Source organism: Coturnix japonica, chromosome 5, assembly GCF_054131305.1.
Source record: "Coturnix japonica strain WE chromosome 5, WE-NBRP24, whole genome shotgun sequence".
NCBI lineage: Eukaryota > Metazoa > Chordata > Aves > Galliformes > Phasianidae > Coturnix > Coturnix japonica.
In genome coordinates, this window is record NC_140667.1 from 52,338,274 (window position 1) to 52,403,067 (window position 64,794).

Sequence of the window (64,794 nt, forward strand, 5' to 3'; positions counted from 1 at the left end):
CAGTGTGCCCTTGTAGCCAAAAAGGCCAATGGCATTCTGGTGCGCATTAAAAAGAGCGTGTCCAGCAGGTCGAGGGAGGTGATCCTCCCCCTCTACTCTGCTCTGGTGAGACCTCATCTGGAGTATTGTGTCCAGTTCTGGGGTCTCCAGTACAAAAAAGACAGGGAGCTCTTGGAAAGAGTCCAGCGGAGGGCCACAAAGATGGTGAAGGGACTGGAGCATCTCCCCTGTGAAGAAAGGCTAAGCGAACTGGGTCTGTTTAGCCTTGAGAAAAGATGACCGAGAGAGGATCTAATCCAGGTTTGTAAATATCTGAGGTGTGGGGGCCATAGTGGTGAGGCCAGTCTCTTTTCAGTGGTATGTGGAGACAGGACAAGGGGAAATGGACATAAGCCTTTACATAGTAAGTTCCAAATGAATGTATGCAAGAACTTCTTTACGGTGAGGGTGATGGAGCACTGGAACAGGCTGCCCAGGGGGGTTGTGGAGTCTTCTACTCTGGAGATATTCAAGTCCCACTTGGACGCCTACGTGTACGACCTGGTGTAGGGAACCTGCTTTGGCAGGGGGTTGGACTCAATGATCTCTAGAGGTCCCTTCCAACCCCTACAATTCTGTGATTCTGTGAAAAACTTCTGTGTGAAAAAGATGGCAAAACGCTGCTATGGAAAATGTGTGGAGAGCATCTGATCCCAGTTTCAACAGGATTCTGCCAAGCTGCTGGAGTAGGCGAGGGGGACTCTGGTCAGTTTGCACGTCATGGAAGAAATGGCTGCATTCTGCAGTCCAGCTACAAGCAGAAGGAAGCCTGGGCTTCTGCAGCACTCAGACACGTACAGCTCATTTGATGGATGATTACTGAAAGCTTTCAAGTATCTTCACCCATAATACTCAGGGTCTCAAAAACACCCAGAGCTGCCAAAGTGAGGAAAAGTGCCACTACTGTGTGTGGGAGGAGGTGGGAGAGCAGTGGTCACCTTTTCTACAGCACGCTACCCAATTCTGTGGCAGCCGAGCAGTCAGCACCCTATTCCTGCTTTTTTTGAAAAAGAGTTACGGGCAGAGGGTTTTGATGTGCAGAATCAAACTCTATAACCCATGTAAAGTTATAAAAAAAGTATGTTTACTACAATTATTATCAAAACAGAATAGCCTTACAACATGCTTCCTAGTCTATAATGCTACATCCATACTATTGATAACATTTAAAAACAATTTGAGTTTGAACAGTGAGAATTAATCACAGAATTCAACAACTGCATTTCTAAAATACACTACTGAAATGTGGTATTTCTACAAGTCACAAAATACTTCATGCTCTGCTTCTTCAGAACAGTTTCTTCAAGCAAGCCTTCCATTGCCCGTTTTTGTAGAGGAAGATGTTTCCAGGGCAAACAGGCTCACTCCGAGATGCCGGATGCTCTCTGCCCTGATGGTCTGAAGAGTCTCTGCTTCAAGAGTCCACGCAGCACCCTCTCCGTCGGCATGGGGTATGGCTGCCCTAGTGTGGAGAAAACATTTGAGAGCAATTCCCACTGCCTGCTGAGCGACGTCTTCTCCACGTCCAGCATGCTCATCTGTGAGACAAGTGGGCGTCTCTCATTTCCTATAGATCAGCAGGCTTGTGAGCCGATCTTGAAGCTCGTCCACATCCTGGAGTGCCTGCTCATGTCTCTCTGGATCCTGCACCAGGCGCTGGAAGAGGTTGAGCGGTTGGGACACTCGGAATTCCTCCGGCAAGATAATCTCCGCAGGCACGTCCTCATTTCCTACGAAGAAATGGTTCAGACGTACCTCCTCCACACATCAGCGCAGGTAGCACAAGATGTCATCCACCCGCTCCAGGAAATAGATCCCATGCCAGCTTTTCAAAGGGATGGCAGTCAGGAGGTGCATGACCACCATCTTCATTTCATAGGGAGAGAAGGCGTGGCCCTCCTGGATATAGGCAGCCACTTGCATATATCTTATGTAGAAATTGTCCTCCTGTGCATTGGCGGCTACGTGCTGGAAGAACTTTGCCTCAGCCACTGCACAACTCTGTGGCCAGGTCATGCTGGGAACAATACCAGCCTCTGTCTCCTGGCTGCTCAGAAAGATGTCTGTATCATCTTGCTGTACACCAAAAATTGTCTGAACCGTGAGGATTCTTTTGTGGGAACTTCTCACAGAAAGCTTGCAGGAGCACCTGGACAGCACCACATTTATGCTGGTTGTTGCTGAGTCAGGCAAGCATTTCCAGGCATCTTCGATCAGTGTGTAGAAGCAGCAGGCAGTGTTCTCCAAGAGCACAAGCAGGTGGTAGAAGGGTTCATTCTCAGAGGGACACCAGACTTCATAGGCACTACCCACCCCAATGGGGTGCTCTGGCACTGGATAGAAAGTATCTGACATGAGATACTGGCAGAAATTGATGAGGTGACCAAACAGGAGCAGTATCTGCTCACAGTTATCTCGATGAATTTGGTTTGGCCAGAGCTCATCAGCAAGGAGAATATTACTCCCCTCCTCGTCCGCTTCCTCCTGCTGCACTTCCAGCTCCTGCTTGTCCTCCTGCTGTTCCTGCTCATTTCTGGACCTCTCATCATCACCTCTGTCTTCAACTCTCTGGAAAATTTTATGGATCTTCCACATGAACCAGAGCAGAAGGAAGAGAATGCAAAGCACACTGCAAACCTTCCACTAAGGCAACACAGAGAAGAACGAGGCTTGAATATCCACCCTGCTCTTTTTCAAGTTCTGATGATCCAGAAGCAGATGCATTGGTTCCACCAAAAGAAGGGCACTTATACTGCTGTTTTTGTTTGTTTGTTTTTTAATGTTTATTAAATTTTATAAGAACATATACATCGATGGAATAATTATTATTTTTTTCTGATCTACGTTAACTGTATTTTCTGTGTGGCCGAAGACAGTTCCTCTTCACTCCATGTGGCCCCGGCATCTAAAAGGCTGGACTAACATGGCATACGCAGAAATGCCGGTGGCTACATGGATACGGGTGGTGCTGTCTCTGTCTCCTGGCTGCTCGGATAGATGTCCTCGTGTTCTTGCAATACTCCAAACGCTGTCTTAAGTAAGCAGCTTCTTTTGAAATCCATCAGACGTAGCCTGCTGTAGCTGCTCGTCTGTGGAACAAGTGGGCGTCTCTTATTTCCCATAGATCAGCAGGCTTTCGAGCCGATCTTGCAGCTCCTCCACCTCCTGCAGCGCCTGCTCCTGTCTGCCCGGATCCTGCACCAGGTGCTGGAAGAGGTTGAGCGGTTGGGATGCTCGGAATTCCTGCGGCAAGATAATCTCCGCAGGCACGTCCTCATTTCCTATGAAGAAATGATTCAGGCATTTCTCCTCCACGCAGCAGCGCAGGTAGCGCAAGATGTCATCCACCCGCAACAGGAAATGACTCCCTTTCCAGCTCTCCAAAGGGATGGCAGTCAGGAGGTGCATGAGCACGGTCTTCAGTTCGTAGGGAGAAAAGTCAAGGCCCGCCCGGATATAGGCAACCACTTGCATGAGTCTGACATAGAAATTGCTCTCCTCGGCATGGGAGGCTACGTGCTGGAAGAACTTCGCCTCTGCCACCGCACAGGTCTGTGGCCAGGTCGTGCTGGGAACACTACCAACCTCTATCTCCTGGCTGTTCAGATAGATGTCGGTATTGTCCTGCTGGACGCCAAACAGAATGTTGACCAGGTAGATTCTTTGGTCAAAATCTGTCAGACGAAGCCTGCAGGAGCGCCTGCGTGCCTGTGCATTAAGTCTGTACGGTTTTGGAAAACGCAAGCGTACCCAGGCATCTTCGATCAGTGCCTGGAACCAGCGGGCTGTCTTCTCCATGTCTAGGTAGGAGCCAGTGCAGAGTTCGTGTAGGGGGCTGGGCCGCTGATTTCCCAGCTGTTTCTCGGTGGTGTGGAGGAAGCACTGCATACCCATCTCCTGCTCCCTCCCGCACATGCATTCCAGATCTACACGGATACGGGAGTTCCTTGCTGGCAGCTCCCCTGGGGTGCCCAGATCCAGGTGGAAAATGTGCCCACGGGGAGCCATCAGTGGCACAAGCAGGCAGTAGACGGGTTCGTTCTCAGCGGGGGACCAGTCTTCGTAGGCACTGCCCACCCCGATGGCACGCTCTGGCACTGGATAGAATGTATCTGCCAAGTTGTATTGGCAGATATCGATGACGCCACTTAACAGGGAGTGCACAAGTCTGCAGTTGCTTTGATGGCTTTCAACTAGCAAGAGCAAATCAGCAAAGAAAAGATCCTCCTTTTCCACTTCCTTTTGCTTCTCCTTCTGCTCCTCCTGCTCCTGCTGCTCCTCCTCACTGATGGAGCTCTCCTCATCACTGATGTCTTCAGTCCTCTGGAACTTTTTATAGATCTTCCACATGAACCAGAGTAAAAGGAAGAGAATACAGAGAACACTGCAAACCTTCCAGTAAGGCAACACAGAGAAGAGCAAGGCTTGAATATCCACCCTGCTCTTCTCCAGGTTCCTCTCTTCTAATTGCAGAAGCTTTTCTTTATGCTCTCGCAGAAACACTTCACGCATGCGTTCAAGAAGGCTGTAAACCTTCCAGTAAGGCAACACAGAGGAGAGGAAGGCACGAATGCCCATCCAGCTCTGCCCCACGTTCTCTACGTGCTGCCACTGCAGTGTCATCTGCTCTTGCAGAAACACCTCACGCTCACGCATGCGTTCAAGCGTTTCCGCATCCAACTCATCACCAAGGAAGACCACTCTCTGCGCCAACAAGGTGAAGAAAAACGCCAAAGCCATGATCTGGAAGAGATGAGAGAGGGGAGGTCAGTGGGGCTGGGTGGGAGCTCGCGCACGGCTGGGGGAGCGGGGCCAGGAGCCGCAGCCCCTGGGGTCAGCTAGGAGCGGGGCCGAGGGAGCTGGGAGGCAGCGGGGGCTGAGGCCAGAGCTGCTGCTGACTGCCCAGAGAGCCGCTCACAGGCTGCCCTGAGCGCTCGCTGCCGGCACTGCAGGCTCCCAAACCCCTCGCGGGCCGCTGTTCGCACCCGGCCCAGCACAGCCTTCCCCCTGCTGCTGCACTCACCGCTGGCCCAGGCCAAAGTGGAGCAGCGCTGCCTGCTGCTGGCCTCGATGCCAGCCCTGCATTGTGATGCACTGTGCCGTCACAGACGCCCCATCCCCACCCTTCGGCCCCACCCGTCAGCCACCCCCAGCTGCCCTGGGTCTCCATGGCCGCGACATCTGTCCTGTTCCGAGGCACGTGGCCGGACTGAGCTCCTGGGAACGATCGATCTCTGTGTGTACCATCTCTGCCAAACCCCGTGGGATCTCACTAGGAACCGCAGCCGCTGCTGTTGATCCAGAAGCTGATGCATTGGTTCCACCAAAAGAAGGGCACTTATACTGCTGTTTTTGTTTGTTTGTTTTTTAATGTTTATTAAATTTTATTAGAACGTATACATCGATGGAATAATTATTTTTTTCCTGATCTACATTAACTGTATTTTCAGTGTGGCCGAATTCAGTTCCTCTTCACTCCATGTGGCCCCGGCATCTAAAAGGCTGGACTAACATGGCATACGCAGAAATGCCGGTGGCTACATGGATACGGGTGGTGCTGTCTCTGTCTCCTGGCTGCTCGGATAGATGTCCTCGTGTTCTTGCAATACTCCAAACGCTGTCTTAAGTAAGCAGCTTCTTTTGAAATCCATCAGACGTAGCCTGCTGTAGCTGCTCGTCTGTGGAACAAGTGGGCGTCTCTTATTTCCCATAGATCAGCAGGCTTTCGAGCCGATCTTGCAGCTCCTCCACCTCCTGCAGCGCCTGCTCCTGTCTGCCCGGATCCTGCACCAGGTGCTGGAAGAGGTTGAGCGGTTGGGACGCTCGGAATTCCTGCGGCAAGATAATCTCCGCAGGCACGTCCTCATTTCCTATGAAGAAATGATTCAGGCGTTTCTCCTCCACGCAGCAGCGCAGGTAGCGCAAGATGTCATCCACCCGCAACAGGAAATGACTCCCTTTCCAGCTCTCCAAAGGGATGGCAGTCAGGAGGTGCATGAGCACGGTCTTCAGTTCGTAGGGAGAAAAGTCAAGGCCCGCCCGGATATAGGCAACCACTTGCATGTGTCTGACATAGAAATTGCTCTCCTCGGCATGGGAGGCTACGTGCTGGAAGAACTTCGCCTCTGCCACCGCACAGGTCTGTGGCCAGGTCGTGCTGGGAACACTACCAACCTCTATCTCCTGGCTGTTCAGATAGATGTCGGTATTGTCCTGCTGGACGCCAAACAGAATGTTGACCAGGTAGACTCTTTGGTCAAAATCTGTCAGACGAAGCCTGCAGGAGCGCCTGCGTGCCTGTGCATTAAGTCTGTACGGTTTTGGAAAACGCAAGCATACCCAGGCATCTTCGATCAGTGCCTGGAACCAGCGGGCTGTCTTCTCCACGTCTAGGTAGGAGCCAGTGCAGAGTTCGTGTAGGAGGCTGGGCCGCTGATTTCCCAGCTGTTTCTCGGTGGTGTGGAGGAAGCACTGCATACCCATCTGCTGCTCCCTCCCGCACGTGCATTCCAGATCTACACGGATACGGGAGTTCCTTGCTGGCAGCTCCCCTGGGGTGCCCAGATCCAGGTGGAAAATGTGCCCACGGGGAGCCATCAGTGGCACAAGCAGGCAGTAGACGGGTTCGTTCTCAGCGGGGGACCAGTCTTCGTAGGCACTGCCCACCCCGATGGCACGCTCTGGCACTGGATAGAATGTATCTGCCAAGTTGTATTGGCAGATATCGATGACGCCACTTAACAGGGAGTGCACAAGTCTGCAGTTGCTTTGATGGCTTTCAACTGGCCAGAGCAAATCAGCAAAGAAAAGATCCTCCTTTTCCACTTCCTTTTGCTTCTCCTTCTGCTCCTCCTGCTCCTGCTGCTCCTCCTCACTGATGGAGCTCTCCTCATCACTGATGTCTTCAGTCCTCTGGAACTTTTTATAGATCTTCCACATGAACCAGAGTAAAAGGAAGAGAATACAGAGAACACTGCAAACCTTCCAGTAAGGCAACACAGAGAAGAGCAAGGCTTGAATATCCACCCTGCTCTTCTCCAGGTTCCTCTCTTCTAATTGCAGAAGCTTTTCTTTATGCTCTCGCAGAAACACTTCACGCATGCGTTCAAGAAGGCTGTAAACCTTCCAGTAAGGCAACACAGAGGAGAGGAAGGCACGAATGCCCATCCAGCTCTGCCCCACGTTCTCTACGTGCTGCCACTGCAGTGTCATCTGCTCTTGCAGAAACACCTCACGCTCACGCATGCGTTCAAGCGTTTCCGCATCCAACTCATCACCAAGGAAGACCACTCTCTGCGCCAACAAGGTGAAGAAAAACGCCAAAGCCATGATCTGGAAGAGATGAGAGAGGGGAGGTCAGTGGGGCTGGGTGGGAGCTCGCGCACGGCTGGGGGAGCGGGGCCAGGAGCCGCAGCCCCTGGGGTCAGCTAGGAGCGGGGCCGAGGGAGCTGGGAGGCAGCGGGGGCTGAGGCCAGAGCTGCTGCTGACTGCCCAGAGAGCCGCTCACAGGCTGCCCTGAGCGCTCGCTGCCGGCACTGCAGGCTCCCAAACCCCTCGCGGGCCGCTGTTCGCACCCGGCCCAGCACAGCCTTCCCCCTGCTGCTGCACTCACCGCTGGCCCAGGCCAAAGTGGAGCAGCGCTGCCTGCTGCTGGCCTCGATGCCAGCCCTGCATTGTGATGCACTGTGCCGTCACAGACGCCCCATCCCCACCCTTCGGCCCCACCCGTCAGCCCCCCCCAGCTGCCCTGGGTCTCCATGGCCGCGACATCTGTCCTGTTCCGAGGCACGTGGCCGGACTGAGCTCCTGGGAACGATCGATCTCTGTGTGTACCATCTCTGCCAAACCCCGTGGGATCTCACTAGGAACCGCAGCCGCTGCTGTTGATCCAGAAGCTGATGCATTGGTTCCACCAAAAGAAGGGCACTTATACTGCTGTTTTTGTTTGTTTGTTTTTTAATGTTTATTAAATTTTATTAGAACGTATACATCGATGGAATAATTATTTTTTTCCTGATCTACATTAACTGTATTTTCAGTGTGGCCGAATTCAGTTCCTCTTCACTCCATGTGGCCCCGGCATCTAAAAGGCTGGACTAACATGGCATACGCAGAAATGCCGGTGGCTACATGGATACGGGTGGTGCTGTCTCTGTCTCCTGGCTGCTCGGATAGATGTCCTCGTGTTCTTGCAATACTCCAAACGCTGTCTTAAGTAAGCAGCTTCTTTTGAAATCCATCAGACGTAGCCTGCTGTAGCTGCTCGTCTGTGGAACAAGTGGGCGTCTCTTATTTCCCATAGATCAGCAGGCTTTCGAGCCGATCTTGCAGCTCCTCCACCTCCTGCAGCGCCTGCTCCTGTCTGCCCGGATCCTGCACCAGGTGCTGGAAGAGGTTGAGCGGTTGGGACGCTCGGAATTCCTGCGGCAAGATAATCTCCGCAGGCACGTCCTCATTTCCTATGAAGAAATGATTCAGGCGTTTCTCCTCCACGCAGCAGCGCAGGTAGCGCAAGATGTCATCCACCCGCAACAGGAAATGACTCCCTTTCCAGCTCTCCAAAGGGATGGCAGTCAGGAGGTGCATGAGCACGGTCTTCAGTTCGTAGGGAGAAAAGTCAAGGCCCGCCCGGATATAGGCAACCACTTGCATGTGTCTGACATAGAAATTGCTCTCCTCGGCATGGGAGGCTACGTGCTGGAAGAACTTCGCCTCTGCCACCGCACAGGTCTGTGGCCAGGTCGTGCTGGGAACACTACCAACCTCTATCTCCTGGCTGTTCAGATAGATGTCGGTATTGTCCTGCTGGACGCCAAACAGAATGTTGACCAGGTAGACTCTTTGGTCAAAATCTGTCAGACGAAGCCTGCAGGAGCGCCTGCGTGCCTGTGCATTAAGTCTGTACGGTTTTGGAAAACGCAAGCATACCCAGGCATCTTCGATCAGTGCCTGGAACCAGCGGGCTGTCTTCTCCACATCTAGGTAGGAGCCAGTGCAGAGTTCGTGTAGGAGGCTGGGCCGCTGATTTCCCAGCTGTTTCTCGGTGGTGTGGAGGAAGCACTGCATACCCATCTGCTGCTCCCTCCCGCACGTGCATTCCAGATCTACACGGATACGGGAGTTCCTTGCTGGCAGCTCCCCTGGGGTGCCCAGATCCAGGTGGAAAATGTGCCCACGGGGAGCCATCAGTGGCACAAGCAGGCAGTAGACGGGTTCGTTCTCAGCGGGGGACCAGTCTTCGTAGGCACTGCCCACCCCGATGGCACGCTCTGGCACTGGATAGAATGTATCTGCCAAGTTGTATTGGCAGATATCGATGACGCCACTTAACAGGGAGTGCACAAGTCTGCAGTTGCTTTGATGGCTTTCAACTGGCCAGAGCAAATCAGCAAAGAAAAGATCCTCCTTTTCCACTTCCTTTTGCTTCTCCTTCTGCTCCTCCTGCTCCTGCTGCTCCTCCTCACTGATGGAGCTCTCCTCATCACTGATGTCTTCAGTCCTCTGGAACTTTTTATAGATCTTCCACATGAACCAGAGTAAAAGGAAGAGAATACAGAGAACACTGCAAACCTTCCAGTAAGGCAACACAGAGAAGAGCAAGGCTTGAATATCCACCCTGCTCTTCTCCAGGTTCCTCTCTTCTAATTGCAGAAGCTTTTCTTTATGCTCTCGCAGAAACACTTCACGCATGCGTTCAAGAAGGCTGTAAACCTTCCAGTAAGGCAACACAGAGGAGAGGAAGGCACGAATGCCCATCCAGCTCTGCCCCACGTTCTCTACGTGCTGCCACTGCAGTGTCATCTGCTCTTGCAGAAACACCTCACGCTCACGCATGCGTTCAAGCGTTTCCGCATCCAACTCATCACCAAGGAAGACCACTCTCTGCGCCAACAAGGTGAAGAAAAACGCCAAAGCCATGATCTGGAAGAGATGAGAGAGGGGAGGTCAGTGGGGCTGGGTGGGAGCTCGCGCACGGCTGGGGGAGCGGGGCCAGGAGCCGCAGCCCCTGGGGTCAGCTAGGAGCGGGGCCGAGGGAGCTGGGAGGCAGCGGGGGCTGAGGCCAGAGCTGCTGCTGACTGCCCAGAGAGCCGCTCACAGGCTGCCCTGAGCGCTCGCTGCCGGCACTGCAGGCTCCCAAACCCCTCGCGGGCCGCTGTTCGCACCCGGCCCAGCACAGCCTTCCCCCTGCTGCTGCACTCACCGCTGGCCCAGGCCAAAGTGGAGCAGCGCTGCCTGCTGCTGGCCTCGATGCCAGCCCTGCATTGTGATGCACTGTGCCGTCACAGACGCCCCATCCCCACCCTTCGGCCCCACCCGTCAGCCCCCCCCAGCTGCCCTGGGTCTCCATGGCCGCGACATCTGTCCTGTTCCGAGGCACGTGGCCGGACTGAGCTCCTGGGAACGATCGATCTCTGTGTGTACCATCTCTGCCAAACCCCGTGGGATCTCACTAGGAACCGCAGCCGCTGCTGTTGATCCAGAAGCTGATGCATTGGTTCCACCAAAAGAAGGGCACTTATACTGCTGTTTTTGTTTGTTTGTTTTTTAATGTTTATTAAATTTTATTAGAACGTATACATCGATGGAATAATTATTTTTTTCCTGATCTACATTAACTGTATTTTCAGTGTGGCCGAATTCAGTTCCTCTTCACTCCATGTGGCCCCGGCATCTAAAAGGCTGGACTAACATGGCATACGCAGAAATGCCGGTGGCTACATGGATACGGGTGGTGCTGTCTCTGTCTCCTGGCTGCTCGGATAGATGTCCTCGTGTTCTTGCAATACTCCAAACGCTGTCTTAAGTAAGCAGCTTCTTTTGAAATCCATCAGACGTAGCCTGCTGTAGCTGCTCGTCTGTGGAACAAGTGGGCGTCTCTTATTTCCCATAGATCAGCAGGCTTTCGAGCCGATCTTGCAGCTCCTCCACCTCCTGCAGCGCCTGCTCCTGTCTGCCCGGATCCTGCACCAGGTGCTGGAAGAGGTTGAGCGGTTGGGACGCTCGGAATTCCTGCGGCAAGATAATCTCCGCAGGCACGTCCTCATTTCCTATGAAGAAATGATTCAGGCGTTTCTCCTCCACGCAGCAGCGCAGGTAGCGCAAGATGTCATCCACCCGCAACAGGAAATGACTCCCTTTCCAGCTCTCCAAAGGGATGGCAGTCAGGAGGTGCATGAGCACGGTCTTCAGTTCGTAGGGAGAAAAGTCAAGGCCCGCCCGGATATAGGCAACCACTTGCATGTGTCTGACATAGAAATTGCTCTCCTCGGCATGGGAGGCTACGTGCTGGAAGAACTTCGCCTCTGCCACCGCACAGGTCTGTGGCCAGGTCGTGCTGGGAACACTACCAACCTCTATCTCCTGGCTGTTCAGATAGATGTCGGTATTGTCCTGCTGGTCTCCAAACAGAATGTTGACCAGGTAGACTCTTTGGTCAAAATCTGTCAGACGAAGCCTGCAGGAGCGCCTGCGTGCCTGTGCATTAAGTCTGTACGGTTTTGGAAAACGCAAGCATACCCAGGCATCTTCGATCAGTGCCTGGAACCAGCGGGCTGTCTTCTCCACGTCTAGGTAGGAGCCAGTGCAGAGTTCGTGTAGGAGGCTGGGCCGCTGATTTCCCAGCTGTTTCTCGGTGGTGTGGAGGAAGCACTGCATACCCATCTGCTGCTCCCTCCCGCACGTGCATTCCAGATCTACACGGATACGGGAGTTCCTTGCTGGCAGCTCCCCTGGGGTGCCCAGATCCAGGTGGAAAATGTGCCCACGGGGAGCCATCAGTGGCACAAGCAGGCAGTAGACGGGTTCGTTCTCAGCGGGGGACCAGTCTTCGTAGGCACTGCCCACCCCGATGGCACGCTCTGGCACTGGATAGAATGTATCTGCCAAGTTGTATTGGCAGATATCGATGACGCCACTTAACAGGGAGTGCACAAGTCTGCAGTTGCTTTGATGGCTTTCAACTGGCCAGAGCAAATCAGCAAAGAAAAGATCCTCCTTTTCCACTTCCTTTTGCTTCTCCTTCTGCTCCTCCTGCTCCTGCTGCTCCTCCTCACTGATGGAGCTCTCCTCATCACTGATGTCTTCAGTCCTCTGGAACTTTTTATAGATCTTCCACATGAACCAGAGTAAAAGGAAGAGAATACAGAGAACACTGCAAACCTTCCAGTAAGGCAACACAGAGAAGAGCAAGGCTTGAATATCCACCCTGCTCTTCTCCAGGTTCCTCTCTTCTAATTGCAGAAGCTTTTCTTTATGCTCTCGCAGAAACACTTCACGCATGCGTTCAAGAAGGCTGTAAACCTTCCAGTAAGGCAACACAGAGGAGAGGAAGGCACGAATGCCCATCCAGCTCTGCCCCACGTTCTCTACGTGCTGCCACTGCAGTGTCATCTGCTCTTGCAGAAACACCTCACGCTCACGCATGCGTTCAAGCGTTTCCGCATCCAACTCATCACCAAGGAAGACCACTCTCTGCGCCAACAAGGTGAAGAAAAACGCCAAAGCCATGATCTGGAAGAGATGAGAGAGGGGAGGTCAGTGGGGCTGGGTGGGAGCTCGCGCACGGCTGGGGGAGCGGGGCCAGGAGCCGCAGCCCCTGGGGTCAGCTAGGAGCGGGGCCGAGGGAGCTGGGAGGCAGCGGGGGCTGAGGCCAGAGCTGCTGCTGACTGCCCAGAGAGCCGCTCACAGGCTGCCCTGAGCGCTCGCTGCCGGCACTGCAGGCTCCCAAACCCCTCGCGGGCCGCTGTTCGCACCCGGCCCAGCACAGCCTTCCCCCTGCTGCTGCACTCACCGCTGGCCCAGGCCAAAGTGGAGCAGCGCTGCCTGCTGCTGGCCTCGATGCCAGCCCTGCATTGTGATGCACTGTGCCGTCACAGACGCCCCATCCCCACCCTTCGGCCCCACCCGTCAGCCCCCCCCAGCTGCCCTGGGTCTCCATGGCCGCGACATCTGTCCTGTTCCGAGGCACGTGGCCGGACTGAGCTCCTGGGAACGATCGATCTCTGTGTGTACCATCTCTGCCAAACCCCGTGGGATCTCACTAGGAACCGCAGCCGCTGCTGTTGATCCAGAAGCTGATGCATTGGTTCCACCAAAAGAAGGGCACTTATACTGCTGTTTTTGTTTGTTTGTTTTTTAATGTTTATTAAATTTTATTAGAACGTATACATCGATGGAATAATTATTTTTTTCCTGATCTACATTAACTGTATTTTCAGTGTGGCCGAATTCAGTTCCTCTTCACTCCATGTGGCCCCGGCATCTAAAAGGCTGGACTAACATGGCATACGCAGAAATGCCGGTGGCTACATGGATACGGGTGGTGCTGTCTCTGTCTCCTGGCTGCTCGGATAGATGTCCTCGTGTTCTTGCAATACTCCAAACGCTGTCTTAAGTAAGCAGCTTCTTTTGAAATCCATCAGACGTAGCCTGCTGTAGCTGCTCGTCTGTGGAACAAGTGGGCGTCTCTTATTTCCCATAGATCAGCAGGCTTTCGAGCCGATCTTGCAGCTCCTCCACCTCCTGCAGCGCCTGCTCCTGTCTGCCCGGATCCTGCACCAGGTGCTGGAAGAGGTTGAGCGGTTGGGACGCTCGGAATTCCTGCGGCAAGATAATCTCCGCAGGCACGTCCTCATTTCCTATGAAGAAATGATTCAGGCGTTTCTCCTCCACGCAGCAGCGCAGGTAGCGCAAGATGTCATCCACCCGCAACAGGAAATGACTCCCTTTCCAGCTCTCCAAAGGGATGGCAGTCAGGAGGTGCATGAGCACGGTCTTCAGTTCGTAGGGAGAAAAGTCAAGGCCCGCCCGGATATAGGCAACCACTTGCATGTGTCTGACATAGAAATTGCTCTCCTCGGCATGGGAGGCTACGTGCTGGAAGAACTTCGCCTCTGCCACCGCACAGGTCTGTGGCCAGGTCGTGCTGGGAACACTACCAACCTCTATCTCCTGGCTGTTCAGATAGATGTCGGTATTGTCCTGCTGGTCTCCAAACAGAATGTTGACCAGGTAGACTCTTTGGTCAAAATCTGTCAGACGAAGCCTGCAGGAGCGCCTGCGTGCCTGTGCATTAAGTCTGTACGGTTTTGGAAAACGCAAGCATACCCAGGCATCTTCGATCAGTGCCTGGAACCAGCGGGCTGTCTTCTCCACGTCTAGGTAGGAGCCAGTGCAGAGTTCGTGTAGGAGGCTGGGCCGCTGATTTCCCAGCTGTTTCTCGGTGGTGTGGAGGAAGCACTGCATACCCATCTGCTGCTCCCTCCCGCACGTGCATTCCAGATCTACACGGATACGGGAGTTCCTTGCTGGCAGCTCCCCTGGGGTGCCCAGATCCAGGTGGAAAATGTGCCCACGGGGAGCCATCAGTGGCACAAGCAGGCAGTAGACGGGTTCGTTCTCAGCGGGGGACCAGTCTTCGTAGGCACTGCCCACCCCGATGGCACGCTCTGGCACTGGATAGAATGTATCTGCCAAGTTGTATTGGCAGATATCGATGACGCCACTTAACAGGGAGTGCACAAGTCTGCAGTTGCTTTGATGGCTTTCAACTGGCCAGAGCAAATCAGCAAAGAAAAGATCCTCCTTTTCCACTTCCTTTTGCTTCTCCTTCTGCTCCTCCTGCTCCTGCTGCTCCTCCTCACTGATGGAGCTCTCCTCATCACTGATGTCTTCAGTCCTCTGGAACTTTTTATAGATCTTCCACATGAACCAGAGTAAAAGGAAGAGAATACAGAGAACACTGCAAACCTTCCAGTAAGGCAACACAGAGAAGAGCAAGGCTTGAATATCCACCCTGCTCTTCTCCAGGTTCCTCTCTTCTAATTGCAGAAGCTTTTCTTTATGCTCTCGCAGAAACACTTCACGCATGCGTTCAAGAAGGCTGTAAACCTTCCAGTAAGGCAACACAGAGGAGAGGAAGGCACGAATGCCCATCCAGCTCTGCCCCACGTTCTCTACGTGCTGCCACTGCAGTGTCATCTGCTCTTGCAGAAACACCTCACGCTCACGCATGCGTTCAAGCGTTTCCGCATCCAACTCATCACCAAGGAAGACCACTCTCTGCGCCAACAAGGTGAAGAAAAACGCCAAAGCCATGATCTGGAAGAGATGAGAGAGGGGAGGTCAGTGGGGCTGGGTGGGAGCTCGCGCACGGCTGGGGGAGCGGGGCCAGGAGCCGCAGCCCCTGGGGTCAGCTAGGAGCGGGGCCGAGGGAGCTGGGAGGCAGCGGGGGCTGAGGCCAGAGCTGCTGCTGACTGCCCAGAGAGCCGCTCACAGGCTGCCCTGAGCGCTCGCTGCCGGCACTGCAGGCTCCCAAACCCCTCGCGGGCCGCTGTTCGCACCCGGCCCAGCACAGCCTTCCCCCTGCTGCTGCACTCACCGCTGGCCCAGGCCAAAGTGGAGCAGCGCTGCCTGCTGCTGGCCTCGATGCCAGCCCTGCATTGTGATGCACTGTGCCGTCACAGACGCCCCATCCCCACCCTTCGGCCCCACCCGTCAGCCCCCCCCAGCTGCCCTGGGTCTCCATGGCCGCGACATCTGTCCTGTTCCGAGGCACGTGGCCGGACTGAGCTCCTGGGAACGATCGATCTCTGTGTGTACCATCTCTGCCAAACCCCGTGGGATCTCACTAGGAACCGCAGCCGCTGCTGTTGATCCAGAAGCTGATGCATTGGTTCCACCAAAAGAAGGGCACTTATACTGCTGTTTTTGTTTGTTTGTTTTTTAATGTTTATTAAATTTTATTAGAACGTATACATCGATGGAATAATTATTTTTTTCCTGATCTACATTAACTGTATTTTCAGTGTGGCCGAATTCAGTTCCTCTTCACTCCATGTGGCCCCGGCATCTAAAAGGCTGGACTAACATGGCATACGCAGAAATGCCGGTGGCTACATGGATACGGGTGGTGCTGTCTCTGTCTCCTGGCTGCTCGGATAGATGTCCTCGTGTTCTTGCAATACTCCAAACGCTGTCTTAAGTAAGCAGCTTCTTTTGAAATCCATCAGACGTAGCCTGCTGTAGCTGCTCGTCTGTGGAACAAGTGGGCGTCTCTTATTTCCCATAGATCAGCAGGCTTTCGAGCCGATCTTGCAGCTCCTCCACCTCCTGCAGCGCCTGCTCCTGTCTGCCCGGATCCTGCACCAGGTGCTGGAAGAGGTTGAGCGGTTGGGACGCTCGGAATTCCTGCGGCAAGATAATCTCCGCAGGCACGTCCTCATTTCCTATGAAGAAATGATTCAGGCGTTTCTCCTCCACGCAGCAGCGCAGGTAGCGCAAGATGTCATCCACCCGCAACAGGAAATGACTCCCTTTCCAGCTCTCCAAAGGGATGGCAGTCAGGAGGTGCATGAGCACGGTCTTCAGTTCGTAGGGAGAAAAGTCAAGGCCCGCCCGGATATAGGCAACCACTTGCATGTGTCTGACATAGAAATTGCTCTCCTCGGCATGGGAGGCTACGTGCTGGAAGAACTTCGCCTCTGCCACCGCACAGGTCTGTGGCCAGGTCGTGCTGGGAACACTACCAACCTCTATCTCCTGGCTGTTCAGATAGATGTCGGTATTGTCCTGCTGGACGCCAAACAGAATGTTGACCAGGTAGACTCTTTGGTCAAAATCTGTCAGACGAAGCCTGCAGGAGCGCCTGCGTGCCTGTGCATTAAGTCTGTACGGTTTTGGAAAACGCAAGCATACCCAGGCATCTTCGATCAGTGCCTGGAACCAGCGGGCTGTCTTCTCCACGTCTAGGTAGGAGCCAGTGCAGAGTTCGTGTAGGAGGCTGGGCCGCTGATTTCCCAGCTGTTTCTCGGTGGTGTGGAGGAAGCACTGCATACCCATCTGCTGCTCCCTCCCGCACGTGCATTCCAGATCTACACGGATACGGGAGTTCCTTGCTGGCAGCTCCCCTGGGGTGCCCAGATCCAGGTGGAAAATGTGCCCACGGGGAGCCATCAGTGGCACAAGCAGGCAGTAGACGGGTTCGTTCTCAGGGGGGGACCAGTCTTCGTAGGCACTGCCCACCCCGATGGCACGCTCTGGCACTGGATAGAATGTATCTGCCAAGTTGTATTGGCAGATATCGATGACGCCACTTAACAGGGAGTGCACAAGTCTGCAGTTGCTTTGATGGCTTTCAACTGGCCAGAGCAAATCAGCAAAGAAAAGATCCTCCTTTTCCACTTCCTTTTGCTTCTCCTTCTGCTCTTCCTGCTCCTGCTGCTCCTCCTCACTGATGGAGCTCTCCTCATCACTGATGTCTTCAGTCCTCTGGAACTTTTTATAGATCTTCCACATGAACCAGAGTAAAAGGAAGAGAATACAGAGAACACTGCAAACCTTCCAGTAAGGCAACACAGAGAAGAGCAAGGCTTGAATATCCACCCTGCTCTTCTCCAGGTTCCTCTCTTCTAATTGCAGAAGCTTTTCTTTATGCTCTCGCAGAAACACTTCACGCATGCGTTCAAGAAGGCTGTAAACCTTCCAGTAAGGCAACACAGAGGAGAGGAAGGCACGAATGCCCATCCAGCTCTGCCCCACGTTCTCTACGTGCTGCCACTGCAGTGTCATCTGCTCTTGCAGAAACACCTCACGCTCACGCATGCGTTCAAGCGTTTCCGCATCCAACTCATCACCAAGGAAGACCACTCTCTGCGCCAACAAGGTGAAGAAAAACGCCAAAGCCATGATCTGGAAGAGATGAGAGAGGGGAGGTCAGTGGGGCTGGGTGGGAGCTCGCGCACGGCTGGGGGAGCGGGGCCAGGAGCCGCAGCCCCTGGGGTCAGCTAGGAGCGGGGCCGAGGGAGCTGGGAGGCAGCGGGGGCTGAGGCCAGAGCTGCTGCTGACTGCCCAGAGAGCCGCTCACAGGCTGCCCTGAGCGCTCGCTGCCGGCACTGCAGGCTCCCAAACCCCTCGCGGGCCGCTGTTCGCACCCGGCCCAGCACAGCCTTCCCCCTGCTGCTGCACTCACCGCTGGCCCAGGCCAAAGTGGAGCAGCGCTGCCTGCTGCTGGCCTCGATGCCAGCCCTGCATTGTGATGCACTGTGCCGTCACAGACGCCCCATCCCCACCCTTCGGCCCCACCCGTCAGCCCCCCCCAGCTGCCCTGGGTCTCCATGGCCGCGACATCTGCCCTGTTCCGAGGCACGTGGCCGGACTGAGCTCCTGGGAACTAGCGATCTCTGTGTGTACCATCTCTGCCAAACCCCGTGGGATCTCACTAGGAACCGCAGCCGCTGCTGTTGATCCAGAAGCTGATGCATTGGTTCCACCAAAAGAAGGGCACTTATACTGCTGTTTTTGTTTGTTTGTTTTTTAATGTTTATTAAATTTTATTAGAACGTATACATCGATGGAATAATTATTTTTTTCCTGATCTACATTAACTGTATTTTCAGTGTGGCCGAATTCAGTTCCTCTTCACTCCATGTGGCCCGGGCATCTAAAAGGCTGGACTAACATGGCATACGCAGAAATGCCGGTGGCTACATGGATACGGGTGGTGCTGTCTCTGTCTCCTGGCTGCTCGGATAGATGTCCTCGTGTTCTTGCAATACTCCAAACGCTGTCTTAAGTAAGCAGCTTCTTTTGAAATCCATCAGACGTAGCCTGCTGTAGCTGCTCGTCTGTGGAACAAGTGGGCGTCTCTTATTTCCCATAGATCAGCAGGCTTTCGAGCCGATCTTGCAGCTCCTCCACCTCCTGCAGCGCCTGCTCCTGTCTGCCCGGATCCTGCACCAGGTGCTGGAAGAGGTTGAGCGGTTGGGACGCTCGGAATTCCTGCGGCAAGATAATCTCCGCAGGCACGTCCTCATTTCCTATGAAGAAATGATTCAGGCGTTTCTCCTCCACGCAGCAGCGCAGGTAGCGCAAGATGTCATCCACCCGCAACAGGAAATGACTCCCTTTCCAGCTCTCCAAAGGGATGGCAGTCAGGAGGTGCATGAGCACGGTCTTCAGTTCGTAGGGAGAAAAGTCAAGGCCCGCCCGGATATAGGCAACCACTTGCATGTGTCTGACATAGAAATTGCTCTCCTTGCCATGGGAGGCTACGTGCTGGAAAAACTTCGCCTCTGCCACCGCACAGGTCTGTGGCCAGGTCGTGCTGGGAACACTACCAACCTCTATCTCCTGGCTGTTCAGATAGATGTCGGTATTGTCCTGCTGGTCTCCAAACAGAATGTTGACCAGGTAGACTGTTTGGTCAAAATCTGTCAGACGAAGCCTGCAGGAGCGCCTGCGTGCCTGTGCATTAAGTCTGTACGGTTTTGGAAAACGCAAGCGTACCCAGGCATCTTCGATCAGTGCCTGGAACCAGCGGGCTGTCTTCTCCACGTCTAGGTAGGAGCCAGTGCAGAGTTCGTGTAGGAGGCTGGGCCGCTGATTTCCCAGCTGTTTCTCGGTGGTGTGGAGGAAGCACTGCATACCCATCTGCTGCTCCCTCCCGCACGTGCATTCCAGATCTACACGGATACGGGAGTTCCTTGCTGGCAGCTCCCATGGGGTGCCCAGATCCAAGTGGAAAATGTGCCCACGGGGAGCCATCAGTGGCACAAGCAGGCAGTAGACGGGTTCGTTCTCAGCGGGGGACCAGTCTTCGTAGGCACTGCCCACCCCGATGGCACGCTCTGGCACTGGATAGAATGTATCTGCCAAGGTGTATTGGCAGATATCGATGACGCCACTTAACAGGGAGTGCACAAGTCTGCAGTTACTTTGATGGCTTTCAACTGGCCAGAGCAAATCAGCAAAGAAAAGATCCTCCTTTTCCACTTCCTCTTGCTTCTCCTCATGCTCCTGCTGCTCCTGCTGCTCCTCCTCACTGATGGAGCTCTCCTCATCACTGATGTCTTCAGTTCTCTGGAACTTTTTATAGATCTTCCACATGAACCAGAGTAAAAGGAAGAGAATGCAAAGAACACTGCAAACCTTCCAGTAAGGCAACACAGAGAAGAGCAAGGCTTGAATATCCACCCTGCTCTTCTCCAGGTTCCTCTCTTCTAATTGCAGAAGCTTTTCTTTCTGCTCTCGCAGAAACACTTCACGCATGCGTTCAAGAAGGCTGTAAACCTTCCAGTAAGGCAACACAGAGGAGAGGAAGGCTCGAATGCCCATCCAGCTCTGCCCCACGTTCTCTACGTGCTGCCACTGCAGTGTCATCTGCTCTTGCAGAAACACCTCACGCTCACGCATGCGTTCAAGCGTTTCCGCATCCAACTCATCACCAAGGAAGACCACTCTCTGCGCTAACAAGGCGAAGAAAAACGCCAAAGCCATGATCTGGAAGAGAAGAGAGAGGGGAGGTCAGTGGGGCTGGGTGGGAGCTCGCGCACGGCTGGGGGAGCGGGGCCAGGGGCCGCAGCCCCTGGGGTCAGCTAGGAGCGGGGCCGAGGGAGCTGGGAGGCAGCGGGGGCTGAGGCCAGAGCTGCTGCTGACTGCCCAGAGAGCCGCTCACAGGCTGCCCTGAGCGCTCGCTGCCGGCACTGCAGGCTCCCAAACCCCTCGCGGGCCGCTGTTCGCGCCCGGCCCAGCACAGCCTTCCCCCTGCTGTTGCACTCTCCGTTGGCCCAGACCAAAGTGGAGCAGCGCTGCCTGCTGCTGGCCTCGATGCCAGCCCCGCATTGTGACGCACTGTGCCGTCACAGACGCCCCATCCCCACCCTTCGGCCCCACCCGTCAGCCCCCCCCAGCTGCCCTGGGCCTCCATGGCCACGACATCGGCCCTGTTCCGAGGCACGTGGCCGGACTGAGCTCCTGGGAACGAGCGATCTCTGTGTGTACCATCTCTGCCAAACCCCGTGGGATCTCACTAGGAACCGCAGCCGCTGCTGTTGATCCAGAAGCAGATGCATTGGTTTCACCAAAAGAATGGCACTTATACTGCTGTTTTTGTTTGTTTGTTTTTTAATGTTTATTAAATTTTATTAGAACATATACATCGATGGAATCATTTTTTTTTTCCTGATCTACATTAACTGTATTTTCAGTGTGGCCGAATTCAGTTCCTCTTCACTCCATGTGGCCCCGGCATCTAAAAGGCTGGACTAACATGGCATACGCAGAAATGCCGGTGGCTACATGGATACGGGTGGTGCTGTCTCTGTCTCCTGGCTGCTCGGATAGATGTCCTCGTGGTCTTGTAATACTCCAAACGCTGTCTTAAGTAAGCAGCTTCTTTTGAAATCCATCAGACGTAGCCTGCTGTAGCTGCTCGTCTGTGGAACAAGTGGGCGTCTCTTATTTCCCATAGATCAGCAGGCTTGTGAGCCGATCTTGCAGCTCCTCCACATCCTGCAGCGTCTGTTCATGTCTGCCCGGATCCTGCACCAGGTGCTGGAAGAGGTTGAGCGGTTGGGACGCTCGGAATTCCTGCGGCAAGATAATCTCTGCAGGCACGTCCTCATTTCCTATGAAGAAATGATTCAGGCGTTTCTCCTCCACGCAGCAGCGCAGGTAGCGCACGATGTCATCCACCCGCAGCAGGAAATACCTCCCTTTCCAGCTCTCCAAAGGGATGGCAGTCAGGAGGTGCATGAGCACGGTCTTCAGTTCGTAGGGAGAAAAGTGGAGGCCCGCCCGGATATAGGCAGCCACTTGCATGTGTCTGACATAGAAATTGCTCTCCTCGGCATGGGAGGCTACGTGCTGGAAAAACTTCGCCTCTGCCACCGCACAGGTCTGTGGCCAGGTCGTGCTGGGAACACTACCAACCTGTATCTCCTGGCTGTTCAGATAGATGTCGGTATTGTCCTGCTGGACTCCAAACAGAATGTTGACCAGGTAGACTGTTTGGTCAAAATCTGTCAGACGAAGCCTGCAGGAGCGCCTGCGTGCCTGTGCATTAAGTCTGTACGGTTTTGGAAAACGCAAACGTTTCCAGGCATCTTCGATCAGTGCCTGGAACCAGCGGGCTGTCTTCTCCGTATCTAGGTAGGAGCCAGTGCAGAGTTCGTGTAGGAGGCTGGGCCGCTGATTTCCCAGCTTTCTCCAGGCGGTGTGGAGGAAGCACTTCATACGCATCTGCTGCTCCCTCCCGCACGTGCATTCCAGATCTACACGGATACGGGAGTTCCTTGATGGCAGCACCCCTGGGGTGCCCAGATCCAGGTGGAAAACGTGCCCACGGGGAGCCATCAGTGGCACAAGCAGGCAGTAGACGGGTTCGTTCTCAGGGGGGGACCAGTCTTCGTAGGCACTGCCCACCCCGATGGCACGCTCTGGCACTGGATAGAATGTATCTGCCAAGGTGTATTGGAAAAAATCGATGACGCCACTTAACAGGAAGTGCACAAGTCTGCAGTTACTTTGATGGCTTTCAACTGGCCAGAGCAAATCAGCAAAGAAAAGATCCTCCTTTTCCACTTCCTTTTGCTTCTCCTCCTGCTCCTGCTGCTTCTCCTGCTGCTTCTCCTGCTGCTTCTCCTGCTGCTTCTCCTCACTGATGGAGCTCTCCTCATCACTGATGTCTTCAGTTCTCTGGAACTTTTTATAGATCTTCCACATGAACCAGAGTAAAAGGAAGAGAATGCAAAGAACACTGCAAACCTTCCAGTAAGGCAACACAGAGAAGAGCAAGGCTTGAATATCCACCCTGCTCTTCTCCAGGTTCCTCTCTTCTAATTGCAGAAGCTTTTCTTTCTGCTCTCGCAGAAACACCTCACGCATGCGTTCAAGAAGGCTGTAAACCTTCCAGTAAGGCAACACAGAGGAGAGGAAGGCTCGAATGCCCATCCAGCTCTGCCCCACGTTCTCTACGTGCTGCCACTGCAGTGTCATCTGCTCTTGCAGAAACACCGCACGCTCACGCATGCGTTCAAGCGTTTCCGCATCCAACTCATCACCAACGAAAGACACTCTCTGCGCCAACAAGGCGAAGAAAAACGCCAAAGCCATGATCTGGAAGAGATGAGAGAGGGGAGGTCAGTGGGGCTGGGTGGGAGCTCGCGCATGGCTGGGGGAGCGGGGCCAGGGGCCGCAGCCCCTGGGGTCAGCTAGGAGCGGGGCCGAGGGAGCTGGGAGGCAGCGGGGGCTGAGGCCAGAGCTGCTGCTGACTGCCCAGAGAGCCGCTCACAGGCTGCCCTGAGCGCTCGCTGCCGGCACTGCAGGCTCCCAAACCCCTCGCGGGCCGCTGTTCGCACCCGGCCCAGCACAGCCTTCCCCCTGCTGCTGCACTCACCGCTGGCCCAGGCCAAAGTGGAGCAGCGCTGCCTGCTGCTGGCCTCGATGCCAGCCCTGCATTGTGATGCACTGTGCCGTCACAGACGCCCCATCCCCACCCTTCGGCCCCACCCGTCAGCCCCCCCCAGCTGCCCTGGGTCTCCATGGCCGCGACATCGGCCCTGTTCCGAGGCACGTGGCCAGACTGAGCTCCTGGGAACGAGCGATCTCTGTGTGTACCATCTCTGCCAAACCCCGTGGAATCTCACTAGGAACCGCAGCCGCTGCTGTTGATCCAGAAGCTGATGCATTGGTTCCACCAAAAGAAGGGCACTTATACTGCTGTTTTTGTTTGTTTGTTTTTTAATGTTTATTAAATTTTATTAGAACATATACATCGATGGAATCATTTTTTTTTTTTTTCTGATCTACATTAACTGTATTTTCAGTGTGGCCGAATTCAGTTCCTCTTCACTCCATGTGGCCCCGGCATCTAAAAGGCTGGACTAACATGGCATACGCAGAAATGCCGGTGGCTACATGGATACGGGTGGTGCTGTCTCTGTCTCCTGGCTGCTCAGATAGATGTCCTCGTGTTCTTGCAATACTCCAAACGCTGTCTTAAGTAAGCAGCTTCTTTTGAAATCCATCAGACGTAGCCTGCTGTAGCTGCTCGTCTGTGGAACAAGTGGGCGTCTCTTATTTCCCATAGATCAGCAGGCTTGTGAGCCGATCTTGCAGCTCCTCCACATCCTGCAGCGTCTGTTCATGTCTGCCCGGATCCTGCACCAGGTGCTGGAAAAGGTTGAGCGGTTGGGACGCTCGGAATTCCTGCGGCAAGATAATCTCTGCAGGCACGTCCTCATTTCCTATGAAGAAATGATTCAGGCGTTTCTCCTCCACGCAGCAGCGCAGGTAGCGCACGATGTCATCCACCCGCAGCAGGAAATACCTCCCTTTCCAGCTCTCCAAAGGGATGGCAGTCAGGAGGTGCATGAGCACGGTCTTCAGTTCGTAGGGAGAAAAGTGGAGGCCCGCCCGGATATAGGCAGCCACTTGCATGTGTCTGACATAGAAATTGCTCTCCTCGGCATGGGAGGCTACGTGCTGGAAAAACTTCGCCTCTGCCACCGCACAGGTCTGTGGCCAGGTCGTGCTGGGAACACTACCAACCTGTATCTCCTGGCTGTTCAGATAGATGTCGGTATTGTCCTGCTGGACTCCAAACAGAATGTTGACCAGGTAGACTGTTTGGTCAAAATCTGTCAGACGAAGCCTGCAGGAGCGCCTGCGTGCCTGTGCATTAAGTCTGTACGGTTTTGGAAAACGCAAACGTTTCCAGGCATCTTCGATCAGTGCCTGGAACCAGCGGGCTGTCTTCTCCGTATCTAGGTAGGAGCCAGTGCAGAGTTCGTGTAGGAGGCTGGGCCGCTGATTTCCCAGCTTTCTCCAGGCGGTGTGGAGGAAGCACTTCATACGCATCTGCTGCTCCCTCCCGCACGTGCATTCCAGATCTACACGGATACGGGAGTTCCTTGATGGCAGCACCCCTGGGGTGCCCAGATCCAGGTGGAAAACGTGCCCACGGGGAGCCATCAGTGGCACAAGCAGGCAGTAGACGGGTTCGTTCTCAGGGGGGGACCAGTCTTCGTAGGCACTGCCCACCCCGATGGCACGCTCTGGCACTGGATAGAATGTATCTGCCAAGGTGTATTGGAAAAAATCGATGACGCCACTTAACAGGAAGTGCACAAGTCTGCAGTTACTTTGATGGCTTTCAACTGGCCAGAGCAAATCAGCAAAGAAAAGATCCTCCTTTTCCACTTCCTTTTGCTTCTCCTCCTGCTCCTGCTGCTTCTCCTGCTGCTTCTCCTCACTGATGGAGCTCTCCTCATCACTGATGTCTTCAGTTCTCTGGAACTTTTTATAGATCTTCCACATGAACCAGAGTAAAAGGAAGAGAATGCAAAGAACACTGCAAACCTTCCAGTAAGGCAACACAGAGAAGAGCAAGGCTTGAATATCCACCCTGCTCTTCTCCAGGTTCCTCTCTTCTAATTGCAGAAGCTTTTCTTTCTGCTCTCGCAGAAACACCTCACGCATGCGTTCAAGAAGGCTGTAAACCTTCCAGTAAGGCAACACAGAGGAGAGGAAGGCTCGAATGCCCATCCAGCTCTGCCCCACGTTCTCTACGTGCTGCCACTGCAGTGTCATCTGCTCTTGCAGAAACACCGCACGCTCACGCATGCGTTCAAGCGTTTCCGCATCCAACTCATCACCAACGAAAGAAACTCTCTGCGCCAACAAGGCGAAGAAAAACGCCAAAGCCATGATCTGGAAGAGATGAGAGAGGGGAGGTCAGTGGGGCTGGGTGGGAGCTCGCGCACGGCTGGGGGAGCGGGGCCAGGGGCTGCAGCCCCTGGGGTCAGCTAGGAGCGGGGCCGAGGGAGCTGGGAGGCAGCGGGGGCTGAGGCCAGAGCTGCTGCTGACTGCCCAGAGAGCCGCTCACAGGCTGCCCTGAGCGCTCGCTGCCGGCACTGCAGGCTCCCAAACCCCTCGCGGGCCGCTGTTCGCACCCGGCCCAGCACAGCCTTCCCCCTGCTGCTGCACTCACCGCTGGCCCAGGCCAAAGTGGAGCAGCGCTGCCTGCTGCTGGCCTCGATGCCAGCCCTGCATTGTGATGCACTGTGCCGTCACAGACGCCCCATCCCCACCCTTCGGCCCCACCCGTCAGCCCCCCCCAGCTGCCCTGGGTCTCCATGGCCGCGACATCGGCCCTGTTCCGAGGCACGTGGCCGGACTGAGCTCCTGGGAACTAGCGATCTCTGTGTGTACCATCTCTGCCAAACCCCGTGGGATCTCACTAGGAACCGCAGCCGCTGCTGTTGATCCAGAAGCTGATGCATTGGTTCCACCTAAAGAAGGGCACTTATACTGCTGTTTTTGTTTGTTTGTTTTTTAATGTTTATTAAATTTTATTAGAACATATACATCGATGGAATCATTTTTTTTTTTTTTCTGATCTACATTAACTGTATTTTCAGTGTGGCCGAAGACAGTTCCTCTTCACTCCATGTGGCCCCGGCATCTAAAAGGCTGGACTAACATGGCATACGCAGAAATGCCGGTGGCTACATGGATACGGGTGGTGCTGTCTCTGTCTCCTGGCTGCTCGGATAGATGTCCTCGTGTTCTTGCAATACTCCAAACGCTGTCTTAAGTAAGCAGCTTCTTTTGAAATCCATCAGACGTAGCCTGCTGTAGCTGCTCGTCTGTGGAACAAGTGGGCGTCTCTTATTTCCCATAGATCAGCAGGCTTGTGAGCCGATCTTGCAGCTCCTCCACATCCTGCAGCGTCTGTTCATGTCTGCCCGGATCCTGCACCAGGTGCTGGAAGAGGTTGAGCGGTTGGGACGCTCGGAATTCCTGCGGCAAGATAATCTCTGCAGGCACGTCCTCATTTCCTATGAAGAAATGATTCAGGCGTTTCTCCTCCACGCAGCAGCGCAGGTAGCGCACGATGTCATCCACCCGCAGCAGGAAATACCTCCCTTTCCAGCTCTCCAAAGGGATGGCAGTCAGGAGGTGCATGAGCACGGTCTTCAGTTCGTAGGGAGAAAAGTGGAGGCCCGCCCGGATATAGGCAGCCACTTGCATGTGTCTGACATAGAAATTGCTCTCCTCGGCATGGGAGGCTACGTGCTGGAAAAACTTCGCCTCTGCCACCGCACAGGTCTGTGGCCAGGTCGTGCTGGGAACACTACCAACCTGTATCTCCTGGCTGTTCAGATAGATGTCGGTATTGTCCTGCTGGACTCCAAACAGAATGTTGACCAGGTAGACTGTTTGGTCAAAATCTGTCAGACGAAGCCTGCAGGAGCGCCTGCGTGCCTGTGCATTAAGTCTGTACGGTTTTGGAAAACGCAAACGTTTCCAGGCATCTTCGATCAGTGCCTGGAACCAGCGGGCTGTCTTCTCCGTATCTAGGTAGGAGCCAGTGCAGAGTTCGTGTAGGAGGCTGGGCCGCTGATTTCCCAGCTTTCTCCAGGCGGTGTGGAGGAAGCACTTCATACGCATCTGCTGCTCCCTCCCGCACGTGCATTCCAGATCTACACGGATACGGGAGTTCCTTGATGGCAGCACCCCTGGGGTGCCCAGATCCAGGTGGAAAACGTGCCCACGGGGAGCCATCAGTGGCACAAGCAGGCAGTAGACGGGTTCGTTCTCAGGGGGGGACCAGTCTTCGTAGGCACTGCCCACCCCGATGGCACGCTCTGGCACTGGATAGAATGTATCTGCCAAGGTGTATTGGAAAAAATCGATGACGCCACTTAACAGGAAGTGCACAAGTCTGCAGTTACTTTGATGGCTTTCAACTGGCCAGAGCAAATCAGCAAAGAAAAGATCCTCCTTTTCCACTTCCTTTTGCTTCTCCTCCTGCTCCTGCTGCTTCTCCTGCTGCTTCTCCTGCTGCTTCTCCTCACTGATGGAGCTCTCCTCATCACTGATGTCTTCAGTTCTCTGGAACTTTTTATAGATCTTCCACATGAACCAGAGTAAAAGGAAGAGAATGCAAAGAACACTGCAAACCTTCCAGTAAGGCAACACAGAGAAGAGCAAGGCTTGAATATCCACCCTGCTCTTCTCCAGGTTCCTCTCTTCTAATTGCAGAAGCTTTTCTTTCTGCTCTCGCAGAAACACCTCACGCATGCGTTCAAGAAGGCTGTAAACCTTCCAGTAAGGCAACACAGAGGAGAGGAAGGCTCGAATGCCCATCCAGCTCTGCCCCACGTTCTCTACGTGCTGCCACTGCAGTGTCATCTGCTCTTGCAGAAACACCGCACGCTCACGCATGCGTTCAAGCGTTTCCGCATCCAACTCATCACCAACGAAAGACACTCTCTGCGCCAACAAGGCGAAGAAAAACGCCAAAGCCATGATCTGGAAGAGATGAGAGAGGGGAGGTCAGTGGGGCTGGGTGGGAGCTCGCGCACGGCTGGGGGAGCGGGGCCAGGGGCCGCAGCCCCTGGGGTCAGCTAGGAGCGGGGCCGAGGGAGCTGGGAGGCAGCGGGGGCTGAGGCCAGAGCTGCTGCTGACTGCCCAGAGAGCCGCTCACAGGCTGCCCTGAGCGCTCGCTGCCGGCACTGCAGGCTCCCAAACCCCTCACGGGCCGCTGTTCGCACCCGGCCCAGCACAGCCTTCCCCCTGCTGCTGCACTCACCGCTGGCCCAGGCCAAAGTGGAGCAGCGCTGCCTGCTGCTGGCCTCGATGCCAGCCCTGCATTGTGATGCACTGTGCCGTCACAGACGCCCCATCCCCACCCTTCGGCCCCACCCGTCAGCCCCCCCCAGCTGCCCTGGGTCTCCATGGCCGCGACATCGGCCCTGTTCCGAGGCACGTGGCCGGACTGAGCTCCTGGGAACGATCGATCTCTGTGTGTACCATCTCTGCCAAACCCCGTGGGATCTCACTAGGAACCGCAGCCGCTGCTGTTGATCCAGAAGCTGATGCATTGGTTCCACCTAAAGAAGGGCACTTATACTGCTGTTTTTGTTTGTTTGTTTTTTAATGTTTATTAAATTTTATTAGAACATATACATCGATGGAATCATTTTTTTTTTTTTTCTGATCTACATTAACTGTATTTTCAGTGTGGCCGAAGACAGTTCCTCTTCACTCCATGTGGCCCCGGCATCTAAAAGGCTGGACTAACATGGCATACGCAGAAATGCCGGTGGCTACATGGATACGGGTGGTGCTGTCTCTGTCTCCTGGCTGCTCGGATAGATGTCCTCGTGTTCTTGCAATACTCCAAACGCTGTCTTAAGTAAGCAGCTTCTTTTGAAATCCATCAGACGTAGCCTGCTGTAGCTGCTCGTCTGTGGAACAAGTGGGCGTCTCTTATTTCCCATAGATCAGCAGGCTTGTGAGCCGATCTTGCAGCTCCTCCACATCCTGCAGCGTCTGTTCATGTCTGCCCGGATCCTGCACCAGGTGCTGGAAGAGGTTGAGCGGTTGGGACGCTCGGAATTCCTGCGGCAAGATAATCTCTGCAGGCACGTCCTCATTTCCTATGAAGAAATGATTCAGGCGTTTCTCCTCCACGCAGCAGCGCAGGTAGCGCACGATGTCATCCACCCGCAGCAGGAAATACCTCCCTTTCCAGCTCTCCAAAGGGATGGCAGTCAGGAGGTGCATGAGCACGGTCTTCAGTTCGTAGGGAGAAAAGTGGAGGCCCGCCCGGATATAGGCAGCCACTTGCATGTGTCTGACATAGAAATTGCTCTCCTCGGCATGGGAGGCTACGTGCTGGAAAAACTTCGCCTCTGCCACCGCACAGGTCTGTGGCCAGGTCGTGCTGGGAACACTACCAACCTGTATCTCCTGGCTGTTCAGATAGATGTCGGTATTGTCCTGCTGGACTCCAAACAGAATGTTGACCAGGTAGACTGTTTGGTCAAAATCTGTCAGACGAAGCCTGCAGGAGCGCCTGCGTGCCTGTGCATTAAGTCTGTACGGTTTTGGAAAACGCAAACGTTTCCAGGCATCTTCGATCAGTGCCTGGAACCAGCGGGCTGTCTTCTCCGTATCTAGGTAGGAGCCAGTGCAGAGTTCGTGTAGGAGGCTGGGCCGCTGATTTCCCAGCTTTCTCCAGGCGGTGTGGAGGAAGCACTTCATACGCATCTGCTGCTCCCTCCCGCACGTGCATTCCAGATCTACACGGATACGGGAGTTCCTTGATGGCAGCACCCCTGGGGTGCCCAGATCCAGGTGGAAAACGTGCCCACGGGGAGCCATCAGTGGCACAAGCAGGCAGTAGACGGGTTCGTTCTCAGGGGGGGACCAGTCTTCGTAGGCACTGCCCACCCCGATGGCACGCTCTGGCACTGGATAGAATGTATCTGCCAAGGTGTATTGGAAAAAATCGATGACGCCACTTAACAGGAAGTGCACAAGTCTGCAGTTACTTTGATGGCTTTCAACTGGCCAGAGCAAATCAGCAAAGAAAAGATCCTCCTTTTCCACTTCCTTTTGCTTCTCCTCCTGCTCCTGCTGCTTCTCCTGCTGCTTCTCCTGCTGCTTCTCCTCACTGATGGAGCTCTCCTCATCACTGATGTCTTCAGTTCTCTGGAACTTTTTATAGATCTTCCACATTAACCAGAGTAAAAGGAAGAGAATGCAAAGAACACTGCAAACCTTCCAGTAAGGCAACACAGAGAAGAGCAAGGCTTGAATATCCACCCTGCTCTTCTCCAGGTTCCTCTCTTCTAATTGCAGAAGCTTTTCTTTCTGCTCTCGCAGAAACACCTCACGCATGCGTTCAAGAAGGCTGTAAACCTTCCAGTAAGGCAACACAGAGGAGAGGAAGGCTCGAATGCCCATCCAGCTCTGCCCCACGTTCTCTACGTGCTGCCACTGCAGTGTCATCTGCTCTTGCAGAAACACCGCACGCTCACGCATGCGTTCAAGCGTTTCCGCATCCAACTCATCACCAACGAAAGACACTCTCTGCGCCAACAAGGCGAAGAAAAACGCCAAAGCCATGATCTGGAAGAGATGAGAGAGGGGAGGTCAGTGGGGCTGGGTGGGAGCTCGCGCACGGCTGGGGGAGCGGGGCCAGGGGCCGCAGCCCCTGGGGTCAGCTAGGAGCGGGGCCGAGGGAGCTGGGAGGCAGCGGGGGCTGAGGCCAGAGCTGCTGCTGACTGCCCAGAGAGCCGCTCACAGGCTGCCCTGAGCGCTCGCTGCCGGCACTGCAGGCTCCCAAACCCCTCGCAGGCCGCTGTTCGCACCCGGCCCAGCACAGCCTTCCCCCTGCTGCTGCACTCACCGCTGGCCCAGGCCAAAGTGGAGCAGCGCTGCCTGCTGCTGGCCTCGATGCCAGCCCTGCATTGTGATGCACTGTGCCGTCACAGACGCCCCATCCCCACCCTTCGGCCCCACCCGTCAGCCCCCCCCAGCTGCCCTGGGTCTCCATGGCCGCGACATCGGCCCTGTTCCGAGGCACGTGGCCGGACTGAGCTCCTGGGAACTAGCGATCTCTGTGTGTACCATCTCTGCCAAACCCCGTGGGATCTCACTAGGAACCGCAGCCGCTGCTGTTGATCCAGAAGCTGATGCATTGGTTCCACCTAAAGAAGGGCACTTATACTGCTGTTTTTGTTTGTTTGTTTTTTAATGTTTATTAAATTTTATTAGAACATATACATCGATGGAATCATTTTTTTTTTTTTTCTGATCTACATTAACTGTATTTTCAGTGTGGCCGAAGACAGTTCCTCTTCACTCCATGTGGCCCCGGCATCTAAAAGGCTGGACTAACATGGCATACGCAGAAATGCCGGTGGCTACATGGATACGGGTGGTGCTGTCTCTGTCTCCTGGCTGCTCGGATAGATGTCCTCGTGTTCTTGCAATACTCCAAACGCTGTCTTAAGTAAGCAGCTTCTTTTGAAATCCATCAGACGTAGCCTGCTGTAGCTGCTCGTCTGTGGAACAAGTGGGCGTCTCTTATTTCCCATAGATCAGCAGGCTTGTGAGCCGATCTTGCAGCTCCTCCACATCCTGCAGCGTCTGTTCATGTCTGCCCGGATCCTGCACCAGGTGCTGGAAGAGGTTGAGCGGTTGGGACGCTCGGAATTCCTGCGGCAAGATAATCTCTGCAGGCACGTCCTCATTTCCTATGAAGAAATGATTCAGGCGTTTCTCCTCCACGCAGCAGCGCAGGTAGCGCACGATGTCATCCACCCGCAGCAGGAAATACCTCCCTTTCCAGCTCTCCAAAGGGATGGCAGTCAGGAGGTGCATGAGCACGGTCTTCAGTTCGTAGGGAGAAAAGTGGAGGCCCGCCCGGATATAGGCAGCCACTTGCATGTGTCTGACATAGAAATTGCTCTCCTCGGCATGGGAGGCTACGTGCTGGAAAAACTTCGCCTCTGCCACCGCACAGGTCTGTGGCCAGGTCGTGCTGGGAACACTACCAACCTGTATCTCCTGGCTGTTCAGATAGATGTCGGTATTGTCCTGCTGGACTCCAAACAGAATGTTGACCAGGTAGACTGTTTGGTCAAAATCTGTCAGACGAAGCCTGCAGGAGCGCCTGCGTGCCTGTGCATTAAGTCTGTACGGTTTTGGAAAACGCAAACGTTTCCAGGCATCTTCGATCAGTGCCTGGAACCAGCGGGCTGTCTTCTCCGTATCTAGGTAGGAGCCAGTGCAGAGTTCGTGTAGGAGGCTGGGCCGCTGATTACCCAGCTTTCTCCATGCGGTGTGGAGGAAGCACTTCATACGCATCTGCTGCTCCCTCCCGCACGTGCATTCCAGATCTACACGGATACGAGAGTTCCTTGATGGCAGCACCCCTGGGGTGCCCAGATCCAGGTGGAAAACGTGCCCACGGGGAGCCATCAGTGGCACAAGCAGGCAGTAGACGGGTTCGTTCTCAGGGGGGGACCAGTCTTCGTAGGCACTGCCCACCCCGATGGCACGCTCTGGCACTGGATAGAATGTATCTGCCAAGGTGTATTGGAAAAAATCGATGACGCCACTTAACAGGAAGTGCACAAGTCTGCAGTTACTTTGATGGCTTTCAACTGGCCAGAGCAAATCAGCAAAGAAAAGATCCTCCTTTTCCACTTCCTTTTGCTTCTCCTCCTGCTCCTGCTGCTTCTCCTGCTGCTTCTCCTGCTGCTTCTCCTGCTGCTTCTCCTGCTGCTTCTCCTCACTGATGGAGCTCTCCTCATCACTGATGTCTTCAGTTCTCTGGAACTTTTTATAGATCTTCCACATGAACCAGAGTAAAAGGAAGAGAATGCAAAGAACACTGCAAACCTTCCAGTAAGGCAACACAGAGAAGAGCAAGGCTTGAATATCCACCCTGCTCTTCTCCAGGTTCCTCTCTTCTAATTGCAGAAGCTTTTCTTTCTGCTCTCGCAGAAACACCTCACGCATGCGTTCAAGAAGGCTGTAAACCTTCCAGTAAGGCAACACAGAGGAGAGGAAGGCTCGAATGCCCATCCAGCTCTGCCCCACGTTCTCTACGTGCTGCCACTGCAGTGTCATCTGCTCTTGCAGAAACACCGCACGCTCACGCATGCGTTCAAGCGTTTCCGCATCCAACTCATCACCAACGAAAGACACTCTCTGCGCCAACAAGGCGAAGAAAAACGCCAAAGCCATGATCTGGAAGAGATGAGAGAGGGGAGGTCAGTGGGGCTGGGTGGGAGCTCGCGCACGGCTGGGGGAGCGGGGCCAGGGGCCGCAGCCCCTGGGGTCAGCTAGGAGCGGGGCCGAGGGAGCTGGGAGGCAGCGGGGGCTGAGGCCAGAGCTGCTGCTGACTGCCCAGAGAGCCGCTCACAGGCTGCCCTGAGCGCTCGCTGCCGGCACTGCAGGCTCCCAAACCCCTCGCGGGCCGCTGTTCGCACCCGGCCCAGCACAGCCTTCCCCCTGCTGCTGCACTCACCGCTGGCCCAGGCCAAAGTGGAGCAGCGCTGCCTGCTGCTGGCCTCGATGCCAGCCCTGCATTGTGATGCACTGTGCCGTCACAGACGCCCCATCCCCACCCTTCGGCCCCACCCGTCAGCCCCCCCCAGCTGCCCTGGGTCTCCATGGCCGCGACATCGGCCCTGTTCCGAGGCACGTGGCCGGACTGAGCTCCTGGGAACTAGCGATCTCTGTGTGTACCATCTCTGCCAAACCCCGTGGGATCTCACTAGGAACCGCAGCCGCTGCTGTTGATCCAGAAGCTGATGCATTGGTTCCACCTAAAGAAGGGCACTTATACTGCTGTTTTTGTTTGTTTGTTTTTTAATGTTTATTAAATTTTATTAGAACATATACATCGATGGAATCATTTTTTTTTTTTTTTCTGATCTACATTAACTGTATTTTCAGTGTGGCCGAAGACAGTTCCTCTTCACTCCATGTGGCCCCGGCATCTAAAAGGCTGGACTAACATGGCATACGCAGAAATGCCGGTGGCTACATGGATACGGGTGGTGCTGTCTCTGTCTCCTGGCTGCTCGGATAGATGTCCTCGTGTTCTTGCAATACTCCAAACGCTGTCTTAAGTAAGCAGCTTCTTTTGAAATCCATCAGACGTAGCCTGCTGTAGCTGCTCGTCTGTGGAACAAGTGGGCGTCTCTTATTTCCCATAGATCAGCAGGCTTGTGAGCCGATCTTGCAGCTCCTCCACATCCTGCAGCGTCTGTTCATGTCTGCCCGGATCCTGCACCAGGTGCTGGAAGAGGTTGAGCGGTTGGGACGCTCGGAATTCCTGCGGCAAGATAATCTCTGCAGGCACGTCCTCATTTCCTATGAAGAAATGATTCAGGCGTTTCTCCTCCACGCAGCAGCGCAGGTAGCGCACGATGTCATCCACCCGCAGCAGGAAATACCTCCCTTTCCAGCTCTCCAAAGGGATGGCAGTCAGGAGGTGCATGAGCACGGTCTTCAGTTCGTAGGGAGAAAAGTGGAGGCCCGCCCGGATATAGGCAGCCACTTGCATGTGTCTGACATAGAAATTGCTCTCCTCGGCATGGGAGGCTACGTGCTGGAAAAACTTCGCCTCTGCCACCGCACAGGTCTGTGGCCAGGTCGTGCTGGGAACACTACCAACCTGTATCTCCTGGCTGTTCAGATAGATGTCGGTATTGTCCTGCTGGACTCCAAACAGAATGTTGACCAGGTAGACTGTTTGGTCAAAATCTGTCAGACAAAGCCTGCAGGAGCGCCTGCGTGCCTGTGCATTAAGTCTGTACGGTTTTGGAAAACGCAAACGTTTCCAGGCATCTTCGATCAGTGCCTGGAACCAGCGGGCTGTCTTCTCCGTATCTAGGTAGGAGCCAGTGCAGAGTTCGTGTAGGAGGCTGGGCCGCTGATTTCCCAGCTTTCTCCAGGCGGTGTGGAGGAAGCACTTCATACGCATCTGCTGCTCCCTCCCGCACGTGCATTCCAGATCTACACGGATACGGGAGTTCCTTGATGGCAGCACCCCTGGGGTGCCCAGATCCAGGTGGAAAACGTGCCCACGGGGAGCCATCAGTGGCACAAGCAGGCAGTAGACGGGTTCGTTCTCAGGGGGGGACCAGTCTTCGTAGGCACTGCCCACCCCGATGGCACGCTCTGGCACTGGATAGAATGTATCTGCCAAGGTGTATTGGAAAAAATCGATGACGCCACTTAACAGGAAGTGCACAAGTCTGCAGTTACTTTGATGGCTTTCAACTGGCCAGAGCAAATCAGCAAAGAAAAGATCCTCCTTTTCCACTTCCTTTTGCTTCTCCTCCTGCTCCTGCTGCTTCTCCTGCTGCTTCTCCTGCTGCTTCTCCTGCTGCTTCTCCTCACTGATGGAGCTCTCCTCATCACTGATGTCTTCAGTTCTCTGGAACTTTTTATAGATCTTCCACATGAACCAGAGTAAAAGGAAGAGAATGCAAAGAACACTGCAAACCTTCCAGTAAGGCAACACAGAGAAGAGCAAGGCTTGAATATCCACCCTGCTCTTCTCCAGGTTCCTCTCTTCTAATTGCAGAAGCTTTTCTTTCTGCTCTCGCAGAAACACCTCACGCATGCGTTCAAGAAGGCTGTAAACCTTCCAGTAAGGCAACACAGAGGAGAGGAAGGCTCGAATGCCCATCCAGCTCTGCCCCACGTTCTCTACGTGCTGCCACTGCAGTGTCATCTGCTCTTGCAGAAACACCGCACGCTCACGCATGCGTTCAAGCGTTTCCGCATCCAACTCATCACCAACGAAAGACACTCTCTGCGCCAACAAGGCGAAGAAAAACGCCAAAGCCATGATCTGGAAGAGATGAGAGAGGGGAGGTCAGTGGGGCTGGGTGGGAGCTCGCGCACGGCTGGGGGAGCGGGGCCAGGGGCCGCAGCCCCTGGGGTCAGCTAGGAGCGGGGCCGAGGGAGCTGGGAGGCAGCGGGGGCTGAGGCCAGAGCTGCTGCTGACTGCCCAGAGAGCCGCTCACAGGCTGCCCTGAGCGCTCGCTGCCGGCACTGCAGGCTCCCAAACCCCTCGCGGGCCGCTGTTCGCACCCGGCCCAGCACAGCCTTCCCCCTGCTGCTGCACTCACCGCTGGCCCAGGCCAAAGTGGAGCAGCGCTGCCTGCTGCTGGCCTCGATGCCAGCCCTGCATTGTGATGCACTGTGCCGTCACAGACGCCCCATCCCCACCCTTCGGCCCCACCCGTCAGCCCCCCCCAGCTGCCCTGGGTCTCCATGGCCGCGACATCTGCCCTGTTCCGAGGCACGTGGCCGGACTGAGCTCCTGGGAACTAGCGATCTCTGTGTGTACCATCTCTGCCAAACCCCGTGGGATCTCACTAGGAACCGCAGCCGCTGCTGTTGATCCAGAAGCTGATGCATTGGTTCCACCTAAAGAAGGGCACTTATACTGCTGTTTTTGTTTGTTTGTTTTTTAATGTTTATTAAATTTTATTAGAACATATACATCGATGGAATCATTTTTTTTTTTTTTTTCTGATCTACATTAACTGTATTTTCAGTGTGGCCGAAGACAGTTCCTCTTCACTCCATGTGGCCCCGGCATCTAAAAGGCTGGACTAACATGGCATACGCAGAAATGCCGGTGGCTACATGGATACGGGTGGTGCTGTCTCTGTCTCCTGGCTGCTCGGATAGATGTCCTCGTGTTCTTGCAATACTCCAAACGCTGTCTTAAGTAAGCAGCTTCTTTTGAAATCCATCAGACGTAGCCTGCTGTAGCTGCTCGTCTGTGGAACAAGTGGGCGTCTCTTATTTCCCATAGATCAGCAGGCTTGTGAGCCGATCTTGCAGCTCCTCCACATCCTGCAGCGTCTGTTCATGTCTGCCCGGATCCTGCACCAGGTGCTGGAAGAGGTTGAGCGGTTGGGACGCTCGGAATTCCTGCGGCAAGATAATCTCTGCAGGCACGTCCTCATTTCCTATGAAGAAATGATTCAGGCGTTTCTCCTCCACGCAGCAGCGCAGGTAGCGCACGATGTCATCCACCCGCAGCAGGAAATACCTCCCTTTCCAGCTCTCCAAAGGGATGGCAGTCAGGAGGTGCATGAGCACGGTCTTCAGTTCGTAGGGAGAAAAGTGGAGGCCCGCCCGGATATAGGCAGCCACTTGCATGTGTCTGACATAGAAATTGCTCTCCTCGGCATGGGAGGCTACGTGCTGGAAAAACTTCGCCTCTGCCACCGCACAGGTCTGTGGCCAGGTCGTGCTGGGAACACTACCAACCTGTATCTCCTGGCTGTTCAGATAGATGTCGGTATTGTCCTGCTGGACTCCAAACAGAATGTTGACCAGGTAGACTGTTTGGTCAAAATCTGTCAGACGAAGCCTGCAGGAGCGCCTGCGTGCCTGTGCATTAAGTCTGTACGGTTTTGGAAAACGCAAACGTTTCCAGGCATCTTCGATCAGTGCCTGGAACCAGCGGGCTGTCTTCTCCGTATCTAGGTAGGAGCCAGTGCAGAGTTCGTGTAGGAGGCTGGGCCGCTGATTTCCCAGCTTTCTCCAGGCGGTGTGGAGGAAGCACTTCATACGCATCTGCTGCTCCCTCCCGCACGTGCATTCCAGATCTACACGGATACGGGAGTTCCTTGATGGCAGCACCCCTGGGGTGCCCAGATCCAGGTGGAAAACGTGCCCACGGGGAGCCATCAGTGGCACAAGCAGGCAGTAGACGGGTTCGTTCTCAGGGGGGGACCAGTCTTCGTAGGCACTGCCCACCCCGATGGCACGCTCTGGCACTGGATAGAATGTATCTGCCAAGGTGTATTGGAAAAAATCGATGACGCCACTTAACAGGAAGTGCACAAGTCTGCAGTTACTTTGATGGCTTTCAACTGGCCAGAGCAAATCAGCAAAGAAAAGATCCTCCTTTTCCACTTCCTTTTGCTTCTCCTCCTGCTCCTGCTGCTTCTCCTGCTGCTTCTCCTGCTGCTTCTCCTGCTGCTTCTCCTCACTGATGGAGCTCTCCTCATCACTGATGTCTTCAGTTCTCTGGAACTTTTTATAGATCTTCCACATGAACCAGAGTAAAAGGAAGAGAATGCAAAGAACACTGCAAACCTTCCAGTAAGGCAACACAGAGAAGAGCAAGGCTTGAATATCCACCCTGCTCTTCTCCAGGTTCCTCTCTTCTAATTGCAGAAGCTTTTCTTTCTGCTCTCGCAGAAACACCTCACGCATGCGTTCAAGAAGGCTGTAAACCTTCCAGTAAGGCAACACAGAGGAGAGGAAGGCTCGAATGCCCATCCAGCTCTGCCCCACGTTCTCTACGTGCTGCCACTGCAGTGTCATCTGCTCTTGCAGAAACACCGCACGCTCACGCATGCGTTCAAGCGTTTCCGCATCCAACTCATCACCAACGAAAGACACTCTCTGCGCCAACAAGGCGAAGAAAAACGCCAAAGCCATGATCTGGAAGAGATGAGAGAGGGGAGGTCAGTGGGGCTGGGTGGGAGCTCGCGCACGGCTGGGGGAGCGGGGCCAGGGGCCGCAGCCCCTGGGGTCAGCTAGGAGCGGGGCCGAGGGAGCTGGGAGGCAGCGGGGGCTGAGGCCAGAGCTGCTGCTGACTGCCCAGAGAGCCGCTCACAGGCTGCCCTGAGCGCTCGCTGCCGGCACTGCAGGCTCCCAAACCCCTCGCGGGCCGCTGTTCGCACCCGGCCCAGCACAGCCTTCCCCCTGCTGCTGCACTCACCGCTGGCCCAGGCCAAAGTGGAGCAGCGCTGCCTGCTGCTGGCCTCGATGCCAGCCCTGCATTGTGATGCACTGTGACGTCACAGACGCCCCATCCCCACCCTTCGGCCCCACCCGTCAGCCCCCCCCAGCTGCCCTGGGTCTCCATGGCCGCGACATCGGCCCTGTTCCGAGGCACGTGGCCGGACTGAGCTCCTGGGAACTAGCGATCTCTGTGTGTACCATCTCTGCCAAACCCCGTGGGATCTCACTAGGAACTGCAGCCGCTGCTGTTGATCCAGAAGCTGATGCATTGGTTCCACCTAAAGAAGGGCACTTATACTGCTGTTTTTGTTTGTTTGTTTTTTAATGTTTATTAAATTTTATTAGAACATATACATCGATGGAATCATTTTTTTTTTTTTTTCTGATCTACATTAACTGTATTTTCAGTGTGGCCGAAGACAGTTCCTCTTCACTCCATGTGGCCCTGGCATCTAAAAGGCTGGACTAACATGGCATACGCAGAAATGCCGGTGGCTACATGGATACGGGTGGTGCTGTCTCTGTCTCCTGGCTGCTCGGATAGATGTCCTCGTGTTCTTGCAATACTCCAAACGCTGTCTTAAGTAAGCAGCTTCTTTTGAAATCCATCAGACGTAGCCTGCTGTAGCTGCTCGTCTGTGGAACAAGTGGGCGTCTCTTATTTCCCATAGATCAGCAGGCTTGTGAGCCGATCTTGCAGCTCCTCCACATCCTGCAGCGTCTGTTCATGTCTGCCCGGATCCTGCACCAGGTGCTGGAAGAGGTTGAGCGGTTGGGACGCTCGGAATTCCTGCGGCAAGATAATCTCTGCAGGCACGTCCTCATTTCCTATGAAGAAATGATTCAGGCGTTTCTCCTCCACGCAGCAGCGCAGGTAGCGCACGATGTCATCCACCCGCAGCAGGAAATACCTCCCTTTCCAGCTCTCCAAAGGGATGGCAGTCAGGAGGTGCATGAGCACGGTCTTCAGTTCGTAGGGAGAAAAGTGGAGGCCCGCCCGGATATAGGCAGCCACTTGCATGTGTCTGACATAGAAATTGCTCTCCTCGGCATGGGAGGCTACGTGCTGGAAAAACTTCGCCTCTGCCACCGCACAGGTCTGTGGCCAGGTCGTGCTGGGAACACTACCAACCTGTATCTCCTGGCTGTTCAGATAGATGTCGGTATTGTCCTGCTGGACTCCAAACAGAATGTTGACCAGGTAGACTGTTTGGTCAAAATCTGTCAGACGAAGCCTGCAGGAGCGCCTGCGTGCCTGTGCATTAAGTCTGTACGGTTTTGGAAAACGCAAACGTTTCCAGGCATCTTCGATCAGTGCCTGGAACCAGCGGGCTGTCTTCTCCGTATCTAGGTAGGAGCCAGTGCAGAGTTCGTGTAGGAGGCTGGGCCGCTGATTTCCCAGCTTTCTCCAGGCGGTGTGGAGGAAGCACTTCATACGCATCTGCTGCTCCCTCCCGCACGTGCATTCCAGATCTACACGGATACGGGAGTTCCTTGATGGCAGCACCCCTGGGGTGCCCAGATCCAGGTGGAAAACGTGCCCACGGGGAGCCATCAGTGGCACAAGCAGGCAGTAGACGGGTTCGTTCTCAGGGGGGGACCAGTCTTCGTAGGCACTGCCCACCCCGATGGCACGCTCTGGCACTGGATAGAATGTATCTGCCAAGGTGTATTGGAAAAAATCGATGACGCCACTTAACAGGAAGTGCACAAGTCTGCAGTTACTTTGATGGCTTTCAACTGGCCAGAGCAAATCAGCAAAGAAAAGATCCTCCTTTTCCACTTCCTTTTGCTTCTCCTCCTGCTCCTGCTGCTTCTCCTGCTGCTTCTCCTGCTGCTTCTCCTGCTGCTTCTCCTCACTGATGGAGCTCTCCTCATCACTGATGTCTTCAGTTCTCTGGAACTTTTTATAGATCTTCCACATGAACCAGAGTAAAAGGAAGAGAATGCAAAGAACACTGCAAACCTTCCAGTAAGGCAACACAGAGAAGAGCAAGGCTTGAATATCCACCCTGCTCTTCTCCAGGTTCCTCTCTTCTAATTGCAGAAGCTTTTCTTTCTGCTCTCGCAGAAACACCTCACGCATGCGTTCAAGAAGGCTGTAAACCTTCCAGTAAGGCAACACAGAGGAGAGGAAGGCTCGAATGCCCATCCAGCTCTGCCCCACGTTCTCTACGTGCTGCCACTGCAGTGTCATCTGCTCTTGCAGAAACACCGCACGCTCACGCATGCGTTCAAGCGTTTCCGCATCCAACTCATCACCAACGAAAGACACTCTCTGCGCCAACAAGGCGAAGAAAAACGCCAAAGCCATGATCTGGAAGAGATGAGAGAGGGGAGGTCAGTGGGGCTGGGTGGGAGCTCGCGCACGGCTGGGGGAGCGGGGCCAGGGGCCGCAGCCCCTGGGGTCAGCTAGGAGCGGGGCCGAGGGAGCTGGGAGGCAGCGGGGGCTGAGGCCAGAGCTGCTGCTGACTGCCCAGAGAGCCGCTCACAGGCTGCCCTGAGCGCTCGCTGCCGGCACTGCAGGCTCCCAAACCCCTCGCGGGTCGCTGTTCGCACCCGGCCCAGCACAGCCTTCCCCCTGCTGCTGCACTCACCGCTGGCCCAGGCCAAAGTGGAGCAGCGCTGCCTGCTGCTGGCCTCGATGCCAGCCCTGCATTGTGATGCACTGTGCCGTCACAGACGCCCCATCCCCACCCTTCGGCCCCACCCGTCAGCCCCCCCCAGCTGCCCTGGGTCTCCATGGCCGCGACATCGGCCCTGTTCCGAGGCACGTGGCCGGACTGAGCTCCTGGGAACTAGCGATCTCTGTGTGTACCATCTCTGCCAAACCCCGTGGGATCTCACTAGGAACCGCAGCCGCTGCTGTTGATCCAGAAGCTGATGCATTGGTTCCACCTAAAGAAGGGCACTTATACTGCTGTTTTTGTTTGTTTGTTTTTTAATGTTTATTAAATTTTATTAGAACATATACATCGATGGAATCATTTTTTTTTTTTTTTCTGATCTACATTAACTGTATTTTCAGTGTGGCCGAAGACAGTTCCTCTTCACTCCATGTGGCCCCGGCATCTAAAAGGCTGGACTAACATGGCATACGCAGAAATGCCGGTGGCTACATGGATACGGGTGGTGCTGTCTCTGTCTCCTGGCTGCTCGGATAGATGTCCTCGTGTTCTTGCAATACTCCAAACGCTGTCTTAAGTAAGCAGCTTCTTTTGAAATCCATCAGACGTAGCCTGCTGTAGCTGCTCGTCTGTGGAACAAGTGGGCGTCTCTTATTTCCCATAGATCAGCAGGCTTGTGAGCCGATCTTGCAGCTCCTCCACATCCTGCAGCGTCTGTTCATGTCTGCCCGGATCCTGCACCAGGTGCTGGAAGAGGTTGAGCGGTTGGGACGCTCGGAATTCCTGCGGCAAGATAATCTCTGCAGGCACGTCCTCATTTCCTATGAAGAAATGATTCAGGCGTTTCTCCTCCACGCAGCAGCGCAGGTAGCGCACGATGTCATCCACCCGCAGCAGGAAATACCTCCCTTTCCAGCTCTCCAAAGGGATGGCAGTCAGGAGGTGCATGAGCACGGTCTTCAGTTCGTAGGGAGAAAAGTGGAGGCCCGCCCGGATATAGGCAGCCACTTGCATGTGTCTGACATAGAAATTGCTCTCCTCGGCATGGGAGGCTACGTGCTGGAAAAACTTCGCCTCTGCCACCGCACAGGTCTGTGGCCAGGTCGTGCTGGGAACACTACCAACCTGTATCTCCTGGCTGTTCAGATAGATGTCGGTATTGTCCTGCTGGACTCCAAACAGAATGTTGACCAGGTAGACTGTTTGGTCAAAATCTGTCAGACGAAGCCTGCAGGAGCGCCTGCGTGCCTGTGCATTAAGTCTGTACGGTTTTGGAAAACGCAAACGTTTCCAGGCATCTTCGATCAGTGCCTGGAACCAGCGGGCTGTCTTCTCCGTATCTAGGTAGGAGCCAGTGCAGAGTTCGTGTAGGAGGCTGGGCCGCTGATTTCCCAGCTTTCTCCAGGCGGTGTGGAGGAAGCACTTCATACGCATCTGCTGCTCCCTCCCGCACGTGCATTCCAGATCTACACGGATACGGGAGTTCCTTGATGGCAGCACCCCTGGGGTGCCCAGATCCAGGTGGAAAACGTGCCCACGGGGAGCCATCAGTGGCACAAGCAGGCAGTAGACGGGTTCGTTCTCAGGGGGGGACCAGTCTTCGTAGGCACTGCCCACCCCGATGGCACGCTCTGGCACTGGATAGAATGTATCTGCCAAGGTGTATTGGAAAAAATCGATGACGCCACTTAACAGGAAGTGCACAAGTCTGCAGTTACTTTGATGGCTTTCAACTGGCCAGAGCAAATCAGCAAAGAAAAGATCCTCCTTTTCCACTTCCTTTTGCTTCTCCTCCTGCTCCTGCTGCTTCTCCTGCTGCTTCTCCTGCTGCTTCTCCTGCTGCTTCTCCTCACTGATGGAGCTCTCCTCATCACTGATGTCTTCAGTTCTCTGGAACTTTTTATAGATCTTCCACATGAACCAGAGTAAAAGGAAGAGAATGCAAAGAACACTGCAAACCTTCCAGTAAGGCAACACAGAGAAGAGCAAGGCTTGAATATCCACCCTGCTCTTCTCCAGGTTCCTCTCTTCTAATTGCAGAAGCTTTTCTTTCTGCTCTCGCAGAAACACCTCACGCATGCGTTCAAGAAGGCTGTAAACCTTCCAGTAAGGCAACACAGAGGAGAGGAAGGCTCGAATGCCCATCCAGCTCTGCCCCACGTTCTCTACGTGCTGCCACTGCAGTGTCATCTGCTCTTGCAGAAACACCGCACGCTCACGCATGCGTTCAAGCGTTTCCGCATCCAACTCATCACCAACGAAAGACACTCTCTGCGCCAACAAGGCGAAGAAAAACGCCAAAGCCATGATCTGGAAGAGATGAGAGAGGGGAGGTCAGTGGGGCTGGGTGGGAGCTCGCGCACGGCTGGGGGAGCGGGGCCAGGGGCCGCAGCCCCTGGGGTCAGCTAGGAGCGGGGCCGAGGGAGCTGGGAGGCAGCGGGGGCTGAGGCCAGAGCTGCTGCTGACTGCCCAGAGAGCCGCTCACAGGCTGCCCTGAGCGCTCGCTGCCGGCACTGCAGGCTCCCAAACCCCTCGCGGGCCGCTGTTCGCACCCGGCCCAGCACAGCCTTCCCCCTGCTGCTGCACTCACCGCTGGCCCAGGCCAAAGTGGAGCAGCGCTGCCTGCTGCTGGCCTCGATGCCAGCCCTGCATTGTGATGCACTGTGCCGTCACAGACGCCCCATCCCCACCCTTCGGCCCCACCCGTCAGCCCCCCCCAGCTGCCCTGGGTCTCCATGGCCGCGACATCGGCCCTGTTCCGAGGCACGTGGCCGGACTGAGCTCCTGGGAACTAGCGATCTCTGTGTGTACCATCTCTGCCAAACCCCGTGGGATCTCACTAGGAACCGCAGCCGCTGCTGTTGATCCAGAAGCTGATGCATTGGTTCCACCTAAAGAAGGGCACTTATACTGCTGTTTTTGTTTGTTTGTTTTTTAATGTTTATTAAATTTTATTAGAACATATACATCGATGGAATCATTTTTTTTTTTTTTTTCTGATCTACATTAACTGTATTTTCAGTGTGGCCGAAGACAGTTCCTCTTCACTCCATGTGGCCCCGGCATCTAAAAGGCTGGACTAACATGGCATACGCAGAAATGCCGGTGGCTACATGGATACGGGTGGTGCTGTCTCTGTCTCCTGGCTGCTCGGATAGATGTCCTCGTGTTCTTGCAATACTCCAAACGCTGTCTTAAGTAAGCAGCTTCTTTTGAAATCCATCAGACGTAGCCTGCTGTAGCTGCTCGTCTGTGGAACAAGTGGGCGTCTCTTATTTCCCATAGATCAGCAGGCTTGTGAGCCGATCTTGCAGCTCCTCCACATCCTGCAGCGTCTGTTCATGTCTGCCCGGATCCTGCACCAGGTGCTGGAAGAGGTTGAGCGGTTGGGACGCTCGGAATTCCTGCGGCAAGATAATCTCTGCAGGCACGTCCTCATTTCCTATGAAGAAATGATTCAGGCGTTTCTCCTCCACGCAGCAGCGCAGGTAGCGCACGATGTCATCCACCCGCAGCAGGAAATACCTCCCTTTCCAGCTCTCCAAAGGGATGGCAGTCAGGAGGTGCATGAGCACGGTCTTCAGTTCGTAGGGAGAAAAGTGGAGGCCCGCCCGGATATAGGCAGCCACTTGCATGTGTCTGACATAGAAATTGCTCTCCTCGGCATGGGAGGCTACGTGCTGGAAAAACTTCGCCTCTGCCACCGCACAGGTCTGTGGCCAGGTCGTGCTGGGAACACTACCAACCTGTATCTCCTGGCTGTTCAGATAGATGTCGGTATTGTCCTGCTGGACTCCAAACAGAATGTTGACCAGGTAGACTGTTTGGTCAAAATCTGTCAGACGAAGCCTGCAGGAGCGCCTGCGTGCCTGTGCATTAAGTCTGTACGGTTTTGGAAAACGCAAACGTTTCCAGGCATCTTCGATCAGTGCCTGGAACCAGCGGGCTGTCTTCTCCGTATCTAGGTAGGAGCCAGTGCAGAGTTCGTGTAGGAGGCTGGGCCGCTGATTACCCAGCTTTCTCCATGCGGTGTGGAGGAAGCACTTCATACGCATCTGCTGCTCCCTCCCGCACGTGCATTCCAGATCTACACGGATACGAGAGTTCCTTGATGGCAGCACCCCTGGGGTGCCCAGATCCAGGTGGAAAACGTGCCCACGGGGAGCCATCAGTGGCACAAGCAGGCAGTAGACGGGTTCGTTCTCAGGGGGGGACCAGTCTTCGTAGGCACTGCCCACCCCGATGGCACGCTCTGGCACTGGATAGAATGTATCTGCCAAGGTGTATTGGAAAAAATCGATGACGCCACTTAACAGGAAGTGCACAAGTCTGCAGTTACTTTGATGGCTTTCAACTGGCCAGAGCAAATCAGCAAAGAAAAGATCCTCCTTTTCCACTTCCTTTTGCTTCTCCTCCTGCTCCTGCTGCTTCTCCTGCTGCTTCTCCTGCTGCTTCTCCTGCTGCTTCTCCTCACTGATGGAGCTCTCCTCATCACTGATGTCTTCAGTTCTCTGGAACTTTTTATAGATCTTCCACATGAACCAGAGTAAAAGGAAGAGAATGCAAAGAACACTGCAAACCTTCCAGTAAGGCAACACAGAGAAGAGCAAGGCTTGAATATCCACCCTGCTCTTCTCCAGGTTCCTCTCTTCTAATTGCAGAAGCTTTTCTTTCTGCTCTCGCAGAAACACCTCACGCATGCGTTCAAGAAGGCTGTAAACCTTCCAGTAAGGCAACACAGAGGAGAGGAAGGCTCGAATGCCCATCCAGCTCTGCCCCACGTTCTCTACGTGCTGCCACTGCAGTGTCATCTGCTCTTGCAGAAACACCGCACGCTCACGCATGCGTTCAAGCGTTTCCGCATCCAACTCATCACCAACGAAAGACACTCTCTGCGCCAACAAGGCGAAGAAAAACGCCAAAGCCATGATCTGGAAGAGATGAGAGAGGGGAGGTCAGTGGGGCTGGGTGGGAGCTCGCGCACGGCTGGGGGAGCGGGGCCAGGGGCCGCAGCCCCTGGGGTCAGCTAGGAGCGGGGCCGAGGGAGCTGGGAGGCAGCGGGGGCTGAGGCTGCTCTTTCCGCCCGGCCCAGCACAGCCTTCCCCCTGCTGCTGCACTCACCGCTGGCCCAGGCCAAAGTGGAGCAGCGCTGCCTGCTGCTGGCCTAGATGCCAGCCCCGCATTGTGACGCACTGTGCCGTCACAGATGCCCCATCCCCACCCTTCGGCCCCACCCTTTGGCCCCACCCCTCAGCTGCCCTGGGCCTCCATGGCCGCAGCATCGGCCCTGTTCTGAGGCACATGGACGGGCTCAGCTCCCAGGGAGAGATCTCTGTGTGTACCATCTCTGCCAAACCCCGTGGGATCTCACTAGGAACCGCAGCCGCTGCTGTTGATCCAGAAGCTGATGCATTGGTTTCACCAAAAAAGGGCGTATATTCTACCAGTTTTATTTTTTTTGTTGCTGTTTTTTAACTGTTAATAAAACATATACATCAATAAAATAAGTTTTGTAACTGATCCATGTTATCTATCTATTTTATGTGCGGCCTAAGGCAGTTCGTCTTCACTATGTGGCACCAGCTGGCCCAGGGCCACAGAGCTGTAGGAGTGGGGGAAAGGCAGGGAGCAAGCTGCGCCTCCTCTACCCTCCAGGAACCTGAAATGCCCAAAAAGGCTATAACATGGAACCAGAATGTGACCTCTCTAACTGCCAGTGTTGTGCATCATGTTCTGATGTGGAATACTGACAGCAGAAATCCCAAAACTACAAAAGGCCAGTAGTAGCAGAGAGGTGATCATCCCCCTGTACTCAGCTCTGGTGAGGCTGCACTTTGAGTACTGTTGTCACTTTTGGGCCCCTCACTACAAGAAAGACACTGAGGCCCTGGAATGTGTCCAGAGAAGGGCCATTAAACTGCTGAGGGGTCTGGGGCACAAGTCTTATGACGAGCGGCTGAGGATGAGGTAAAATAGAGGTACTGTTTACAGTTGCCCAGCCCTATCACCAACATTCACCAGAACTAGGTGATCTTAGTGGTCTTTTCCAACCTTTATGATTCTATGATTGTGATTCTATGATATTGATAACGTTCCTGGTAAGAGAGATTAATTTTTGTGGGAGCGGGATTGTGGAACTCAGAGATGACTCAATGTGAGTTAACAGCTGAGTACAACTTTATTATGGCACAAACAACATTTTATACCCTCCAACTGCAGTTGTGGCATGATACAATTGAATAACCCAGACATGGCACAACACATGATTGGCTGCCTTCCACCCCAACTAAACAGTTTAACAATACCCTGACACCATGACAACTCGAGACCCTCACCACCCACCCCTCTGCCTCACTAAGCCTTCTCACAGGGTCGTTATGTCCTTGAAGCCATCACGTCCTCCCTGTTCTCTCAACCAACTCCCAACAATTAACAACAAAAAATCTGTCTCAGACTGGAAGAACTGATAGCAGACACCTGGTTCCTGTATGAGTATGTTTAACCCTACCCTCTACACAGTAAATAACCATATGTATCCAGTAATCTCATAGCTTGTGAAGCTGCTGTTAAGTCACTACGTTATGTCCTCATTAAACCACTAAAAACATTCCCGATTCTCTCTTATGTGTGAAATGCAGAGTAGAGTTGCCTCCATCCATGATGTTTTCTTCATTCGTGGAAATCCTTGACAGCTGATAGTTATCCACAGGAATCTGGCTTTTCCTAAACAGCAAACTAGGAAATCTGAAGAGCTCTGCTGAAGAAAGCTTTAGCGTATAATAAGCTGGCATAAGATCACAGAACGAAAAACAAAGTGAGTCATGTTAGGGGACTGAATGTACTGACCACAGATATGAGCACAGATATTTATAGAAGAACGGTAAGAAAGTGTAAAAATTAGGGTCATGTAATAGTTTTAGTTCCAAGCTCAATAGGAAGTACAACTGCTGTCACATGACCGTGTACTTCTGTGGCAACTGATAGCATTTTCCATTAATCTGGAGTTCATTTCAGGCTGTAATCAGCCTGAGGACACTGAATGCATGAGGTTGCAGCAAGAGAACTAATGCCATATGTAGAAAAAGGGACACAGTGGGTATGATGGGGTCAGAAGGGAGTAAGAGCAGGACTGCAGCTGGGTTGTCCCAGCACGTTGTGTCCCAGACAGGAAATGCTCCCTGCCCTCCATTAGCTCTGGATCTCACTGCATGGATTTCCCTGCAATGGATTGTGTAAATAATGCAGTTGTGAGAAGTCGGCATCACTTCTCTTTCCCTGGTCCCATAACTGCGTCACTGCTCTGTCCTGGTACTGGAACAAAAGATATTAACTACCTTACCAGACATGCAACCTTCATAATTACCAGGGTCCTGGCCAGTCCCTCCAAGGCTTCCGCTCACCCTGCCAACAGCCCAAGAGCCCATTTCAGCCTAAGTGTACTTAAGCTCAATACAGGGCTGTCAGACAGCCTGCACTAATAGTAAACATGCTATATTCTCCAAGTCCCAGTTGGAGCCTGGGACCCAGGCATAAGGAGGAGAACAGATCAGTTGAATGACTGGTGTGTTGGTGGTGTCACACTCAAAGTTTTGGGTTCTGTGATTGAGGGGATGGAAGCCAAAGTGCAATCAGAAAACCGTGACCTAATTGTTATCATGAAAACACAGTGGGGCAAATTACACAACTGGGACACTAAAATGGAGGGTTAAAAGCTTTTTAGATGAGATAGGCAGGGCAGAGGGGCAGAGGAGCTGCCTTCTATGCTAGAAGTGGGTAGATTGTGAAGAGCTGTCTCTAAAAAACAGCCATGATCATATTGAGAATGCAAGATAAAAATGAGGAACTACCAAACCAATGAAGGGGAGGGAGCATAAGAACATGGCTCCCTTACCCACCCTGATTTAACAACTGCAACTGAATTCAAAAATCTCAGTATCTTCTATGAGATTCATGTTTTTCCTTCTATCGTTCTGAGGAAAGAATCCTTCTCTGCTATCTGCATGTCTGCAGTCTGCAGACGAGGAAAGACTGTATTTGCATATGTAATGGTGTTTCACTGATCTCAGAGAGACGGGAGTCTGAGAGACACAAAAAGGTAAAGCTGCAGGTGCTCTTATTTATATAAAAGCAGATGAGAGCTGAGGAAGAAACACACCTTCAACAGTCTGTAGATTCAAAAGGAATGAAAGGAAGTGCGACGTATCCGGTTTCTACAAAACCTTTTCCAGTAACTTCAATGAAAATCTTTTCATTTTTAAGGTGTTGCAGAGCTACTTGCTTTCATTCATAGTTTTCCTGTTTTCCTCTGAGGTAAAACAGATTTATGTGTGAAAGGACAACCTGCACTTGACAGAGTGGAGCCATCTGCCACTTCTTGTTTACATCAGCTCCATGAAACCAGCCACCAAACCTCTCCATTTTCTTCTATGTGCTGATTCCAGTATGACTTTTCTGTAATGAATTCTTCCCTGACATTGCAGGGTCAATGAAGGGACCTTAGCAGGTCCAACCCTTTTGCTCAAAACTACATCAGTTCTGTGGTCAGACCAGGTTGCTCAGGATTTTATCCAATTGGGTCATAGAAAACAGAGAAATGGAGATTGCACAGCCCCTCTGTATCCTCATGTTGTTTTCCTCAGAGCTCCTCTGCAGTTAGTCAGTCCTGTATCCTTGCAAGGGGTTCCACTTGGGACATGACTTTGCACTGATCTTTGCTGAATTTCATAAAAGGGGGTGTAAGAAAGAAGGGGTCAGACTCTTCAGCAGGGTCTGTTATGACAGGGCAAAGAGAAATGGTTTCAAACTAAAAGAGAGGAGATTTAGATTGGATATAAGGAATAATTTTTTTACAATAATCCTGGTGAGGCACTCATACAGGTTGCCCAGAGAGGTGGGGTATGCCTTGTCTGTGGAGACAAACTGGATGGGGCTCTGAGCACCTGATGGAGCTGTAGATATCCCTGTTCATTGCAGAGGGTGGGACCTGATGGCCTTTTAGGGCCCCTTACACCTCTGTGGACAGTCCTCACCTGTTCCCAGAGCCTCTGGTGAGTGTTCCTTGAGCAGGAGGAGATGATGGCCACCTGCCAGCTCCTCACATCCTGACTCATTTTTCCTGAGAACTCAGCAAGTCAGAATTTCACAGACAAGAGGAAATCCCTAAACAGCATGCAGCCCAGAGAGTGGAAAGTTGGTTTTTTTTGTTGTTGTTGTTGTTGTTTTTTTGTCTTTATTTTGTTTATTTGCTTTTTTTTTTTTTTTCTTTTTTTATCTCCCAGCCTCCCCAAGAGTGTATTTGGCAGCTCCCTGTCCCTGTCAGCTCAAGATCCCAGTGGAAATAGCAGCTGGGAGGGCTCTTCCTGCCGAGGGGAGGCTCCACAGGAGTTTGTGGGATTTACCAGTCTCCACCTCTCTCTCCCTGTCCTTCACCAAGGGCCATGTGCAGTGGCAAGCTGCAGACAGGTTTGCTGGTGGGCAGCTATTTCGTCTATTTGCTGGTGGGTGCAGCCGTGTTCCAGGCGCTGGAGAGGACAGCCGAACAGCAGCAGAAAATGGCAGCTGCCCAGATGAAGGAGGCTTTTCTGCAGAATTTCACTCACCTCACAGTGGCAGAGATGGAGCAGTTTATGAAGGTGGGTGCCAGCCCCCGTGGAAGCCCTTTCTCCTGCCCATTTCCCCATCAGATGTTATTTCCCATTCAGCCTTGCTGCAAATATAACTCTCTCTGTGTTCCTGCTGCTGTGTTCATGTGGATTATTTTTGCAAACCCCAAACCCATTCCTTGGTTTAAGGAGGCAGATCATACTGATCTGTACACAAATACAAGTTGCTGTGGTGTGATCAAATGCTGTGTGTCAGCTATTAACACCCTCTGCTCCAAGATAGCCCAGTTCTTTGGGTTTGTGCCTCCTGCTGGTTCTTCTTTCAGTGGGGCTACGCTCATCTCCAGTGGGTGGCACAGCAGGAGAAATGAGGCTGTCTGAAAACAATGGAGATGGTTGCCATACACAGTGGTACAAAAGGCAGCACAAGAGAACAGCATAGTGAGGTCTGAAATAATCTGCTGGAGGAAAAGAAAGATGCTTAGATTACTACAAGAAGCATAATATAGTCAGGGTTTACTTCTAGAAGATGCTGGGGGTTGGAACTTGATGATATTTAAGGTCCCTTCCAACTCAAGCCATTCTGTGATTCTGAGCTGCAGAAGTTAAACAGGGAGCACAGTCAGGAGAAAGGAGTTTGCACAGGAAACAGATTGACTACATTTCTCACTCCATCATAGGTATTTCCTAGCTGCATTTGCTACAGTGCAAAGAAAACAGGGATTGCAAATAGCCTTGCAGGAAGCATGTTTGCGTGGGAAAGTAATGGAGCTCTTAGCGAGCATGTTTTGAGGATAAGGAGAGAAGGGGGAGAATCACTATTTCTAGAAATGCAAGCAGTGACTCAGCCCAGAGTTCACGTGTGCATTCATCCCCTTCATGGGTTTTATTTTTTTCTTTTGGAGGGGGGAAATGGGTGGGAGAGAAGAAAAAATAAATAAAATAACTTCTTCAAGACAATGAAATCCTTGTGCAAGGGCTGCCAAATGATTTATGTTAGCCTTGGCTTCCTGGGACTGTCGTAAAATGGTGAGGGAGGAGGAGTTAAAACCTTCGTGGTGCAGTTTATTCCATCTGATGCCTTGTCTTTGCTGGGGCTCAGCCTTGGATTTTGTTTCTGCTGTTTCTGTAGAAACCAGTCTGCATTCCAGATGTCCGGTTGAATGTCCTTTGCTTGCTGAGGCAGGGCCAGTTGGATACTGGGGTTTTTCTTGTTGTTATTCTTGCTCATAACCAGGCACCCCATCAGTTCAACTGGTGGGCTGCTTTGTTCTACTCTACCTTCTGTAGATCGTTTTTATTTCCCCTCTAAGTACTTAGCCTGCAAGAATCGAGGTCTTTAGGGGTGAACTTCATGTGGAAGCAAACAAGTTCTCCTAAAAGCCATGAGAGCACTCAACGTAACTGCAGGGCAAAAAACAAACTTTCAAAACCACTGGCTGACTGCCAGCTAACACTGGCAGCAAAGGTGTGAATGGTGTTAGAGCATTAATGAAAACAAAGCGAGTGGAGTTGACAAGAAAGGAGCGGCAGTTGTCTTATCTGTAATATTCGTTCAGCAAAGGCTTGTGAAAAGCAGTTGTGTTGATTAAAGTAATAATAATGATAATGCCTTCCCTTCCAGAACCTGACTGAAGCAATTCAGAATGGAGTATACCCTATTGGAAATGAGTCACAGACTGAAAACAGCAACTGGGATTTCAGTAACTCCTTCTTCTTTGCAGGCACAGTGGTCTCCACAATAGGTCTGTTCTGTGATTTCCATATGCGTGTGTGTGTGTGATGCTTATGTCTGCTTACTAGGACCTAAACTTTTAACAATAGAAAGTCCAGTCCTTTATTGGTTTGGATGGGAAGCAGCTACTGACATGGTCCTGAGACCTCACTGATGCCTTGTGCTTTACTTTGAGTTTTAAAATACCAATGGTATTTTGTGTTGTTTTTTTTTCCCCACTTGTTTCTCCTTTTCAAGCCACCCATTAAAATCTTGTTCTGCTGCCAATTGTGGGTAGAAGATTCAACTTTCCAACATCTGACTTTTATTCTATGGTCAAACAGGCTTTACGTCTGGGAGTGGTGTAAAGCATAAAAGAACGGTAGGAAATAAATAAGTGAACTTTGCTGGGAAGGAAGAAATGAGAAGAGAGAAGGCAATTCCTAAGACTTTTAGACTGCTCCTTCAAGCTGTTCTGACCGTCCCAGGGGCTGTTTGCCCCTGCCTGTCTCTCCCTTCCCCTCAAATATGCATTCCTGAAAGCATAGTCCTGCAGAGATCTCTTACTGAGGTACTTCTATCCATCTTCACCCATCTTGGCTTTGTTGTCATGAAAATGCAATATTTGTGCAACAGGAAGCACAAAACAGCTCAAGCATCTGAGTCTTAGCAGCTTATAAATCACGCAGATGTTTTATTTGTCTTCTCCCCAAAGGAAAACATGCAGTTTTCCAAGTAATGGATGTCTTGAGTTGAACTGTGCTCTGGAAAGTGCTTTTTTCTCATGGTAAGGATAAAATAAGGACATACACAAAGTACGGAACTCTTGCACTTAAAGATATACCTCATGGGGTCTAAGAGCAGCAAAGGCTACAGTCCATTAAAGGACATGTTTGGAGTTCTGCAGCTGTTGTTCCATTACTTATCTAAATCTTCTTTTAATAGAATTTTAAGAAAATTATCTCTCTGGCATGAATGAATTGACAACCAGTAAGGTCTGGGTTAATTAGTGCAAACTACTGTAATGCACCATACACTGTCTCCAGGGCTGGAGCCAGTGTCTGGACATACCAACCTATTGGCATTCAGCCATGGAGGTCACTAACACACAGGCATATCTACAAGAAGGCAGATTGTTTGATTCTGGCATGAGAAACAGCCTGAGACTCTAGACCTGACATCTTCCAGGTGCCCAGCCTTCTGGTTTTTGTCTTCCCATATATATTTGTCACAGGAAATGCGTATTTTCCATAACTGCTTTTAGGTTATGCTTTCATTCCCATTAAGGCTTGGTTGTGAGAACAGCACTCTGCAGCCCACAGAACATCCAGGATGAATCACTTTTGCTTACTGGTTTTGTCAGAGAAAAGTGAGAGTATGTGGGCTAGCAAGTGTTGGCCACATCTTCTGGAAACAAAGGCAGGCCAGGCTTGGCTGTGTGTGTGTGTGACCATAGACTGCTTCAGCTCTCCTGACATCCCCTCTGACACATCTCTTTTTTCATAGGTTATGGCACATTATGTCCTAAAACTGTTGGGGGCCAGATCTTCTGTGTCTTTTTTGCTCTCTTTGGAATCCCTCTCAATATTGTTTTTCTGCACCGTGTTGGTAAGATCCTCTCACTGCTGTGTAAAAAGCTGGGCAAGTTCCTGTACGAAAAAGGAATGAGACAGGTAATTGGATTTACTTAGGCACAGTGACATGCTAGTTTCTAGGCTTTTTTTTAAGATACATCCTGGCATTATCCTCTGTTATGTTTGTTCTCATGCTGTGCTGGGAAAGGGAAAGAAATATTCTTCCCCTGCAGAGCGAAGCAGACAACACAACAAGAGGAGGTTTTCAGAGGGTGGGATGCATTTTGCCTGTTCATCTAAATAGGGTGTTTAAGCCCAATTCAGCAATCAATGGAGACTGAGAGAGGGAGCTTCCTTACACTTCTCTGGATACTTGTCTCAGGAGCTAACACTCTAGGGAAGTACTTGCCTCTCTTTATTGGCAGTTCAGAAGTAGATGATCAAAGTAGCTGAGCTGTGGGAGTTTCAGTAGATATTGGCTCACTGACTAACATGTCACCCCTCCTTATTCATTATGCAGTCCTTTAATCCCTTTACACCTTTGACTTTTACAGCAAGGAAAGTTCAGGCTCAAGTTGCCCATTTGAGCCCAGTTGCTGAAAGGTGAGGAGGCACTTATAGGGGGCTAGAGGCATGATATCTCTTGTCTGGTTATGCCCCAGGTTATTTGGAGCTTCTCACATTCTCTCAGTGCTTCTGATGAAGTGAAAATAGCTTTTCTGTGTTTCCTGCTCTGACACTCTTCATTAGGATAAGTATGAATGCTACAGACAACTCTGATCAAAATGTTAAATATCTTCCTTTGTCTGGCAAACTTAAGTAGAATGTAAGGCTAGATTAGACGTAGATTTAACACAAGCACAAAATATGAAATGAAGGCATGAGAAAATACCCAACAGCTGCCATTCATTTCCAGACAACGGATACTATGGATATGGAACACCTATAATGCATAGCTTCCCCATGCTTCAGGGCAAGGCACAATGATTATAGAAGGTATTCCTAGGTGGTCGCCCATTTTGAATACCAAACATTATATGTGGCCTGCTAGTGTGTCGAATCATGGTTATAATTTAGTTGTTTCTTTTTCAGAAGAAGATCAAATTTCTGACCCTTCTCTTCTTCCTCGTGACTGGGATCCTGGTGTTTCTGTGCTTGCCGTCACTATTCTTCCAGATAACAGAGGGTTGGTCCTACAGTGAAGGAATTTACTTTGCGTTTATCACTCTCAGCACCATTGGCTTTGGAGATTACGTAGTAGGTAAGGTTGATTTCAGAGAGGAGGTGCAGTAAAGCAGCAGGGTAGCAACTTTAATTACTGTGGGTTGACTGCACAGGTCACCAATGTAATATAGAGACAAGTCTAGTCTGGTCTAGTCTTTGACCAGTCTCTGTTTTGTAGGGTTCTGGGGGAAATACTTGTCTCTCCAGGACTGCACGAACTGATGAAAGCACAGAGTTGTCTAAATGTTACGAAATGGGATGCTCTGTGGAGCCTAGGAATTTACACAACAAAAAGAAAACAGTTGTGACTGCCATATAAGACACATATCCCTGCTTTAGCCACCTAAGACTTGAGTTTCAGAATATACAGTAAAGAAATAAATAGTTGTGTTTCAGAAGACAGGATTTTACACAAGTCCAAAAAGTAGAAACTGTAGTCTCAGGGCAGTGGGAAAATCTACTCATGAAAATCTATGACAAGTGGATCTTAGATACATCACTTTAAGAGCAGCCTTCTTTAGTATCCTCATGTACCACTGGATGCGCTCTATCTTCCCAAGTTATGGCCTAAGAGCTCCTTTGATGTTAGACTGTTTAAGCTGCACTCAGCCTGTTGGAGTGCTTCTCAAAACACTTCTGTGACTGCTGGTCAAAATACACTCTGAATGGAATCAGTTTCTAGAGGAAATCCACAGTGAAAACCAGGAGTCAAGTGAGTGTCCATGGGAGAAGCAACTGAACACCTGGATTCCTTGAAGAATCAAAGATATCTTCTACAACAACCTGTCCAGCCAGCATCTCTGCAGTACAGGCTTTTTCTCAGCACTGGTACAAAAAGGAAGCTTTAGAGCTAATACTTGAGTGTGTTTTGCAATTACAAGAGCAAGTCATAGACCCAGGAAAACTACTTAAACAGCACTTTCCTCATCTGTAAACATGTTATTGTACAGACACAGTTAGAAGAATTAGATGAGCCTCCTGGCTCTGTGATTTCATCTTCTTTAAGATGACTTAACTGGAGCTGCACTATTTTTTTCCTGCAGTAGTTATCTCAATTGGTGTCAAACAGTGGTGATAAAATGCCTCAAGTTGTGCCAGGGGAGGTTTAGGTTGGATATCAGGAAAAATATCTTTACAGAAAGGGTTGTTAAGCACTGGAATAGGCTCCCCAGGGGAGTGGTTGAGTCACCATCCCTGGATGTGTTTAAAAAACTTTTGGATGTGGTGCTCATGGACATGATTTAGCCGAGGGTTGTTATTTAGGGTAGTACAATTAGGTTGTGGTTGGACTCAATGATCTTTAAGGTCTTTTCCAATCTGAGCAATTCTATGATTCTATGATAAGTTTTAATGCCATACATCTTCCAAATAAAAAAATCAGAATGAATGTTCCTAGTGTTATGTATTTAGAATTTATTACAAATGACAAATGGTTTTGTGCTGGCCTAGTGGAAGAGAACAGGCATGAGTTTATTTGCATTGTAGTAACTCTAATTTTTGTAGCTGCTGTACTTCAAGGATGAGATGAAGCCTTTTTTGTATGGGGAAAAATCCTAGGAAGATGACAGTCTTGATTCAGCGTTCACAGCGCATGTAGACATGGGTGACATTTCTGGGTGAAACTCCCCTTGGTCTGTGAACCAGCTTCACGCCTTATTGAAGTTCAGCTTTGAGTTAATGTTACGTAGATATTACTAGCTGCTTTGCCAACAGTGTTGAAGTCCTAACCCCACACGATCAGCTTCAGATAAGAGCAGGAAAAAAAATGCTTTACAGGAAGTGTGGCAGCTTCTATACCAACTCCGTCCCAACAAAAGAAGCAAAAGCAGCTCTTGGTTATCTATCCATGAGGACAAATGCGGCCCCATTTCCAAAGCTTTGCACGATGAAATCCCACTAGTTGATTTATTTAATGCAAAGCACTGCAGGACATGAAATGAGATGCCAGCATCCTGATTTCTTCGGGGCAGCTTTAGAATGTGAAGTGCTCCACCAAAGTTGTGGTGACCTCCTTGTCTGTGCATGTTGCTGTTATCTCTACTATGTGGATTCACCCTTGACAATGACTTGCAACACTCATTAAGCAGCATTACTAAGTTTTCATGCTGATGCCAGGACTGCATCATTTCAACAGTGTGAAACTAGATGCAGCAGGAACAAATGCTCTCTGAACATTGCTTGTGGATTGCTGACATCTGAGCAAACTAATGAAGCGACCCATGCAGAAAAGTGGGTGTGTAAGGCTAGGAGATGCTAAGTAGTATAGGCTGCATGAAATAAGCTCCAGTCCACTAGTTTCCAACATAGAAACTTGCCTTTTTGCCAAGCAGTGAGTTCTCATCAGTCATCTACTTTTTTTAATGGAGGATGCACCCGAGTCCATTCAGAAGTAAAGTAGGAATTGCAATTTCAATTAAGCATATCTATAATTTAGAACAATTATCTATCAGGTTATAATCACATTTTATAGAATCACAGTAACTTGCTTGGAGGCTAATCCACAGCAATCACAGTATATCTTTTGGAGAGACCATCATGTGTGCTAACATATATAAACCTGAAGCCACAAGAAACTGACTCAGCCTGAACCTAGAGCATGTTTTCCTCTGACCTGGAGTACTGCTGTAGTATTTTACATACTGCATATTGCAGTATCCCATCTCAATGAAAGTCACCTTGAAGCATTCAGTGTAAAATACGTTAATGAGTCTATTAGGCTGTCCTGTTTTACACAGGCAAGGCCAGTTTAACTTGTTCATTTTCTTCTCCTTTCTCTCTCCCTACCTGCAGGTAAACAACCTGGCAGGATTTATTTTGCCTACTACCGAACACTTGTGGCCATTTGGATTCTTTTTGGACTTGCCTGGATTGCCCTCCTATTTAATTTATTGACAACAGTTCTAGAAGATACTGAGAAAATAATTGTCAAGGATCTTCATCAGATTGGAAAGGCAGGCGAAGATAATGCAGCAAGCCAACCAAGAAGGTGCTGGCCTGTTCAATTTATTCCAGAAGAAGAACTAATATCACCATGTGTTGAAGGGGATGCCCAGAAAATGGAGTCCTTAGCAGCAGAGGGTGCACAGGAAAACGGAGTAAGTAGCAGCACGTTCTGAACAAACAAAAAATGGGGGAAAAAAATGTGTCTTCTGATAGCCAAAAATACTGGCTACATACTATAACGTGGACATGTAATTTGTCATTGGAAATTTGCTAGTGCATTATTCTAAAGAAACTCCCAGGAAATTAAACTTATCCCACCTTTTGCTGAAGTGTGACTGTTCAGAACTCGGGACCTTTAGCTGTACAGAAACACAACATTAATGATGTGAAATTTGTTCTACAGTTGGCAGCCATACTGTGCTAACACGTTACAGAATTACCCGGGTTGGAAGGGACCTCAAGGATCATGTAGTTACAAGGATCACTTAGTTACAAGTGCACCCATTTTGTCAGGCTTTTTTAAGGTGCTTCCATGAAAACACAAAGGAGAGGTGTGGTAGAGCTTGCTTCCTGTATTTGGATTTTGCTGCTTGTAAGGAAAAATCACCTCTGTTTTTGGAACTGACATGTACAAGCTTTTCTGAATCGCTGCATAGTACCAGGACCTTTGGAAGAAGAAGAAATAAGGGTATATAACATAATAGATGCCCTATTTGAGATGTCATATAGGATGAACTGGCATGATCTGAAAGATGTGTTTGAAGGACAAGACATTGGGCTCGGTTCAGAGACGGATGAGCAAGGTTAGAAAAAGGATATCTGTATTAGAAATGATTAATTCTACCTATTCCTGATTTATGCTAAGATGAATAAAGGAAACTTCACTTCTTATCCCTGCAGCTTTGAAAAACCTTTGTGGTGAACATACAAACTCAAATTTTATAATGATTATATTTCATAAGGATTTTACAAGATCAGAAACTTGTTTGAATGGAAGAGTCCTGCATCAGAGCCTTGCTTCTGTGTTTGTGTTCCACGGGTGCTGTGGTGTCATTTAAAAGCAATCCAACCGTGCTGTGCTAAAGTAGCTTTCCAGGTGCTGGTGTTGTCTAGACACTGCCATCTTGCCTTCAACCAAGGAGAAAAGGGTGACAAACCTGAGAATGATGTTTTAGGTGTACTGCCATTCAGGCTATCCCTAGGTGAAGATCCCTGCATTCAGATGGGTTGATTGATACTTCAGGTGCCTTGTGTATGTCAAGAGTACAGGAAGACCTTACCATGAATATCTTGCTGGTGACTCCCATGATGTTCAAGCAAGAGATGGGGTAATGTCTACTTCAGAGTGTGCAAACCTGTCCAAATGCCAAACTCACATCAGCATCCATAAGACCCTCCTGAGGCAATCCATACTTTCAGCACACGGAGTGCTTCCTTTTGCTTGGTGCTGAACCTGTTGCTTCACAGGTTTTCACAGTGCTGAGTTTGTTTTGTCAGGCAGTGAATAACTGTACTTGGCTGACCCTCTGGGTGTTAGTTACAGCAAAACCAGCTCTTGCCAGAGCTATTCCTGTACAAAAGGGAGAATAAATTACAGCTGTAAAGCAATTTTAGGCCATAAAGATGCAATCAGCCTTGAACTCATATCTTTTTCAGTCAAACAAAACCACAGTTCTTGCCAAAAGGCCCTGCTGGTTCAAGATCTGGCATGTAGACCCAACCAAATATGTACTTTCTTTCCCTCCACAAATTATTTCCCAGTGTTAGCCTCAAGGCTAACTTCTAATCTAACAACTCTCCTTCTCAGGAAGCCCTTCTGAGGCAGCAAGAACAAGAAATGCCCAAAAATGCCTCTGCATGTCCCTTGCAATCCCTATGGAAGCTGTTGCTGTCACAGCACAACACACTGGCCAGGCAGAGAAAACAGACAGATGCTCCCAGACAGAGATCTTGTCACCTCCCCATGTTCTCTCAACAAGCCTTGGCTCATATTATTATTTTCAAAGTGTGTTTTCTTCTCTACTGTCTTTTCCCAGTGCTTCCTACGGGGACCATTAACCCCATCCTCAGTCTAACAGAGATACCACGAGGGCTGGTTTAGAGATGGCCACATTGCATGGCCTCTTGTTGTCCCTTCCAGGATGGGTTCCTGGTGTTTGATGTCCCCCAACCTCAAGGTGTGTGTGTCTGTTTCATAGAATCACTCCATAGAATCACTGGAGGGTCACTCCAGTGGGTCACTGTATGGAGAAAACACATACACAAGCATTAAAAAAATAAGGTACAAAAGCTTTCCCTCAAGAGAGATTCAGGTGGCTGCTCTAAGAAAGCAATCTGCTCCCTCCTGAATCCTCCCAGGTACCGAAAGGCCTTTTGAGGGTTTCAGCTTGGTTTCTTGTGCCCTCTCGTGGCTGTGTGCTGCAAACCCATTTCTCTCTGCTGGGGAACGAGAAGGGAGAAGCCCAAGCAAGATGCAAGCCAGGGTGGGAGCAGAACATTTTTCTATACGGTGTTGTTCCTCCCTCATGTTTCTGCTGAACAATAAAATCGTTTCCAGAGGGTTTAGGCTCAGCAACAAACCTGTCTGTGCTGGAACACGCAGCCTCCTCCCTTCCAGCATTATCACCCTCCAAACAACCACGGCAGATCTTGTCCTCACATCACCCCTGGAAGAGGGAACTGTTACTTTCTGTGCAAATAGTAAGAGAAAATCAAGTGTGTTGCCCGAGCTCAGACACAAAGCCTTTAACAAACACCTGGGCTGGTGCCCCCTCAGCCCCAGCTGCCCTGGGATTGTCTACTAATAAATCGGACCCAGACAGTGTTCCCGTAGTTGCTAGGATTAAGATAATCTTGAATTGACAGCAAAGTTAGAACAGAGTTTCTCCTCCACAGCCAGAGATTCAAAATGATGGCAAGATTTTTGAGTACAAGCCAAGCTCTGGCTCTTGTGCATGTTGCCCATGCCCAAAGCAGAGAAAGCAGGAGTCAAATCCTGCCCCAACTCCATCTGTGCTAGCAGCTGCCCTCCAGAGGGACTTTTCCCTCAATACTCTGTGCAGCCTGGAGCTTTTCCTGGCTGTAAAAGAGCCCTCACAGCCACCCAGCCCTGCTGTGCCACGTGGGGGGATCCAGCATTCACAGACCACCACAGCCAGCTCTCCCACTGCAGCTCCTTTTCAAAGCGGGGAACATTTCCAAGACAGGCCAAATGCCTTCCCATGCATTTAACAAGTTGCTGAAAAATTCCAGTGGTAGAATTGTGAAATATATTATCTTGGATTAAATGGCAGCAGCCTGTTCCTGCGTTCAGGCTGAGCTGCTCCTCATACATCACCCACGGCTTTGCTGCCAGCCAGCAAACAGTGTGCATTTCTGCACTTGAAACTGCGGAAAATGCCATGAAAAATTACCTTTCCCTCAGAAAGAAGCCCCTGAGAAATCCGTTTGCCTCCAGAGAGAATAAGAGAAACTGCACTTTGATCTGTCTTTAATTAGTATATGGGATTGTTTAGGGAACTTCTGAGGTCTCCTTCAATTAATAGCCTGTTCGCTTGGAGAGATTAGTTGTGTTGGGGTTTTCTTTCTTTTCTGGAAGCAGAGAGACTACTCAAATGGAACTGCTTGGCTAATGTAATATCATATAGCCAGCGGGATCTTTTCTTTTTTACAGAAATCACTAAAACTGGGCCACACACATATTGTTTTCCATTCCGTCATACTTGGAGATGTGCACTCTCTCCTGATTTGAGCCCAAAAGGCTCCGCATTCAGCTCAGAAATGGTTCAACAAACAGAACCCCTTGCTCTCCAGAGGCCTGTTCTCCATGCCTTGTGACTGCACCCGAGGAAACAACAACAACAAACAACCACAAAAGCCAGAGTTCTTGGCATCAGCCAAATCTCTTTGTACCATTTCAGAAGGATTTAAAGTGGCCTTGAAAATCACATAACAAGTTGGGTTGGAAAGGATCTTAAAGATCATCTGGTTATGCTGCCCCTGCAGTGGGCTGGCTGCTCCCCCCAGTTCAGGCTGCCAAAACCCATCCATGCCCTTGGGCACCTCCAGGGATGGGGCACCCACAGCTCTGGGCAGCAGTGCCAGGCCCTCACCACCCTCTGAATGAAGAATTTGCCCCTGACATCTAACATAAATCTCCCTTTTCTTAGTTTAAAACCATTCCCCCTTGCCCTATCACTACCTGCACATATAAAAAGTCACTCTTCCTTCTGTTTCACAGGACCCCTGAAATGCTGAAAGGCGACAACAAGGTCTCCCCAGAGCTGTGTCTTCTGCAGGCTGAACACTCCCAGCCCCCAGCCTTTCTTTTTAGTAGAGATGCTCCAGCTGTCTGACTATCTCTGTGGCTTTTTCTGGACCACTTCAACAGCAGGTCCAACATAATGTCCTGCAAGGTTTTATATCAGCTCTCATTCTGTAAGGAAAGGGGAACCCATGAAGGCTTCACATCTGTGGCAGAGGACTGGCCCAGGGCAGCACTGCTGGTTCAATGCTAGCAAAGGCAACACTGGGTTATTCTTGGGGTAACAAGTTTTGGGGACAGCCAGAGCACCCATCTGTGCCTCTGCTGACCTGCAGCCAGCCTCACCTCCACCATGGGACATGAGCTTCAGCAGCACCAAAGCTGCTAAGAAAATACAGCCATTTCTATCATGAGGGGTTCTGGTCTTGATTAGGATAATTCTCCACCAGAGGTTTGGAAAAGCTCATTTTGCTGAGTTAAAGTTAGGGCAATTATCGAATCCATTTAATTGCTGGTTCAACATGATTTAGGAGACATGTCTCCTGAACAAATACTTTCCCAATTTCTCTTTCAATTATTCTCACATATGTGGTTGGAAACGATAGCTGTATTTTTGTGGTAAGATGCCAAAGCATGAAATAATACATCCCCAGAAAGAGAAATATGCTGATAAGCAGAAGGATAATAATAACAACCACACGTCATTGAAAAATGAAGGGAGGTAACAATTTAAGTTAATGGCTTCCTTGAGAGGCACTAGCCAGAAAGACATTGCTATTCTCAAAGAACAAACGTGATTTGAGTTAAATCCAGTTTCTCAAAGACAATTGTTTATCATAGCAAGGCACAGAGAAAATCATGCATCAAAACCAGACAAGAACTTGTCAGAGCTTTTGCTGAAAATCCTTCAATTCATTGTTCCTATCCATTTAAATGACTCATCGAGTGCCTTAAAGACAAGGTAGAGGTCTTAAAAGGGCATCAGACATTACCAGAACGTGTGGGCAGCTCCTAGAGAACCCCTGCCCAGTAGCGAGGTCTATGCAGAGCTGAAGAGGTGAGTGCAATAGCAGTGGTGGTAGCACAGTTTGGTGATGCCAAACAGCTTGAAATTGCCCAGAGGAAACAAAAAAAACCCAGGAGCTCCCAGCAGCAATTATGAAAGTACAACTTTGCTTGCAGTAGGTCTGCAAAAACCTGAGTATAAGCAGTCTGGGCTCTGTGCTCTAACATAGCTCAGTTGTAGGGTTGGTGTTTGGCAGTGACAACTTTTATCATCCCATGGCCCTTTGGGACCTCAGTCAGCAAAGGTGGGAAACCTCTTCTGTGAAGGAAAATGCTCATGTTAAGGGAGAAGCATTGCTTCTGGTGCATGACAATTTGCATACTGGTATTTGCAGTAATGAGCAGAGATAAACCATACCAAAGCAGGCATGGCTTTGATGTTGTGGCCAGGGTGCCTTTCAGCTATATTTCTGGGAAGTTAAAAGCATGGCTGCAAATTTCCATACGAAAAGCCTTGCTTTGGCAGATAGTTTCCTCAGAGTTCATGAGCAAAAGGAAGGGAAGGTGGCCTTATACTATAAACCCCAAAGCTCAGAGATGCTAAAAAGTAGAGAAGTGAGTTGCAGAAACATCACCATTCCATGTCCAGGGCCATCCATCACACACAGTGACAGCACAGCATAGAGGGGTGGAGCAGAAGAAAGACAAACAGAGCACTCTTCCCTATGGGATTACTGGTATTGGCTCATTTTTTGGAGTCAACAGTGTAAGACAGCCTGCACTATCGGTGAACCATCCCTGTAGACTTCAGTAATGCTCCAAATGTCCATCAGCTGAAGCAGTAAGTTATTTTTCCATCATGGAAATCCTGCTTCACCTCTCCCTAACTCTTTAACTTGGTCAGATCAAGGCTTGCTTTGTATTC

General features: G+C 51.7%; 18 protein-coding genes across 19 annotated transcripts; 1 reads left to right on the forward strand and 17 right to left on the reverse strand.

The window, feature by feature from the left end:
• Window positions 1-2,846: 2,846 nt before the first annotated feature.
• Window positions 2,847-5,100, reverse strand: LOC107315380 (inositol 1,4,5-trisphosphate receptor-interacting protein-like 1). The gene has a single exon (XM_085549795.1). The coding sequence runs from the start codon at window positions 4,777-4,779 to the stop codon at window positions 3,151-3,153; it is 1,629 nt and encodes a 542-aa protein (XP_085405921.1). The 5' UTR covers window positions 4,780-5,100; the 3' UTR covers window positions 2,847-3,150.
• A 133-nt stretch (window positions 5,101-5,233) lies between these two features.
• LOC107315388 (inositol 1,4,5-trisphosphate receptor-interacting protein-like 1) lies at window positions 5,234-7,689 on the reverse strand. The gene has a single exon (XM_015865714.3). The coding sequence runs from the start codon at window positions 7,366-7,368 to the stop codon at window positions 5,740-5,742; it is 1,629 nt and encodes a 542-aa protein (XP_015721200.2). The 5' UTR covers window positions 7,369-7,689; the 3' UTR covers window positions 5,234-5,739.
• A 294-nt stretch (window positions 7,690-7,983) lies between these two features.
• Window positions 7,984-10,278, reverse strand: LOC146760830 (inositol 1,4,5-trisphosphate receptor-interacting protein-like 1). Its single transcript, XM_085549797.1, has one exon. The coding sequence runs from the start codon at window positions 9,955-9,957 to the stop codon at window positions 8,329-8,331; it is 1,629 nt and encodes a 542-aa protein (XP_085405923.1). The 5' UTR covers window positions 9,958-10,278; the 3' UTR covers window positions 7,984-8,328.
• A 294-nt stretch (window positions 10,279-10,572) lies between these two features.
• Window positions 10,573-12,867, reverse strand: LOC146760831 (inositol 1,4,5-trisphosphate receptor-interacting protein-like 1). The gene has a single exon (XM_085549798.1). The coding sequence runs from the start codon at window positions 12,544-12,546 to the stop codon at window positions 10,918-10,920; it is 1,629 nt and encodes a 542-aa protein (XP_085405924.1). The 5' UTR covers window positions 12,547-12,867; the 3' UTR covers window positions 10,573-10,917.
• A 294-nt stretch (window positions 12,868-13,161) lies between these two features.
• LOC146760832 (inositol 1,4,5-trisphosphate receptor-interacting protein-like 1) lies at window positions 13,162-15,456 on the reverse strand. The gene has a single exon (XM_085549799.1). The coding sequence runs from the start codon at window positions 15,133-15,135 to the stop codon at window positions 13,507-13,509; it is 1,629 nt and encodes a 542-aa protein (XP_085405925.1). The 5' UTR covers window positions 15,136-15,456; the 3' UTR covers window positions 13,162-13,506.
• Window positions 15,457-15,750: 294 nt separating this feature from the next.
• On the reverse strand, window positions 15,751-18,045 carry LOC146760833 (inositol 1,4,5-trisphosphate receptor-interacting protein-like 1). Its single transcript, XM_085549800.1, has one exon. The coding sequence runs from the start codon at window positions 17,722-17,724 to the stop codon at window positions 16,096-16,098; it is 1,629 nt and encodes a 542-aa protein (XP_085405926.1). The 5' UTR covers window positions 17,725-18,045; the 3' UTR covers window positions 15,751-16,095.
• A 294-nt stretch (window positions 18,046-18,339) lies between these two features.
• Window positions 18,340-20,313, reverse strand: LOC146760834 (inositol 1,4,5-trisphosphate receptor-interacting protein-like 1). The gene has a single exon (XM_085549801.1). The coding sequence runs from the start codon at window positions 20,311-20,313 to the stop codon at window positions 18,685-18,687; it is 1,629 nt and encodes a 542-aa protein (XP_085405927.1). The 3' UTR covers window positions 18,340-18,684.
• Window positions 20,314-21,003: 690 nt separating this feature from the next.
• Window positions 21,004-22,970, reverse strand: LOC146760835 (inositol 1,4,5-trisphosphate receptor-interacting protein-like 1). Its single transcript, XM_085549802.1, has one exon. It carries the CDS (start codon window positions 22,927-22,929, stop codon window positions 21,274-21,276), a length of 1,656 nt encoding a protein of 551 aa, XP_085405928.1. The 5' UTR covers window positions 22,930-22,970; the 3' UTR covers window positions 21,004-21,273.
• Window positions 22,971-23,623: 653 nt separating this feature from the next.
• Window positions 23,624-25,524, reverse strand: LOC146760836 (inositol 1,4,5-trisphosphate receptor-interacting protein-like 1). The gene has a single exon (XM_085549803.1). It carries the CDS (start codon window positions 25,522-25,524, stop codon window positions 23,893-23,895), a length of 1,632 nt encoding a protein of 543 aa, XP_085405929.1. The 3' UTR covers window positions 23,624-23,892.
• Window positions 25,525-26,179: 655 nt separating this feature from the next.
• Window positions 26,180-28,345, reverse strand: LOC146760837 (inositol 1,4,5-trisphosphate receptor-interacting protein-like 1). Its single transcript, XM_085549804.1, has one exon. It carries the CDS (start codon window positions 28,129-28,131, stop codon window positions 26,488-26,490), a length of 1,644 nt encoding a protein of 547 aa, XP_085405930.1. The 5' UTR covers window positions 28,132-28,345; the 3' UTR covers window positions 26,180-26,487.
• Window positions 28,346-28,786: 441 nt separating this feature from the next.
• Window positions 28,787-30,956, reverse strand: LOC146760838 (inositol 1,4,5-trisphosphate receptor-interacting protein-like 1). Its single transcript, XM_085549805.1, has one exon. It carries the CDS (start codon window positions 30,736-30,738, stop codon window positions 29,095-29,097), a length of 1,644 nt encoding a protein of 547 aa, XP_085405931.1. The 5' UTR covers window positions 30,739-30,956; the 3' UTR covers window positions 28,787-29,094.
• A 437-nt stretch (window positions 30,957-31,393) lies between these two features.
• Window positions 31,394-33,687, reverse strand: LOC146760839 (inositol 1,4,5-trisphosphate receptor-interacting protein-like 1). Its single transcript, XM_085549806.1, has one exon. The coding sequence runs from the start codon at window positions 33,367-33,369 to the stop codon at window positions 31,702-31,704; it is 1,668 nt and encodes a 555-aa protein (XP_085405932.1). The 5' UTR covers window positions 33,370-33,687; the 3' UTR covers window positions 31,394-31,701.
• A 369-nt stretch (window positions 33,688-34,056) lies between these two features.
• Window positions 34,057-36,305, reverse strand: LOC146760840 (inositol 1,4,5-trisphosphate receptor-interacting protein-like 1). The gene has a single exon (XM_085549807.1). The coding sequence runs from the start codon at window positions 35,987-35,989 to the stop codon at window positions 34,334-34,336; it is 1,656 nt and encodes a 551-aa protein (XP_085405933.1). The 5' UTR covers window positions 35,990-36,305; the 3' UTR covers window positions 34,057-34,333.
• Window positions 36,306-36,672: 367 nt separating this feature from the next.
• LOC146760841 (inositol 1,4,5-trisphosphate receptor-interacting protein-like 1) lies at window positions 36,673-38,852 on the reverse strand. The gene has a single exon (XM_085549808.1). The coding sequence runs from the start codon at window positions 38,608-38,610 to the stop codon at window positions 36,955-36,957; it is 1,656 nt and encodes a 551-aa protein (XP_085405934.1). The 5' UTR covers window positions 38,611-38,852; the 3' UTR covers window positions 36,673-36,954.
• Window positions 38,853-39,370: 518 nt separating this feature from the next.
• Window positions 39,371-41,452, reverse strand: LOC146760842 (inositol 1,4,5-trisphosphate receptor-interacting protein-like 1). Its single transcript, XM_085549809.1, has one exon. The coding sequence runs from the start codon at window positions 41,228-41,230 to the stop codon at window positions 39,575-39,577; it is 1,656 nt and encodes a 551-aa protein (XP_085405935.1). The 5' UTR covers window positions 41,231-41,452; the 3' UTR covers window positions 39,371-39,574.
• A 465-nt stretch (window positions 41,453-41,917) lies between these two features.
• On the reverse strand, window positions 41,918-44,165 carry LOC146760843 (inositol 1,4,5-trisphosphate receptor-interacting protein-like 1). Its single transcript, XM_085549810.1, has one exon. It carries the CDS (start codon window positions 43,848-43,850, stop codon window positions 42,195-42,197), a length of 1,656 nt encoding a protein of 551 aa, XP_085405936.1. The 5' UTR covers window positions 43,851-44,165; the 3' UTR covers window positions 41,918-42,194.
• A 368-nt stretch (window positions 44,166-44,533) lies between these two features.
• On the reverse strand, window positions 44,534-46,636 carry LOC146760844 (inositol 1,4,5-trisphosphate receptor-interacting protein-like 1). Its single transcript, XM_085549811.1, has one exon. It carries the CDS (start codon window positions 46,469-46,471, stop codon window positions 44,816-44,818), a length of 1,656 nt encoding a protein of 551 aa, XP_085405937.1. The 5' UTR covers window positions 46,472-46,636; the 3' UTR covers window positions 44,534-44,815.
• A 4,316-nt stretch (window positions 46,637-50,952) lies between these two features.
• LOC107315429 (potassium channel, subfamily K, member 16-like) lies at window positions 50,953-59,491 on the forward strand. Of its 2 annotated transcripts, none has more exons than XM_015865802.3 (5): window positions 50,953-51,175; window positions 52,770-52,890; window positions 54,366-54,532; window positions 55,529-55,694; window positions 58,448-59,491. In XM_015865802.3, exons 1-5 carry the CDS (start codon window positions 50,981-50,983, stop codon window positions 58,771-58,773), a joined length of 975 nt encoding a protein of 324 aa, XP_015721288.1. In that variant the 5' UTR covers window positions 50,953-50,980; the 3' UTR covers window positions 58,774-59,491. The 2 variants fall into 2 exon arrangements, with proteins under 2 accessions (XP_015721288.1, XP_015721287.1); XM_015865801.3 differs by having other exon boundaries at window positions 50,954-51,175; window positions 55,526-55,694.
• Window positions 59,492-64,794: the final 5,303 nt, after the last annotated feature.

Excerpts from the sequence above, each read along its gene's own strand:
- LOC107315380 (XM_085549795.1), bottom strand. The coding sequence starts at position 4,779 with ATGGCTTTGGCGTTTTTCTTCACCTTGTTGGCGCAGAGAGTGGTCTTC.
- LOC107315388 (XM_015865714.3), bottom strand. The coding sequence starts at position 7,368 with ATGGCTTTGGCGTTTTTCTTCACCTTGTTGGCGCAGAGAGTGGTCTTC.
- LOC146760830 (XM_085549797.1), bottom strand. The coding sequence starts at position 9,957 with ATGGCTTTGGCGTTTTTCTTCACCTTGTTGGCGCAGAGAGTGGTCTTC.
- LOC146760831 (XM_085549798.1), bottom strand. The coding sequence starts at position 12,546 with ATGGCTTTGGCGTTTTTCTTCACCTTGTTGGCGCAGAGAGTGGTCTTC.
- LOC146760832 (XM_085549799.1), bottom strand. The coding sequence starts at position 15,135 with ATGGCTTTGGCGTTTTTCTTCACCTTGTTGGCGCAGAGAGTGGTCTTC.
- LOC146760833 (XM_085549800.1), bottom strand. The coding sequence starts at position 17,724 with ATGGCTTTGGCGTTTTTCTTCACCTTGTTGGCGCAGAGAGTGGTCTTC.
- LOC146760834 (XM_085549801.1), bottom strand. The coding sequence starts at position 20,313 with ATGGCTTTGGCGTTTTTCTTCGCCTTGTTAGCGCAGAGAGTGGTCTTC.
- LOC146760835 (XM_085549802.1), bottom strand. The coding sequence starts at position 22,929 with ATGGCTTTGGCGTTTTTCTTCGCCTTGTTGGCGCAGAGAGTGTCTTTC.
- LOC146760836 (XM_085549803.1), bottom strand. The coding sequence starts at position 25,524 with ATGGCTTTGGCGTTTTTCTTCGCCTTGTTGGCGCAGAGAGTTTCTTTC.
- LOC146760837 (XM_085549804.1), bottom strand. The coding sequence starts at position 28,131 with ATGGCTTTGGCGTTTTTCTTCGCCTTGTTGGCGCAGAGAGTGTCTTTC.
- LOC146760838 (XM_085549805.1), bottom strand. The coding sequence starts at position 30,738 with ATGGCTTTGGCGTTTTTCTTCGCCTTGTTGGCGCAGAGAGTGTCTTTC.
- LOC146760839 (XM_085549806.1), bottom strand. The coding sequence starts at position 33,369 with ATGGCTTTGGCGTTTTTCTTCGCCTTGTTGGCGCAGAGAGTGTCTTTC.
- LOC146760840 (XM_085549807.1), bottom strand. The coding sequence starts at position 35,989 with ATGGCTTTGGCGTTTTTCTTCGCCTTGTTGGCGCAGAGAGTGTCTTTC.
- LOC146760841 (XM_085549808.1), bottom strand. The coding sequence starts at position 38,610 with ATGGCTTTGGCGTTTTTCTTCGCCTTGTTGGCGCAGAGAGTGTCTTTC.
- LOC146760842 (XM_085549809.1), bottom strand. The coding sequence starts at position 41,230 with ATGGCTTTGGCGTTTTTCTTCGCCTTGTTGGCGCAGAGAGTGTCTTTC.
- LOC146760843 (XM_085549810.1), bottom strand. The coding sequence starts at position 43,850 with ATGGCTTTGGCGTTTTTCTTCGCCTTGTTGGCGCAGAGAGTGTCTTTC.
- LOC146760844 (XM_085549811.1), bottom strand. The coding sequence starts at position 46,471 with ATGGCTTTGGCGTTTTTCTTCGCCTTGTTGGCGCAGAGAGTGTCTTTC.
- LOC107315429 (XM_015865801.3), top strand. The coding sequence starts at position 50,981 with ATGTGCAGTGGCAAGCTGCAGACAGGTTTGCTGGTGGGCAGCTATTTC. Across the intron at positions 51,176-52,769 it reads AGATGGAGCAGTTTATGAAG|AACCTGACTGAAGCAATTCA; the intron begins GTGGGTGCCAGC and ends CTTCCCTTCCAG. Across the intron at positions 52,891-54,365 it reads CACAGTGGTCTCCACAATAG|GTTATGGCACATTATGTCCT; the intron begins GTCTGTTCTGTG and ends CTTTTTTCATAG.